The following is a 60,948-nucleotide window of genomic DNA, read 5'->3' as shown; positions in this document are numbered from 1 at the left end:
ATCAGCTGATCTCATCTAATTTAGGCTCAATTGAGAATGTTTCTAGAAATCAAAACTTAATACGTGGGATTGAAGCCATCGACCAAAACAGATAATTAGATTACAGACTCCATTACACCTGTACATTTAACACTATTTTTTTTTGGCCGACTTTATTTTGGCTGTAGTCGTGTTATATAGATATGCTCATTCGATGAGACTCAACCTTACCAGCATAAATAGGTGGCAAATTGACCAGGATGAGACAACTTTTATACTAGGAGAGTTAATCCTAGGAGACACGAAAATTTCTTATGGGTTAATTCTAAGTAGTTAGGGGGCAATACTTAGTAGTATGAGAATGGCTTCTGTGATGCCGAACATAAATTTCTGCAATATTCTGGTTTCCTACTATCTACTGACGTAAATGAGTTGGTATTTCAAAATGTTTTAGGGAAGTTTTGTTTTCTTTAGTCAAATTTTCTTGATGAACTAGATTTATGGTTTTGGGAAAATGTTAGTAAACAATATGTAGGCGTGCACACGGTTAATATTGGCTCACATGTGTAGAGGCAAGATTAATCTTTGAATTTGTTATTAAGATGACAAGGACAGAGCTGATCAACAATGTGTGAAGAATGAGTATTTGTTTTTGAGAGGGTTAGGTTTCTTTATTTAGGTATCTATTAGGCGAAGTGGATTTCTTTGAGGATTTTGTAATAGGACAATTTAAGAGAAATGAAGGATATACACAAGACATTACCAGTCATATATAAAGTTCTACGAATAATTAAGATTATCGTTAAATTTGTGATAGCTCTACATATATTTGTGAGATCTGTAATAAACATATAATGCATTTTAAGTATATGCATCATGAGATACATTAGTCATAAACCTCTATAAGTGAATCCATTTCACCATGCATATACACATACATGAGAAAAAAAACGCTATCACAATTCTATAATATTATATCAGATTTAAAATTTGATAAGATATAACATAATCTGCAAATTTCATCATTGGATCATGAAGGCATGGAAAAAACTAATTTTCTCCTAAGTTAATCAAATATAGTTGATCTCATTAAATTGTATATTGCCTCTCACTAATTGGACTAGTACCTACTCCATTCCAAAAATGGGTCAAAGATTAAAAAAATGATGAGAATGTATTTTCTAATTTATATTGGAAACAAGAATGAATGTGTGCAGACCAAAACATTAAAGAAACCAATAATTCCAAATACTTGAAGAATCCATCTAAAATTTGTAGTATCTCACATGCAACAAGTATTCTCATCTTATACTACGAGACTACATGACCTAAATATAAATGAATCTAATTATTAAAATGCAAAAGATCACATACAATACTAATAGGGTTAGCAAAAAGATCTATCTATTGTATGTGAGTAATTATAAGTTAGAAGGTTCCACTTATTTCATTCTTGATCTCATGGCCTCATTACATAAGTAAATGAAATAGTAAAAATTATTAAGTGAACATTTGAAATTCTTATAGTGGGCCACAAAAGATATTAGGTTTGACTTATAATTTAAACCAGTAGCCATGATGATACTAGTGAGAGTTCTTGTAGATCAACAATTTTAGTGAAACCATGCAAAAGATGATGTCTAAACATTAAGAATTCATGCCATAGCATAAATACATGAGGCCCCACTAGAAAAGGCATGAGTATAAATTGATTGGCCCACATACAGGGCATCATGCCCACCAACATTAGAGTTGTCATATGTAGGATGAGTAGTGATTCACTATCATATTTAAGAAAATTGAATATTAAACATTAGGTACTTTTGATATGATTAAAAAATGGTTGGTAAATGAATATTAGAATCCATAACTAGCATGTTACATGTTAACCAAAATTCTTGATAATAGAATTATCAATCATATAATTTGTATGCGCTAATAGTGTGGTACCAACATGTAGCCCATAGTTGGATAACTAGAAAAAATAATAAAATTAATACTAGCTAAAATAAAGTGCAGTGGGGCAATACATATCAAACAATAATGGTAACTATGTCAGGTTGAAAGGATAATGGAATGTGTTCATTATTATGCATTGAATGGCTCTACAAACTCTCGAAAACAATAGAAATAAAGTGCATAAATCACTTCTATGTGCAAAGAACATAAAAATAAATGTCAATGAGTATACAAATTTTTCTTAAGGAAAGGTTAACAATTTTACATGATTGGTTTTGAATAAAAACATGCATAAGTCATCATGGAAATATAATCAGACATGAAGCAAAAAGTTTAATAGAAGTACACCATTTGATCCCCTTAACTAGATAGGGACACCTTGAGGGCAACATAACATAAAAGGATCTGTACCAAAGAATGGGTACAAAACATACATGATATATGGTCAATTAAAAGATTCTATTTGATAGACCATATTTTAAGAAATTATGATAATCATTTATGTACAACCATACAAAGGGATTACTAGGTAGTGGTAGGTGAAGAATAATCTAAATGATAGGAATAACAATGCCTGGAACCATACCCTATTTATATATATCCCTAAAGTTATAATTCTTAAATAAATGATCATTAGTGGTTCATTAGATCATTAAAGAAGAATAAAATTATCATATGAATCATAGTACAAATTTGTTCTCTATAATGCTCCAAACTAGTGATTTCCTATTAAAAATGTGTACTACCATAATCAAGTTGTAAAAATCCATATAAGTTTAAATCATTACATTCATATGCAAATATTTATTTCATTGTTGCAATCTTATGTTTCATTTATTAATGTTAAAAATCAGCTTATTTGAAGCAAAGAATATTTATAATGAATTAATCTTATGTTTTAAATCTATAAGGATTTTCCTTCCATACTTAAGGATTTATACATCTAGCTAATACACACATTAGTTTCATGGAGTGTTTGATATTGATCTTATCAACACTTCATAACCTATGGCATGAAAAAATCATTTTGATTGAATAAGTTTGAACTAAAATCCTTTAAATTTATCTCTCAAGGTAATTTCAAGGCTTATACTTCACTATTTAGGATTATGTGCATGTGGATTTACATTTTATGGATAATATACATGTTCTATAATCCTTCATGGCCTAGGCTAACACATGACTATGTTATACTGCTCATAAATTTAATACATGAATTCTCATAGTCACTCTAAAATTTTTCAATTCTACAATAATTTGAGAAAATGATCTCTAGGGGCATAAAAATTGGTAAGGTCTCTAAGCACCATGAATTGGACACATGGGCAACTCTACCTTGTGTGGATTTCAAGTTACTTAGATGTTCTAAATGCTATTAATTTAAGCCTATTCATTATTATAGATGCAATAATTAACTGAAATAATAAATATATATTCTTTCATTTCTACAATCTACAAAAGAATTATCTAGATCTATTATATAATTTGACTAGATTGTAGCTCTAGAATTGAAATGATACATATGATGCTTAACTTTTCCCATAAACATGACAATTTATTGAATTCGAATTGGCATTGTCCTTTTAGTTTTAGAATTTGGAGTGACATAGTTGTGAAGAGTTCAATATGCATGAGGTATTAAAATTAATGTTACTAGAAATTTGGTTATAGAACTCGAATGTTTTTCTAAGGACATGGCTAATTGGAGAAATATATTCAGTTACCCGTTTGACCTATCTCATCATGGCCTAGGGATCAATCAATAAAAAAGTTTAGAGGAAATTTATGCGGAATTGTTTTCTTTCCTAGAATGTGTGCTACTAGTATATTTGCCCCAATCGATTGATGATTGAAATTTCCCTTAAGAAAATTAATGACAATGAATTCATCTGAAAAATGACTTAAATTAATAACTAGAAACAATATTTGACTTCATCTATCTTAAATAAAATGAAGCCTAAGTAACACCTAAAAGATTCAATTTTATTAAGGAAAAATTAGAAAAACATCATATAAAAATAAGATTAAAATCCACTTTATCAAATTACTTAGAAAATTCCTTATAAATAATTGAGTAGATGACAAAATAATATTTCATTTATTTGCATATATTCTAAAGTCAAAATAAAAAAATAAAAAGAATTTCATCTTAAAGATCCTACTTATTTTCTAAATTATATATTCTTAGAAAATTTTGAATATTCTCCGAAGACCACCTTTCTTCCTATTACATCCTAAGAAATCTAATAGGATCATAGCCATCATTCACCTTATTGGTAAGTCAAAATGCAAATCCATAATCCTAGCTCGATTAGATTTGATAATAATAACTAATCCTAGAGAATATCAACCTATGATGATGCAGTATAACTCATGATGAAAGAATAGAAACAATCGATGAATAGGTGATTGAACCTCCCCTCCCTTTAAGGGTTTGCTAAATCTAGAAGTGTGATGGTAGAGGCCTATAGTGAGATAATTAAAAATAAATAAGAAGGATATAGATAGGCCTACAACAACCATTTCTGATGTATGACTGAACACCTGTTATCAGAATATTGTTGACAAAGAATATCATCAGACACTCTGATGCCAGAGAGAAGCATAAGAGATCGATAGATTAGCACTTCAACACAGATCTTGGACCAATGTTGATCCTCCACCATTACCTTTATTTATAGATTCCTTCATACAGTGTTCTCTTTTACAGTTTCCTTCATAACCCGTGGCTTATTTACAGATAACTGTCTTAAAACCCCCAAAGTGTTGGGTAAAGATGTAAGGTTTGTACAACCTTCCAGATTCAATTTTTTAAGGTTCCTCATATTACCTATTGAAAGAGGCAATATCCTAAGATAAGGGCTTCCTATTTCCAGAACTTCCAAGTTAGTTAACCTCCCCACTTCGTTTGGTAGTTCTTGCAAAGTTGTACCTTCCAAACATAAGCTCCTTAAAGACACCTGAGATGCAAGGTTAGCGGGCAAAACCCTAAGCTTTCTACAATCTTTAAAATTCAGGTGCTTCAGGCTTGTAATCTTGCCAAGAAAATGAGGTGAAATCCCTAAGTTGCCACAACCTTGCAAATCCAAATGTTGGAGAAGCACCAATTCCTTGAAAGACTGAGGCAACTCCTTTAATTGGCTGCAAAAGGAAAGGTCTAAATGCTGCAAGTTTATTAGATTACCAATGTCTTTGGGTAACAATGTCAGTGCCCTGCACCAACGAAGTGTAAGATGACTCAGAGATTTTAGCTGACAAAGCTCTTCTGGTAGACCCTTCAAATTAGTGTCCGGCCAACCATCTACTACGATTGTTTGAAGATATTGAAGCTGTCCTATTGATTTTGGAAGCTTCCTAATGCTACCTGATATATTCAACTCTCTCAACTGGGTCGGTTGCTGCAAATTCAAGAAACAAAACAAATTACATTATAAGATTGGAACCGGACAATCGACATATGTTTAAGAATAGAACTGAGTGTTAACCACCTCTGCATTATGAAGCCATATATTGTTAAAAGCCCCATTAAAAAGCTGGAGAACTATGAGCTTTTGTAGCGAGATTGCGGGCGGGATTGTTGTGTGTGGACAATCATACCAGCGAAGCCATAGTAGGTCTGTTGTCTCATTCCAGCGCACTCTATTGGAGAACTCCCCTTTAAGCACAAGTACCTGTTTTCAATGGGTATAATTGCCACTCAAACTATTATATTAAGATTAAAAGGCAACTGCAATTTTTTGATGTAAGCACGCAACTCTTGAAAATGCTTTTGGAAAGTATGGCAGTTTACCCTAGGAATTTGTCGGGCGTCCGTTACCGATAAACCCAAGTTCTTCTGGATTTGAGATGCAGAGTAATCCTGTAATTTCACAAAATTCAATGAATCGACTAGGACGCAACCTGAATATGAAACCCATTCAAGATATCACAGCTTATTTAATTAACATATGTCAAAAAGTATTGAACTTACCGCCTGTTGATTCTGTACAATCCCCGGAAGAGAAAAACGGCAAGGCTTCCTTTGGCCTGCTAATTCTTTCCCAAGATTTATGAGGTGCCGATTCATTCTGATGCGGTTTTCATGGTCAAGCTCGACAATTAAATTATTCTGCAATGTTTGTACAAGGTGCTGACTGTTCCTCTCCGAAGCATCCCATATTGGGATTGCTAGACTCAACTTCTCTCCATAGAAGAAGAAAGATATATCGAACAATAGCTCTTGTTCTTCTGTTTCAAGTGCGTGAAACCTTGACAATAGCTCCTCTTTGATATGCTCATCCAAATCACTGGATATGTCAAGCAAATGAGATTCCCAGTAATCCCTGGACTTGCCACAAAGTTGTTCTGCTAAACGCACTAGAGGAAGAGGTGTCAGATCGCTATTCTCTAAGAAGCGTTCAACCAGATCTTCAAATTCAGTGGCTGAACGTGGTTGAGAGAAAGCATGCAAACAGAAAAGCTGTTTGGCATGCGACCGATCGAGCTTTTCCATTTCATAAATGGAGGATATGCCACAACATTTAGTGATAGAAATGTCCCGTGTTGTGATTATAATCAAACTTCCTGATCCAATGCTCTCCTTCGTAGGCAACAGGGAATTTACTTGGTCCACATGTTCGATGCCATCTAGAACAATGAGAAGGCGTTTGGATCTCAGAGGATGAGAAATTTTTTCCTTTTGCTGACCTACATTTTGCAGTCTGAAATCTTCGATATCACGCGCCAGGTCTTCCGCCAACTTTCTCTGCAACTTACGGAATTCACTTTCATTTGCAGTTTCTCCCACAGAAGAAAGAAAACTCGAGCTATCAAAGTCCCATCTTTTTCTGTTGTATAATTCTTTCGCGAGCGTTGTCTTACCGCAGCCACCCATGCCCACAATCCCGACAATTTTCACATCTTCTGATGAAGATTGAATCGTAACTTTCTCAAAATTCTCAACTGCTTCATCGAGTCCAACGCAATGCTTACCCACCTCTAGTGAAACGATCTCCTTCACTCTTCCCACAATATTCATCAACATTTTCTCCGCATCACTGTAACAAAATGTTGATACAAAAATGAGAGTAGTAGGTAAAGGGATTTGGTATAGAGGTATAAGAAATATTATTTTGTAGTGATGATTTGTTTTGTTCTCTTTGTATAAACTTATTGTAACCCTTGGTTGTGGCCTAGAACATAAGAATCTTTAATGGTAGATGTAGTGAGTTTTAGAGATATAATATATATAGTGAAAATATCTTAATGTATAGGTTTTTGTTTTAAGGATTTTCTGAGAATAAATCTTGTCTTGTAGTGTGTTATATTGGATGTTCTTTTAGTCTTTGTGTGATTCTATTATTTTTTACTGTCGTTATTGCTTTGGATTATTAAGAGCACAGAATTCAATAGCTTTCTATTGGACCCTCCTACCATGGCTACATCACACCATAAAGTATGGTAGATGCTATCATAATCAATTGATTAGTTGAATATTAGCTTATATCCCACAAAAAATTTGAAGATTCTCATTCTTAATCATTCAAGAAAAAGAAGTATACCACTGATAAATGAATCGTGCCCACTACTATTCACAAGATCTATAAAGAGAAATTAGCTAGAAAAAAGAAAAGGGAATATATTTTAACTATGATCAAAAGTGGGGTAGAAGGGCATACATATCATGAATAATAATTATATCTCATTGATTTTATGGGAGTTCAATTATACATAATGGTTTTTAAAATTGAGGTTGAAGAAGAAATATAACTAGAGGAATCTATTAAAGAGGTTCATATCTCTATTTATAAACTTGTAAGCTTTTATTCTCCTCGAAAACTAAAACTCATTGGTTACATCAATAATCAAAAGATTGTGATTATTGATAGTGATTATTGATAGGTCAAAACTGGGGTAAAGAGTGAAATGGATTTCATGTTTAACAATAAATTGCAGTTTGGTCTAAGTGTCAATCGAGGGACATAAAATTGTGAAAGGTTTTATGGCTATATGCACAAGGGCTGCTGATAGTGAGGTGAATGGAAATGAAAAATGCGACTACAAAATAACAGAAACTACTTAAGTGAACTCTAGTTGAATCCTTCTATTATACTTTTGTGACACGAACTACTATAAAGACAATAGTAAATTGTGATGGGAGAAAAAGTAATAGTTTAAGATAATTCCAAAAAGTAAACCTATAGCTCTAAAATGTTTTGATCTAAGAAACATAATATAATAAAACTGATAAATGATTTAGCTGTTAATACTCCAATTTATGATTGAATTACAAGAAATAAGCATCAAACTATGATTAATGTAGAAATAACTCCAATCCAATCAATAATAGAAATGAGAATAATCTGACACAAAAGCACACAAAACTGAAACAATAAAAATTGAGAAAAGCACTTATTATTAAAATTATAGTTATCATAAGCCATCATTACCCATCAAAAATGATTCTGTTCTTCATATTTGCAACATGGTTGAGAGCTCTTATCCATCCTTCAATCTCTTTGGGTTGGTATGTGCTCACGCTGTAAAAATCCGCAAAAGCCTGTGCATACATCCCTTCTTTTCTCCTCGCCCACCTCACGTCTGCAGGTGAAACGCCATAGAAGACAGGAACAATTTTGGCACCAATTGCTAACATGAAGGACAGCTCCGTGAGGCATCGAGGACATTCGGCATACTTCCTGGAAAAAATAGCAATATGAGCAGACGAACTGCGCATAGCATCTTGTTTTGTAATTGGTAAAGAATCCCAATGATGTAGCTCCTCTTCTGTGTCAAAATACACTCGCAGTCCCATGAGGAGAAGCTTCTGATATAAAACGAACCCAAAGGAGTTTTTGCCCTCCTTGCCAGCGTCATTAATAAACACATCATAGTTTTGTGGCGCACTTGTAATGATTGATTTCCCATTTCCTTCCTCCTCGACTGGACTCTTACCCATGTTGGCGATGAAGAATGTGAAGAAGCGAAATAAAGCAACACAGATATGTTTCCAGATTCACAACCAGAGTCGTTTAATTTACCAAGAATGCATTGGACAAACCTTAAGCCCAAGCAACAAACGTTTTAGTAGCAGGTAATTGCAGATATTCCAAAGAATATCCTAATTTAAATTCCAAAGAATATAGGAATATACAAGAACATTTTTGTGTATTTGTCGCAGGTGTTTCATTCATGTATTTGGACGAACTCGCCTACGACTCGCAGCCGGCTTTTATATTCGTTGTTAATGAATGTGGTCAATCAGAGGGTTTTCTCCGCATTTGCTTAATAGAATATGCTAATGGTACAAGAAAACCATCCCGATTAAACAATCATTTTGTCTCATAATATTTTTCTTAGTTCTATTTTAAATTTAAATTTAAGCTATAACATTAAATTAACCCAGACAAAAGAAACTGGATACCCCCAAAAAGACAGAGAAGGACTCTGTTAGGAAGAGCATCAATTGACCTGCATGACTCAGATAATGAAGAGGAGAGGATTCTGGAGAGGGAAAGGAAGGAGGATAGTTCGGAGGAAAGAAGATTGCTAGGCTACTTGCAAAGGAGAACAAGATTCTGCTTGAGACTAAGGAGATGGCCACTAATCTCGAAGAAGCCTTTAACCTGGAGGGAACAGAGGATATATCTAATGAGGATTCAAAGGAGGAAGAGTTTCAGGCTAAAGAAGAGGAACAAGAAGAAGAGATGGAAGAAGAGATGGAAGAAGAGAACGAGTCAGAGGATGACTCAGAGGATTCTGACAAGAACTCACCGCCTTCAACTCCTCAAGAGGATGTGGAGATGGTTCCTTATTCAGTGGATCTACCATCATAGAAAGAAAGCAGTAAAAACCTGGAGGATCAAATTATGGAGCTTAAAGAGAGAGTCTTGAAATTGGAAGAGAAAACTAATGACTACAATCAGCATTTTGATAAAATATGTGAGGCTTTTGGCTCGCTCTACACTATCACAGATGGTATCATGAGGAAGGCTGCTATGGGGGTAGTGTCAGGACTGAGCAAGATAAAGAAGAAATCAAGAAAGACGAAAAAAGGAAGGGAAGATGGACGAGGACAGTGAAGATGGGGGGGACAATCAAAAGGATACATTGGCGAGTCAGGTTAATAGGCTGCAACGAAATTGGAGTATCATCAATAATGAGTAAACTGTTTTGCTTAGTTTTTGTTATGTTTAACACTCTACTTAGGATAGTAGATGATGGTGTCAGTATATATGATAGTATGGGGCCTATGTGCCACTTAAGTTAGACTTTTATGAAGATGGTTTCTATAGTTAAAGTTTTTAGTATTGCTGATACTCATATTACTTTTATTATGCTTGGTAAGTGGTGGTTAGTCAATATTAGTATGTTTAGTTACAAAGTCATGTTATTTTTTTATTACATCTGAGGAACAATAGTTTGGGCTTCTTTGACTGGGTGTTTGATGCCAATTCGTTTTTTGACATACTCTAATTTTGTTGTTTTATAGGTTCGGGGTGATGCAAGAGCATCCCCGGTCTATGAGAAATCTTGCATCAACAAAAAATATTTCCTTAGTTTTGTTCTAGTTCAATTCTGGTAGCAGATTTTTGCATTTCTTTCAGTGTGTTATGGTAGCTAGTTCTTTTTCATTTCAGATTAGATTTTTGATTTCCATGCTTTTTCTTGTGCATTATCCTAGATTTTTAGTTCATTTGAACTCTTTTCAGGAGAGTTATTCCTTCTGAAGTGTCTGTTTCTTGGTTCCGGAGCAGTTTTGAGCTTACTGTCTATGTTGGAGATTTCTTCTCGTGTGGAGCGAATTCTTGGATTGCAGTTCAATTTGGCACCACACTTGATGTTCTTAGGCCCTTGGTCGACCTTCCTATGTTGTCTGTACTCCATGTTTGTTCTTGGTGGATGAGATCTTCATGTTTTGGGGCTGACCTATTTTACATGTGTCATTTTCCTTTCTTGGTAAATGTAATATATTGTGGCCGACCCATATTTGTTCTAAAGGGTATATATATGGTTATATGTGATCCTTAGGAGGCAGTTCAAAGGTTACGAGGATCTAGTTCTTGGAATTGTAATTCAGATGCCTCTTAGAGGTCCAAATGGATTGTAATTTGACATAGAGTTTAAAATAGGGCATGTTAGCCTGCATGTAAGTGGATAATTACCGGATGTTCTATGATGATAACATGATGCTACAGATATATGATTTTGCATTTTATTTATGTTTTGTTGTTGCTTCCGTTATGTTAGTCTTGTTGCATGAACTAGTTTGTTCTCTTTGAGGACCCAACGGACCATGGCTATAGCAAGTGGTATCAGAGTTGGTTGTGAACTTTGAGGCATTCCTTTGGGTGAAAAGACTACCAAGTGGAGGCAAGCTGCAAGCGTGTTCAATAGATCATCTAGTGTGAGGCAATCAAAACCGATAGTTAGATCACCAAGTTGAGGTAGTTGCACTTGAGCAAAGGAGGGCATGCTACCAAGAAGGATGAACCCCTAGAGGGTAGAGCAGATGATGGAGGATTTCTAGAATGAGATGATGATCGAGATCTGAAATGCATTGGCTGGTTTATGGAGGAATCCAAAATCTGAGGACGAGTATGAAGAGGCTCGAGAAGAGCTTAAGGTCGAGGAAGCTGAAGGACCAGAAGATGAAAGAGAAGAAATATTTCTGAGAGCAGTGGAAAAGGTTAGTAAATTTCATAAAGTGGAGGTTTTGAACTTTTTCGAGACACCGAATCCGGAAGATATGATGGATTTGATCGAAGAATTGGTGGAATACTTTGAGTTTAAGGATATTAAGGACTTGCAGAGAGTCCAGTTGGCACAAATTAAGTTAAAAGGGCATGCTTCTTTATGGTGGAAGGAGTTGCAGAGAGATAGAGTTGAGAATTGTGAGAGGAAGATCACCCATTGGATACATATGGTAGAGAGATTGAAGGCTAAATTAATTTTGGGAGACTATGAGTTGGAGTTGTTCAAGAAGTTGTAGAACCTGAAGTAGAGGAACATGAGTATGAACGAGTATACTAAGAAATTCTATAAGTTAATGATTAGATTTGGACATAGATAAATGGATAGAGAGAATGTGGATAGGTACATAAATGGACTTTCATTTAACATTCAAGATGAGATAAGTATGCTGAAGATTTCTACAGTTGAAGAGGCTTACCAATATGCTTTGAAGGTTGAGGAGAAAGTGAAAGAAGACAACAAAATAACCCCAGAGGAAAGGAGAGATATAAAGGACAGATGAGTGGCCGTATAGAGAAGCAAAATGTTGAAGAAGAATCAAAACCTAAGTGGAGTAAACAACCAGATCAAAAGACATAAAGAAAAGGGAGTAGCAATAGCAATAAAAGAATTTTTGGGCAAATGTTTTAAGTGTGGAGAGAGCGGACATAGATCTTTTGAGTGCAAGAAAGGGATGGCAAGAAACTATGTGGAAAACGAGGATTAGGAAGCTAGAGTTACAAGTGAGAATGTATTACAACCAAAGTAGGGAGAATCCCCTATGTTCAGAAGAGTCTTGATGGAGCATAGCAGTGAAGATACCGGACCTACTCAAAGGATATATCTTTTTCATACTATGTGTAAATCTGGTGGTGAGTGTTATAAACTTATTGTGGATAGTGGAAGTACTGATAACTTAGTATCTAAGGAGATGGTAGAAAGCTTGGATTGAAGAGGCTTAAGCATCCTTTTCCTTACAAGGTAAGTTGGTTACAAGATGATCATAAGTTTTAAGTATAAGAGAAGTGTTTGGTGAATTTTAATATTGGACCTTTGAGGGATGAGGTCTTATGTGATATTTTGTCTATGAGTGCTTGTCATGTTTTGTTGGGAAGACCTTGGCAATTTGACAGAGGAGATATTTATGATTGTAGAAGAAACCTAATTACTATTGAAAAGGATGAACATAAGTTCAAATTGGATTATTTGAGGGAGGAAGACAAGGAAGTGAGGAATTTGAATCTTGAGAGAAGTTGCAGTACTGGGAAGCAGGTTGCAGAGGTTGCACTAGATGGTAGCACGGATTTACAAAAGTGTCTGATAGATAAGCCTGATAGTAAGAAGGAATGAGATGACAACAAGGTTATGGTGGACAACCAGATGAAATCTTGTGGTAGAAATAAATTAGAGTTGCAGAAGAAGGAGACTATCGGTCAACGATAGTGTATAGGTCTGAAGGAAGGGAAGAGAAATAAAGAGAATAAGGAGTTAGAGAATCCAATTGCAGTTTTGGAGGATGTAAGGAAGAGGTTTGCAGACAAAGAAGATGTTTGGATCAAAAATGAGCATGGGATCTATATCCCGAATCTTTTTCAATTTTCTTGAGTTGCCTCTCATGGAACGTCTCTTTCTACCTGGGGTGTCTAATGCTAGAACCTCCCTAGTTTATGATAAATCTTGCATCAACCAAAAATATTTCCTTAGTTTTGTTCTTGTTCAATTCTGGTAGCAGATTTCTGTATTTTTTTAGTGTGTTCTAGTAGTTGGTTCTTTTTCATTGCCAATCAAATTTTTAGTTTCTAGGCTTGTTCTTGTGCATTATCCAATATTTTCAGTTCATTTGGACTCTTTTCTAGAGATTTATTCCTTCTAGAGTGTCTGTTTCTTGGTTTTGGAGCAGTTTTGAGCATACTGCCTATGTTGGAGATTTCTTCTCGTGCAGAGCGATTTCTTGGATTGTGGATCAGTTTAGCACCAGACTAGACTTTCTTAGGCCCTTAGCTGACCTTCCTATGTCCTCTGTACTCCATGTTTGTTCTTGGTGGATGAGATCTTCATGTTTTGGGGTTGACCTATTTTACACATTTCATTTTCCTTTCTTGGTAAATGTAATCTATTGTGGCCGACCCATATGTGTTCCAAAGGGTATATATATGGTTATATGTGATCCTTAGGAGGCAGTTCGAAGGTTATGAGGATCTAGTATTTGGAATTGTAATTCAGATGCCTCCTGGAGGTCCAAATGGATTGGAATCTGACATATAGTTTAAAACATGGCATGTTAGCCTGCATGTAACTGGATGATTACTAGATGTTCTATGATGATAACAAGATGCTGCAAATATATGATTTTGTATTTTATTTATGTTTTGTTGTTGCTTTCATTATGTTAGCCTTCTTGCATGATTTGGTTTGTTCTCTTTGAAGATGCAATGGACCATGGCTATAGCAAGTGGTTTCAGAGTTGGTTGTGAACCTTGATGAATTCCTTTGGGTGAACAAATTGTCGAGTGTAAGAAAGTTGCAAGCATGTTTGATAGATCATCTAGTGTGAGGCAATAAAAACTAGTAAGATCACCAAGTTGAGGTAGTTGCATTGGAGAAAATGAGGAGATGCTGCCAAGAAGAATGAACCCCCAGAGGGTAGAGAAGATGATGGAGGATTTCAAGAATGAGATAAGGAACGAAATCTGAAACACATTGGCTGGTTTGTGGAGGAATCCAAAATTTGAGGATGAGTATGAAGAGGCTCGAGAAGAGCTTGAGGTCGAGGAAGCTTAAGGACCATAAGATGAAATAGAAGAAATATTTTAGAGAGCAGTGGCAAAAGTGAGTAAAGTTCATAATGTGGAGGTTTTGAACTTTTTCGGGACACTGAATCCGTAAGATATGATTGATTGGAACAAAGAGTTGGAGGACTACTTTGAGCTTAAGGATATTAAGGACCCATAGAGAGTTTGATTGGCACAAGATAAGTTGAAACGAAATGCTTATTTATGGTGGAAGGAGTTGCAGAGAGAGGAGTTGAGAATTGTAAGATGTAGATCAACCGCTGCATACATATGGTAGAGAGATTGAAGGCTAAATTCATTTTAGGAGACTATGAGTTGGAGTTGCTCAAGAAATTGCAGAACCTGAAGTAGATGAACATGAGCATGAACAAGTATATTGAGGAATTATACAAGTTAATGATCAGAATATGGACATAGAGAAATGGATAGAGATAATGTGTATAGGTACATAAATGGACTTGCATTTAATATTCAAGATGAGATGAGTATGTTGGATATTTCTACAGTTGAAGAGGCTTACCAATATGCTTTGAAGGATGAGGAGAAAGTGAAAAGAAGACAACAAAATAACCCTGGAGGAAAGAAGAGATATAAAGGATAGATGAGTGGCAGTATAAAGAAGTAGAATATTGAAGAAGAATGAAAACCTAAGTGGAGTAAAGAACCAGATCAAAATACATAGAGAAAAGGGAGTAGCAATAACAATAAAGGAATTTTGGGGTAGATGTTTTAAGTGTGGAGAGACCGGACATAGATATTTTGAGTGCAAGAAAGGGATGGCAAGAAACTGTGTGGAAAATGAGGATTAGGAAGTTAAAGTTACCAGTGAGAATGTGTTGCAACCAGAGTAGGGAGAATCCCCTATGTTCAGAAGAGTCTTGATGGAGCAGAGTAGTGAAGATATCAGACCTACTCAGAGGAAGAATATTTTTCATACTTTGAGTAAGTCTGGTTGTAAGTGTTGTAAATTTATTGTGGATAGTGGAAGTACTAATAATTTGGTATGTGAGGAGATGGTAGAGAAACTTGGATTGAAGAGGCTTAAGGACCTTTGTCCTGACAAGGTAAGTTGGTTACAAGATGATCAGAAGTTTGAAGTAAAAGAGTAGTGTTTGGTGAATTTTAATATTAGACCTTTTAGGGGTGAGGTCTTATGTGATGTTTTGTCTATGAGTGCTTGTCATGTTTTCTTGGGAAGACCTTGGCAATTTGACAAAGGAGCTATTTATGATTGTAGAAGAAACCTAATCACTATTGAGAAGGACGGACAAAATTTCACATTGGATTCTTTGAGGGAGGAAGACAAGGAAGTGAGGAATTTGAATCTTGGGAGAAGTTTCAGTACTAGGAAGCAGGTTGCAGAGGTTGCACCAGATGGTGGCATGGATTTGGAGAAGTGTTTGATATATAAGCCTGATAGTAAGAAGGAATGGGATGACAACAAGGTTATGGTGGAGAACCAGATGAAATATTGTGGCAAAAATAATTTAGAGTTGCAGAAGAAGGAGAGTATCGGTCAAAGATCATGTATAGGTCTGAAAGAAGGGAAGAGAAATAAAGAGAATCAGGAGTTAGAGAATCCAGTTGCAGTTTTGGAGGATGTAAGGAAGAGGGTTGCAGACAAAGAAGATGTTTGGATAAGAAATGAGCATGGGATCTATATCCCAAATCCTTTTCAATGTTCATGAGTTTCCTCTCATGGAACGTCTCTTTCTTCCTAGGATATCTAATGCTAGAACCTCCATGATCTATGAGAAATCTTGCATCAACCGAAAATATTTCCTTAGTTTTGTTCTTGTTCAATTCTGGTAGAAGATTTCTGTATTTTTTTTAGTGTGTTATGGTAGTTGGTTCTTTTTCATTGCGGATCAAATTTTCAATTTCTAGGCTTGTTCTTCTGCATTATCTCATTTTTTCCATTCATTTGGAGTCTTTTACAAAGAGTTATTCCTTCCAAAGTGTCTATTTCTTGGTTCTAGAGTAGTTTTGAGCTTACCACCTATGTTGAAGATTTCTTCTTGTGTGGAGCAATTTCTTGGATTGTGGGTCAGTTTGGAACCACACTCAATGTTCTCATGCCCTTAGCCGACCTTCCTATGTGATGTGCACTCCATATTGTTTCTTGGCGGATGATATCTTCATGTTTTTTGGCTGACCTATTTTACATGTTTCATTTTCCTTTCTTGGTAAATGTAATTTATTGTGGCTGACCCAAATGTGTTCTAGAGGGTATATATCTAGTTATATGTGATCCTTAGGAGGAAATTTGAAGGTTATGATGATCTAGTTTCTAGAATTGTAATTCAGATGCCTCTTGGAGGTCCATATGGATTTTAATCTAGAATATAGTTTAAAACAAGTCATGTTACCCTACATGTTACCGGATGATTACCAGATATTTTATGATGATAATATGATGATGCAGATATCAGACTTTGCATTTTATCTATGTTTAGTTTTTTTTTCCATTGTGTTACTCTTGCTGCATGAAATAGTTTGTTTTGTTTGAGGACCCACTAGACCATGGCTGCACCACAGGGCCTTCTCCTTGCTAATATAATAAAAAAACATTACATTCGACATAATTAACTTAAGGAAAATTTAAAGAGAACTAAATTTGTATGTGTTTTAGTTAGGATTAGTTATAGGGTACTTATTTAAATATGATAGAAGAATATATGTCAAAAAATATTTTAAAATTGATTATTTATCTTTCTAAGAAACATGAATTGTTTTTTAATGTGATGGTATAAAACTTGCACTAGACCTATAGTTTTTGGGGGTTCGAATAAGAGTTAAAAAAATTATCTTCTAAATGTAATCTTAACCATACAAAATTTAAAACACTACACTTATTGTTGGTTACAAATTTATCATTTGCATTTGGATTATCTTTAGTACTCTACACATACATAAACCCTTTCCGATATATAAACATTGTAGTGTAAACAAATATTGTTGCAAGGGTGTGTTGGTAAGTGACACATCTTCTAAGCTAATTCATAAAAATGTGCATCTAAGATTCAAAAACACACTTAAGACATTCATATGCTCCAAGCATGATAAAATAATTTAGATTATTTTTAAAGCACCAAATTGTGGGGTTTCCTTACTTATATATGAGTGATGATATTTGGAATGCTCATAAAGGAGAGTGTTTAGATTTATGTAAAATGCATTTGTTTGAATATAGGGAATAGTAACATATTGTATAAATATGTGTTTTGTTAGCCCTTGGTGTGATTGGTAGAGGTGAGATTTAAAATCTTCGACTTGAAAGGGTCATGTCATTGAAATCAAGCTCAACCATACAACCATGTAAATAACCTCAAATAGAAAAAGGGTCAAAGCAGTGTGAGACTCGATGACATAAATGTGTGGGTACAAAGAATGTTTTGAGATATGTAAAAAGTAGGACACAATAAAGGATAAGTGTATTGAAGTGTGTAACCTACATTTTCACATAAATATTCCATTAGAGAGTATACTAATGTATCTAGTATTTTTTCTCAAAATTGGTAGAAAATTAATTGGAAAAATACATGCATAAATAAATTATATAATATATTTTTAAACCAAATTAGATGTGTTTGTGAATCCTAAAATGATCATGCACATCAAAGGATGTAGCACCCACAAACATGCATATAAACAATTCTTTTTAATGCGTTAAATCATAATTTATAAGAAATAATATTATACAAATTAGCAAAAAGTGGGTGGATATAAAATCACACCCCTAAAGTCAATATAGGGGTAATGCATATATTAACAAAATATAAAGTAAGTTGTTATGTGGAAAGATGAGTAGAAGAGAAGGAAGGGGAGGATTCTAATCATGCAGGTTATGTCATCCACTAGTAGGGTCCAAGATATCCAACGCATGGTCCCCACTCTCGTCACCTTTTTCTTTTTCTATATCTTCTTCTCCTTCATTGGAACAAGCTAGTGAAAGAGAAAGAGCCTACTAAGGAAACTTATTGGAACTAAAATACCCAAAATATCTACTAGTAGGACATTGTAAAGCTCCCCCATGGTTTGTAAGGATTCAAATAACTTGCATGTAGTCTATGACCAACCTCATTTTCCATGGTTCCTTTTTATAGCTAGGGGAAAAGCATGGGAGTGCTTATCTTTTGTAACACAAGAAAAGAAACTCTATCCATGTTGATGCATGTGAGGAGGCAGGTGACCCTTAGAGGAGAATGGTGATAGGTAACTATAGCAATAGTACAAGTTATATTTCCCCAATGGTGAAGGAGCACTCGGAGGTGAGAAAAAAATAGTATGTAACTTTATTATCTTTCTATTGGATCTATAATTATATATTCATACAAATTATCACTAAAAGAATGAGAAATATATTGAAAAAGAAACCAAGTACAAAATATTAAAATAATTATATCTTTCCATATATTGAAGAAACCAAGTACTAAAAAAATGGTGGGAGCCTGCTCTTTTTGTTCCAGGTTCTAGAATGTATCAAATTGTTAGAAAGCTCAGTTTTTTAAAATTGAATATTCGAGAGTGGAACTTAGTTCAATTTAAGAATATTTTTGAAGAAAAGAAGTGAATTCAGGATATGATAGAGTGTTTCAATAATCATGTGATTCAGAATGGGATGTTCCTAGGGTTTTTGATGAGCTTAAATCCCTCAAGTTTCAGCTTGAGGAGATTTTGGCTAGGGAAGAGATTTATTGGAGGCATAAATCTAGGGAATTATGGCTTTTAGATGGGGATAGGAATACAATATTCTTTCATTCCTCTACCAAGTTGAAGAGGAGTAGGAGTAGGATTGCTTGTATAAAGGATTAGGATGGTCAATTATTGACCAAGCAAGATGATATTGCTAAGGAGGTAGTTAAGATTTTTAAAACCCTTTTGACATTAGATGTAAAAGGTGTCAGAAATTTTGACTCTCATATTCCTCCTCTGGTATCTATGGATGATAATAGGATGTTAATGACACCTTTCTCCCTAGAGGAAGTTAGATAGGCAATGTTTGCTATGAATCCTTATAAAGATCCAGGTCTAGATGGTTATACACCTTTTTTCTTTCAGAAATGTTGGGATTTTGTTGGAAATGATGTGTTATTGGCTCTTGAGGAGGCTAGGGAGAATAGGTCTATCTTGAAAGAAATGATATAACTTTGATTTCAATTATTCATAAAAAGGAAGAAATTAAGTCTTTTGTTGATTTCAGGCCTATTGCTTTGTGTAATACCTTATATAAAATATTCACCAAGGCAATCTCTATAAGATTAGCTAAGATTGTGCCTAAGATTATTTCTTTGGAGCAAGGGGGTTTTGTTCCACAGAGGCAAACTGTAGAAGGTTCTTTTTGTGGCACATGAGGTGTTGTATTCTATTTCTTCCAACAAATCTTTGGTGATGATTCTCAAGCTTGATATGATGAAGGCCTATGATAGAGTAGAATGGCAAGCTTTGTGTAGGGTATTGTTGAGGTTGGGTTTTTCTAATTCTTGGGTAAAGTGGATTCGCTCTTGTATATCTTCTACGAGATTTTTCAGTGTTTTTGAATGGTTCCCCTTGTGGATTTTTCTCTTCTTCCAAGGGTTGAGACAAGGAGGTCTTCTTTCTCCTTTTTTGTTTATTCTGCTTGCTAAATCTTTTAGTTGGGCTATCAGGGCTGCTAGATCGGGGGGTCTTTGGAGAGGTATTTGGATTCATAACTATCCTCACAATATTTCACATTGTCTCTTTGTTGATGATACTTTGTTATTTGGTCATGTCTCTTTACCCGAGGCTCGGATAATTTAAGAAATAATACTAGAATATGCTTTGTTTTTTGGCCAAAAAATTAATGTAGATAAGTCAAAAGTTTTTTTCCTTAATACTTCACTTCTTGTCCAGGATAGATTGCATTCCTTTTGGGGTTTTGAGATTGGTAAGCTACCATGTGTGTATCTTGGGATTCCTTTTTTCGTTAAGCAAGATAAGTGTGGCTTTTGGGATAAGGTTATTTTAGTCATTTTGAAAAGAATTCTTTCTTGGAACCATAAATGGTTGTCTTTAGCTAGTAAATTGATGTTAATCAGATCTATTCTGAATGTTGTGCCTATTTATCGAATGTTGATTTTAAAATCTCCAAAATCTGTTATTATGAGTTTGCAAGATACTCTTAGGTCGTTTCTATGGAATAACAATAAGGATGGAAAATAGAGGTTGCCTTTGGTAGCCTAGGATAAGATCTGCCTTCCTAAGGAATTAGGTGGTATTGGCATTTGTAATTTGGTCAATCAAAATTTAGCTCTAGGGGCTAAATTGGTATGGAAACTTTATGATAGGCCAAACTCCCTGTGGGCTCAGATAATGTTTGCTAAGTATCTGAATAATGGTCCTGGAGAATGTATTTTTAAATTTTCTAATATGCCCTCTAGATCTGTCATATGAAATTTTTTATGTAAATGCAGAGCAGTTATTATTCCTCGTCTCTCCTAGTTTGTACATAATGGTAGGAAAGCTAGGTTTTGGGATGAATCATGGAATGGAATTTGTTCCTTAATTAGTATTAGAGACTAGTCTCCCTTGATTGAAATCCTTACTTCTCTTTGGGGTGTGTATGTGGCAGACTATTTTGATATTGTTTAGAATGGTCCTCTAAAATTGGCTAAATGGAAGTCGATTGATTTCCTTGATGTGGATCTAAATTTGAAAGAAGAATTTGATAAGATTTTAGGTGAGAGGATGGTTACTCTCTTGGACTCTGAGGATGAACTTATTTGGATTGGGAATGATTTTGGTAAGTATTTTGTTAAAGATGGTTATAACTCCCTTTTACCTGCTAAACCCTGTTCATATTGGCCTTATAAGTTGTTTGGCACTCGACTTGTTTACCAAAAGATGGAGCTTTTTCTTTGTTGGCTATCTAGGATAGAGGTTTAATAGGAATGGGGTTGGACAGATTAGGTATTACTGTTGTTTTTCCATGTGTTCTCTATAGTAAAAATATTGAGTCATCTTCTCACCTGTTTCTTCATTGTGATTTTTCTCATGAGTGCTGGAAATGGCTACTGGGAAAGTTAGGTTTATCTTTTGTCATTGGTAAGGATCTTTTTTCTCACTTTTGTTCTTGGCTTCTCATGTTTTCATCAGCTTTCTATGCATGTCTTTGGGTTATTTCTCCCTCTATTGTGCTCTTGGCTTGAATGAAATAGTAGGATTTTCAAAAAGGTGTGTTCTTCTTTATCGGATGTTTTGCAAAAAATTGAAGCCTCAATTTTGGAGGTAGCTTTGTCATACATTTATAAGAACTTGGATAACCATTCATCTTTTTACCATTGGGATAATAGGGTTACTAGGGTTTGGAAATCCCTTTTGATCTTACCTTCTCATGGCTCTGTCTCCAAGAGTAACAAGTCCTATGGTCAGCCATTATTGGCCGAGTGGAAAACTCCTCCTTGGGGACACTTCAAACTCAACTTTGATGGTCCTTCTCGGGGAAATCCTGGGAAGGCAAGGGTTGGGATGGCTATTTTTTATCATAATTCGCAACTCATTCTTGCGAAATGTCATGATATTGGTATTAGTACTAATAATTTTGCAGAGTATCAAGCTTTATCCTTTGGCTTGGATATGGCAATTTCATTAAGGATTAAAAACTTAGTGATGGAGGGTGACTCTATGGTAATAATTCAAAGAATTATGAAGAAGAAAACAAATTACTGGAAGTGGCAATATTTGCTTGATAATATTATGCAAAAGTTAGATTCTTTTGATTCCATCTTAATTTGTCATTGCTATAGAGAAATTAACATAGTGGTGGATTTTTTGGCTAATTTAGCTATTGATAGAAAAGCTCATTTTCACATATTTGATCCCAAAGAAATTTCATCTAATGTTTGGGACAAAGTGCTCTCTGATTAATGATTTATATGGTTCTTTTGCAATTTGGTATCTAATAGTTTTAATACATGTCCTTTCCCGCCCTCCTTGAATTGTCAGGTTTGTGTTCATGTTCACCATATCGATGATTACCGTTATATGGTGGGTATTTGAAGTAGAAATGGTATTTCTTCTTTCTATATTTGTGAAATACGAAGTCACTCATAGGGTGAGGGTGTGGATATTCCTGATACACTCAAGGGTGGCAGTATATGCGATTTAAAGTGCTTTTTGTTTTCTGGCTTAAAATGGATATTGGAATGTCTATGGGATTATCTTCTGAACGTACTTTAGCTATTTGATGATGTCTCCATACTCTCTTGAAGATTGTTTGTGTGAGTTTGGTCGTGGTAGGATTGGCATTGTTTTATGATGTTTGTAATCATATTTTTGGAATTTGTGTCCTCTCCCATTTGAGATATCATTGATGGCTATCAGGTTTGAGGTGTTGTTATCTTTTGTGAAATATCACATCGTCATAGTTTGCATTTCTGATTTGTTTTTTTGTTTTCTATCTTTCTTTCCATCGTCATGATGGTTACTTGCTGATAGTCATTTATTTCTATTTTTTTGCCTTTCATTTCATCTATTTATCATGTGGTAGTTCGCATTTTGTGTCACATAGATTGTGGATTCTCTGGGTATGTTTGTTCTACAAATGTTGAATTTCTTATCTTCTATTAAATATAGAGTGGTGCTTGAATATGTGGTTTCGAAAGAAGAAAATGAGGATAATATTCAAAAAATTGGTACAATTTTTAACCTATTTTCTCCTGAGGTGGCTAATGGAATCCATAGGTTTTTGGGGAATCGCTGGTTGGAAATCAGTCTTAATATTTCTTACTTTGAGATTATGTCTCAATTTGTTACTATTTGCTATGATATTTTACTTGATGCTGAATTGGTTCATCTTCTAGTCTCCAAGTTCATGTTTCCAACAATGTGTAATGGGGATTTGGTTTTTTCTTCTTTGGATAGTTATTATTTTGATGTGGGGTCCATTACGGTGGTTTTCTTCCTTGTCATGAGCTTTTGGGTAATGGATGGTATGGTCAATTATTGTTTGATCTAAGAATGGGACACTTTGGATGATACCCAGGCATGCATGGAGTTTCTTGTGAATTGGGTACCTGCTCAGATTGTGGATAAAGATTTGGTTTTTTTAGAAGCCTTGCACTCGTTACTTTCTTTGAGCTTTCTTTTTTCTGCCCTTGTACAACTTGAATTCCCTCTAAGGGTTGTTTCTCCTTCAGATGTAAATAATGATCCCCCACTTGAAGGCACTAGTAATTAGTTTTTAAATGTCTGAAATTTTTCTATGCTATCTTGGAGAGGTCCTATGTTTTTTGATGCAGGTATGGGCAACTTTGGTACAGTATTCTTTTTTGTCAAGCTAGGTTGAAGTATTTTTTGCTCCCTTATTGGTAAAAACATGCAGGCTTCTTAGTGTCTTGGCATGATTTTCATGAGGAGATATTTATTGGCATCATGCTCTTCATTTTGTAATCAGTTGAGCTTATGTTTTGATGGATATATTCATGATGTTCTATTGTATCTAGAAATGTCCTATGGGACCTCATTGTATATTTCAAAGGATTGGGTTTGGGTGGGTTCTATGAACAATTGGCTATGTAATAGCTATCTTGTAAGGGTAGAATAGATTGGTTTATTATAGGCAATAAACAGAGGTTTTCTTGTGGGTTCTTTCCTACAAGTATGCCCTTTGAACCCGTTGTAAAAATTATTAAATATAATAATAAAAGAAAAACGTTTAGTGGCTTGTCCACTTTTATTGAAAAAAAAGAAGATAATCTCCAACCTAAAAGAACACCAAAATTTGTTAAATTTGTGAGATACAATATCAACACACTAAAAGAACAATGTGCTACATGAAAGACTCTTGTTAAAAAGGCTTTCAAAATTAATGAATCCAAATCCAAAGTTTCTATGCTCTAAGAGATATTCATAAGATATAATTAAAATAATTTTATAATACATATAAAGGGTAAAGAGTGTCCCAAATTAAATAATTATAGTACTTGAAGCCAATAGGAATGTCTTATAAAAGAATACCTAAGGAAAAGTGGGCCATTTTTTTATCCTAGAATATATAACAAGATTCTATAAAATCAATGATTCCAAACTAAGACTAGTAATTATAAATGCCATCTTTAGTTTAATATTGAAACAATGTGAATATTGGATAGAGACTAGAATAAGAATGCAAGGCATATAATTATACTAGGTAATATTTGTACCCACTTCCTATACTTCCACCATGGTCAAGAGAAATTGATAACAATTTTGTGAGCTATAACAATTGAAATTATATTCATGATTGTATAAAAACTTTCACAATCTTGGTTGGAGACATAAAACTTGAATTTTGTTTTATTACATTGCATGGGACTCATAGAAGTTTTTGAGAATAAATATTACAAACATTGAGTTTCATTCTTATGAAATATCAAGGCATGCATCGAAGTAAATCTATCTGATGGATGATATTGACTGATAAAAAATGGGAGAACATCCAATATTCTATTGGTTGATAGAAATTTCATCATGTAAGAATAAACCTTTTCGAAAAGGCCAAGACCTCACGATTTATCAAGATCTCCAATTTTTTTTGTAACAAGAGTTCCTTTAATGTGAGTGACATTATTGATGGTGAGAAGGGTCTAGAGTCCAATCCCATTCCATGGTAGATATCCAGAGGGATGACCAAGGACAGTAGAATGTAAAACAAGAATTATAAAATATTTTCTCCATGAAGAGAAAACAATAATCCATTTTGACACAAAGGAACAAATTTTGGTGCTATGTGGATAAAAGCCCCAATCCTCTAGATTCTTAAGGGACACAATATAATTACAACTAAACCTAATGAAAAACCATAAGAGTTTTTTTGGAAGCCCAAAGAGTAACATGATTAATATTTTGTATATTTATGTAACAGGTCTTAGAAGGAGCCCAACATGAATTATAATAAACATGGGTATTCACAAAAATCTTGGAACACACTTAAAATTTTCCTACCAATGAGAGGGGTTTCGTGATCCAGTATGCTATATTTTTTTATTCTTAAAAGAAGTACTTGCAAAAAGGATATTTATGAATATTTTAAAGCATAAGGGATGTTGAAGAATCTAAAAAATTATTTGTAACAAATTTAAACTTCTAGCCAATTAAATTGAGCCAAGAGGGTGTGGGAAGAAAGGATTATAAATAACATTTAGTGTTAGTACATTTAATGGGGGAACTATAGGGTTAACAAAATATGTCCAATAATTTGAGGTGCTATTTGTTATTTTGATCCTATTCAACAAGAGAGGAATAATTCATTTATAATGATGCCATTCACAAGTTGAGTTGATAAATCAAGTAAAACAATATTGTTGACCTACACTTGAGACATGTTAGTAAATAGTTTTTTGGTATAATAAATATTTTAAAATGTAACTCAAATCTAGAACAAAAATAGCTTGTTAGGTTGCTATATTCATGTTGGCATTGAGTTGTCATTAATATCAACTAGTATTGCAGTTTTCCATTAGGGTATGTCAATATTGAAGAAGAATGAATCGAAATAAGGAAAATTAATATGAAGGCATGGAAGAACAAGGAGGTATTGAGATTGTCAATAGTAACATCATTGGTAAGAGGTGATATGAAGTTGTGTGCTGGCATGTCAAGTTATAACTGGTATGAGGATTGGCTGTTTGTGTGTGTTAATGTATGTGATGAAGAGGTAGAGTGAAAAAGAGATCACGAATCACCAGAGGTGACCTTGGGCTACCAATGTAGTGTATACTATCGGTTAGCAGTAGGAGGTCTCACCAGTAAAAGCTTGTGCCGGTATGAGTCTGATGAATAATTAGGTTTAAACCAATCCAGTGTTGATAAGCTGAGTGTTTGCCGATGTGATGCCACATGGAGCTGAGGTGGCAAGCATGCAGAGGTCAGTGAAGTTTCCATCAACTCGGTTGTTGGAGTAGTTAGTTAACATTAAATGAAACAACCACAAATCATGAGTCGATAACAAATCAACGCGGCTCGAGGAAGAATGAATGACAAAGAAAGAATAGGGAGTGGTTGGCACCTAGATCAAAGCAGGAAAATCAGATTGCAAGAGGACCTTGCGAAGGAATAGTTGGGTCATAAATAGTCGATGGATAAAAATCATGGTCGAGTTTGCTATTTTTGGCAAACACACTTTGGACAGATGAAAAGCATGCGATGGCTTACTCCTCTAATGTAGGTGTGTGATTCAAGGTGGATCAGATCAGATTAGATGTAGATTTGATCGATAGAAGGAAACCCTAGCCACCCTCTATTTGAATTGATTTTTGGTGGGAAAGCTTCAGTTTAAATATTGTGATCTAAGACTGATAGTGTTGCTACTGAAGAGTGAAGGAGAGTGTGAAGCTGATGTCTGAGACCTGAAGAGATAAACACTTGAAGTATTTATGAGTGAAGAATATAAAGGTAAGGAGAAGCAGGGTAAACCAATGTAAGGAAAAAACTGGTAGAGTGAGCATATAATGGAGAGGTGAAAAAATGAAGGAAGCAATATCTGATAGAGAGAAACCAACCATGATTTGAATTCAATAGAAAAAAGGTAGAGAAGATTATGCAAAGTTAGAACCAATAGAGAGGCTAAATTGTAGTGTTTATTGAGCTGATACAAACCGGTAAGTTAGAAACTGGTAGTGCAAAATTTTGAAGGGTTGCAAAACTTCATTTGCAGCAAGGATCTAATTTGGATAGCTATTTTACAATTGATTTCACTAAGTAGGTGCTTAGTGGAAGGGTTGTCGCTCCTTTAGGTTGTAGCCTATAAATTGTGCAGGAGTTGGTACTCACAATCAAGGGTTGGTGCCCTAAAATTGTAATTAGATCTTTTACATTGTGAGGTTGGATTGGAGCAAAAGATCTCCAACAACTATTCTCATCAAAGTTTTTACCACATTGGGTTTTCCTCGTATATCTGGTGTTCAGTGATGTATTCTTGTGTATGAGTTATGTTGATTTTATAGAAAATCCTTTCACATACTTAGTCTGCACTATTTGAGCTACTGGTTAGCACTCAGATTGTTTTATCTAGTACAAGTATATCCTTGTTGAAGAAAAAGTATTTAAATCACTGATTCACCCCCTCTCAGTGATCCATTATGTTCAACAATTGGTATTAGATCCTAGGTACCCTATTTTATCAAAGGGTTCTCTTGCTTGGGTAGATCTTATTAAGTGTTCACAATGGGAAGAAATGAATCAGCCTCCTCAAAAGCCCCTATGTTTGATGGTGTCAACTATGCTTTTTGGAGTAGAAAAATGGAAACCTATTTTTCCTCTCTAGGTTGTGGTGTATGGATGCCAGTTTTGAATCGGTATACAGTCCCTAATAATCCCCCTACTGATCAAGATGCTAAGAAGGAATATGAGAACAACTCTAAAGCTAAAATGCCATTCTTAGTGAGTTATCTGATAATGAGTTTGTTAAATTCATGCACTTCTCCTCTATGAAAGAAACATGGGATAAGTTGCAGGGCAAGTGCAAGGTAATGAGTCACAAATTCGCGGAAGTCCGTGCATTGGAAAATGCGCTCTTATAAACGGGGGCCCGTTTTAAAAAAACGGGGGCCCGTTTGTGCTTCGGGCTCCCGAGCCGAAAGGTAACGGGGGCCCGTTTTGTTTAAAAACGGGCCCCCATTTTGTTCTAAAACGGGGGCCCGCTTTAAAACAAAACGGGGGCCCGTTTTTTAGAAACGGGGGCCCATTTTTTAGAAACGGGGTCCCGTTTTAAAAAACGGGGGCCCGTTTTGTTTAAAAGCGGGCCCCCGTTTCTAAATGGCATTTTTCCTTTTTTTCCACAATCCGCCCTTGTTTGAAAACGGGGGCCCGTTTTGTGGAAGTTGATTCCACAACCCACCACTTGGCTCGGGATTAGGCCCGGGATAGGCCTGGGATGGCCACACCTGAGACATGGACCTGCAAATTCAAATCTCCATGAATGAAAGCACAAATATAAACTTCAGAAATAGTTTACGCGCCTCTAATTAGAGAATTTTTATACGAAATTAAAACCCATTTTAGATTATACTGTCTAGATTCTAAATATGTAAATTTATTTAAAAATTGATTATTTTAACTATTTTTCATTTAATTTATACTAAATCGGGTCCATAAATTTGAAATATTAACTAATTTTGTTAATTTAATAACTTTTTTATTTTAAAGAATTTTGGAAAAAAAATTATATGTCATCAATCTACACAAAATTCTTTTGTATTTAAAAAAAAAAAAAATCAAAAAATGTTAAGTTTACATCAAATTATGTGGGTCGTACACGTCAAATTTTTAAAAAGATAATTACGGCCATTAAAAAATTAATTAAAAAAGAATTATTAGAAAAAAAAATACAAAAAAATATGCTCATCAATCCTCAGTGTGTTACAAACCATTTCCCAAAACGGTTTGAGAAAATAATTTTAATTGTGTCAAAAAGTGTGGGTCGTACACATGCATGGTATGGTCCTGAAACAGGCATTTTTAAAACATAGTTTTCAGAACTCCATTTAAAAAGTTATTTTTTATTATGTGGGTATTAAAATAAATTATATATTTGGAAACTACACTCAGAGAGCTATCTTTTATATTACTGACTTTTTCCAAGATTCAATCTCTAAGTGTTTCAAAATTTAAGCTCAAATGAGACAAAATCTGAAAATCAGGGAAAACACTTCCACTTTTTGGCCAAAAAGTGGACTCATCTTCTTGCACTGACCCTGCAGAAGATATTTTAAGGCGATGCTAAAGTCAAGGAAGCCAAGTTACAAAAATTGAGAGAACAACTTGAGGTTATGAAGATAAGAGATGAAGAGAAGATTGTTGACTATCTCCAAATGATTGATGAAACAACAAACACCATTAGAGGGCTTGGAGAAGAAATAAAAGATGAGGTGGTAGTAAAGAAATTACTTAGATCCCTCACACTTAAGTATGATACAAAGGTTTTAGCAATAGAAGAAGCAAAAGGTCTAAAAGTCATTACAATGGATGAGTTGTATGGTTCCCTAACTGCTTATGAAATGAGGATGTTTTGTACTGAGGTTGTGAAGAAATAAGTTTCTTTCAAAACATCAAGAAAAGGAAAAGAAGAGTCTGCTCATGATGGAACTAGTGAAGACTTTGATGATATCATGGAAAACTTTATTAGAAGACTCAAGATGGGTTCAGGAAAATAAAAAGGCAAACTATCCTTGAAATGTTTCAACTATGGAAAGATTGGACATTTTGCTGCCAAATGTCCCTACGGTGCTAAGAATGAAGATGATCAACCAAGTGGTAGTAGATCACGGTAAGGACATAAATAAAAATTTCTACCAGTATGGTAGAAGAGGAAATCGGAAGCAGAACAATCTTTACACACATGAAAATGATACCACAAAAGAGGAGAGTGTCTCAGATGACTGTTACAGTGAAGATGATGTCATTGCAACCCTTTTCATGGATCAAGAGGCTTTGGTACCTGAAGAAGGAGAAGAGGAAGAGCATGAAGGAGAAGTTGATCTTGAAGAAGAGCTTATCGGTGCCTTGGAAGAGCTAAAGAAAACAAGAAGAGATTTGAAGAAGGCGAAAAAGGTTGCAGTTGAAGAACATGAGATGTTGGAGAAATCTCTTGAAGAGTCCAAGGAAACAATTTTACATCTAAAAATTTAATTAGAGGAAGCCAAGATAATCTTTGAATTTACTAGCACTAGTTTGAGTAAAAAGGAGAAGGAGCATCAAAACCTAGAAGAAGAAATTGTCAAGCTTTGGAAGGAATTAGAGAAAAGAAAGGAAGAAATAAAAGTGAGAAGCAAATATGAAGGGAGCACCGAAGCTTTAGATAAGATGTTGAGCAAACAAAAGGAATCTAAGGATACCGGTGGCTTAGGTTTTGAAGAGGGTCCAAGTTCAAATAGAAAAGATACATGTGGCAAAGAGATATGGTTTACTTCTTCAAATGAAGGTGAAGAGAAGAAGACATTCATCGTAAGCAAGGATACTAGTAAGAAGACATATACAAATGTTGTTTAGAACCTCCACACAAACCGGTATACACAATCAATGAACTGAAGGCCATACTCAATACATCAACATGCAAATCCAAGGAGAAATACAAGAGTTGATTATGAGGGATTCACTAGAGTTAGTAGCATGAAAGAACGACCCTCGTTAAGGTAGTCATATGCAAGACCAAGACAATCAAACTGGTATGTTTTAAATTTTCATGGTTATTGTCACCAATGTAATAAATTTGGTCATAGAATGGCAAATTGTATGAAAATGAATGTCAACCCCAGTTTTGAGAGTAGAAACTGATTTGCTGCATTACAAAGCACTAATGTCACATGTTATAATTTAATGTTATAATTATAATGTAAAATGTTAGAAGTGCAAAATTTTGGTCACATAGCAAGGCATTGTAAGCTGAGAACTGACAAGCAAAAGAAAATAGTACCAGATAAGAAGATAAAGACTAAACTGGAACTTAAGATGACAGAAGAGGAGAAGAAATAAGAGAAACAGGTTTGGATAGAGAAGGAGAAGAACAAGACAGAGTCAAGCTCGATTGTGCAGACTTCTCTACATGTTGAAAGGAAGAATTTATGGGTAGTTGATAGTGGCTACTCAAACCGCATGACCGGAGACAAGAAAAAGTTTATCAAGCTTGATGATTGGAATGGTGGTTCCGTCTATTTTGGTGACAACTCCTCCATCAAGATTAAAGGTTGTGGTACATGGAATATTGATGGCAAGCTTAAGGTTCATTATGTGTACTATGTGGAAGGATTGAAGCATAATCTACTAAATATAAGTCAGATGTGTGACAAAGGGTACAAGTTCACACTTGACTCTACTGGTTGTTAGATAACAAAGCAGGGTATTGGTCAGGTTGTGGTAGAAGGAAAGAGAACAAATGCTAATTTCTACAATCTACAAGAATGCTATGAGTCCCAATGCATGATGGGACAAGTTGATGAAAGCTGGTTGCAGCACCAGAGATTAGGTTATGTGAACTTTGACAATCTATTGAAGATAAGAAAGAATTGGTATGTAAGAAACATTCCCAAAATAACAAAACCAGAAAGTACTTTTTGTGATGAATGTATCAGAGGCAAGAAAATCAAAGTAAGTTGTAAAACAAAAGAGTACAATACCTCAAGACCTCTAGAATTAGTGCATACGGCTCTGACTGGTGAGAGATACTTCATGTTGTTCATTGATGACTACTCAAGGATGACCTGGGTGAATTTTTTGCAAGAAAAATCATAGGCATTTGAAAGATTCAATATTTTGAGAAGAATGGTTGAAAATGATAGTGGACACCAGTTAAAGTGTTTAAGATTAGACTGAGGTAGAGAATATTCTTCAAATCAGTTTATTGACTACTATGAGAAACATAGAATCCGGAGACAATATTTAGTAGCAAGAACACCAGAACAAAATGGTGTGGCAGAAAGGAAGAATAGGATAGTAAAAGAAATGGATAGAATAATATTGAATGAGTATAGCTTATCGGATACATACCTTGAAGGAAGAAATTCATATTTTTGTCTATACATTAAACCAGGTACATCTAAGAGTAAATAGTAGAATGCCTCTATATGAGTTATGGTACAACCGAAAACCACCACTCAAGCATTTTAGACTGTTTGGAAGTGAGTGCTCCATCAAGAGAGATGTAGATGGATTAAGGAGTTTTGATTCCAAAAGTGATGAAGGAATCTTTTTGGGGTACTCAACCAAGAGCAAAGCCTACAAATGCTACAACAAGAATTTGAGAAAAATGATTGATAGTATAAATGTGGGAATAGATGAAGACCTACATAAGAAAGAATCTGCACCGACGTCCTACATTGATGTGTCAGATTATGAGCATGAATATCAATCTGAAAATGGACCAGTAGAGGAAGCACCAAGCAAGAACTCCAACCGGTATGTGCAGAAGAACCATCCGGAAGAACATATCATAGGAGACAAAAAAGAAGGTGTGGAAACAAGAAGAAGACTAGCCCGTAATGATGAGCAGGTAAATTTCTTCCTCATGACAGAACTAGAACCCAAAATTTTTGATGAAGCTAGCGAAAGTGAGAAATGGGTAGATGCCATGGATGAAGAGTTGACACAAATCGAGAAGAATCAAACATGGGAACTTATTCGTAGACTGCCAGACAAGAATTTCATAGGTACCAAGTGGGTCTACCAGAATAAGATGAATGAAAATGGCAAGATAATCCAGCATAAAGAAAGGTTAGTTTGCAAAGGGTATGCTCAAGTGAAAGGTATTGACTTTGACAAAACCTTTGCACTGGTCGCTAGGTTAGAGGCAATATGAATGTTTTTAGTTTTCTCTGCCTATAAAGGTTACAAAGTCTACCAAATGGACTTCAAATTTGCCTTTTTGAATGGTAACCTTGAAGAAGAGGTATATACGGAACAAGAAAAGGGTTATCTTTTACATCATGATGATAGTTTTATATGTCAATTGAAGAAATCTTTGTATGGTTTGAAGTAGGCTACCAGAGTATGGTACTTCCGGTTGGATAAAACTTGAAGGGGCAAGGATTCCACAAAGAGAATGTAGATAGTAATTTATATTTCCAAGTAAATGGAGATCATATGATTATAGTGGTTGTATATGTGGATGATATTATCTTTGGTAGGGACAAGGACATCATGTGCAAAGAGTTTTCAGATCAGATGAAGATAAAATCTAAGATATCCATGCTAGGTGAGTTGTCCTATTTTCTTGGTTTGAAGATCTCACAATAGTAGAGAGGAAATCTCATCTCCCAAACCAAGTACGTGAAAGACATGCTGAAGAAATTTCAAATGGAGGACAAAAAACCAGCAAGTACTCCCATTGTTACTGGTTGTAAGTTGAGAAAACTAGATGAGTCACTAGAAGTTGAGAAAACATTGTATAGGTCTATGATTGGTAGTTTGTTATAGTTAACAACATCTAGACCAGATATTGTACAACTTATTTGCATGGTAGACAGATTCCAAGTTGCTCCTAAATAGTCTCATCTAAATGCAGTCAGAAGAATCTTTAGATATCTCCAAGGAACTATCAGCTATGGCCTATGGTATCAAAAGAAAGGAGACATCTCTTTGCAAGCTTATACTGATGCAGATTGGATAGGAAGTAATGATGACCAAAAAAGTACAAGTGGAGGTGCTTTCTACTTAGGAGACCGGTTAGGATCATGACACAATAAGAAGCAAGACTCAATGTCATTATCCATTATTGAGGCCAAATATATAGCTACTGCTACATGTTGCTCATAGGTACTATGGATGAAGCAGACATTGAAGGACATGCATGTGGAGGTACCAGATCCTATTCCAATCTGGTGTGATAACTCAAGTGTAATCACCATCTCCAAGAATCTAGCAATGCACTCAAGAACAAAACACATTGCAATCAAGTATCACTTCTTGAGGGAGAAGGTAGCTGACAAGGAGGTCATTGTTGAATATGTTCCCACTGGCGAGTAGATTGCTGACATATTTACCAAGCCACTTCCTTTGGGCCAATTTGAATACTTAAGGCAAAATATGGGAGTAGTCCCAGCATCTGGCAACACTTAAATGTGTAGGAGGATGTATGGTTCCGGGGGAGTCAATAATTGTTACTATCTTATGAATCTTGAATCATGAAGCATGGACACAGGGGGAGAACGTGTCCTAACTGGATGTAGATAAGGGATAGATTATTGGTGTCGGACTAAGGTTCCCTTTCCCATTTTTGTCATAAGGGGAGAGAAGAAGGAACAAATAATGTTGACATCAGTGCAAAAGGGGGAGATTGTTGGCATTGATTTGTCATTGATGTCAACTGATATAGCAGGCTACTAGTAGGATATGTCAATATTGAAGAAGATTTAACTAGCATAAGAAAAATTAATCTGAAGGCATGGAAGAACAAGGAGATATTGAGACTATTAGTAGTAACATCATGAATAAGAGGTGATATGAAGTTGTGTGCTGGCATGGCAAGTTGTCACTGGTATGAGGGTTGGCTATTTGTGTATGTTAATGTATGTGATGAAGAGGCAGAGTGACAAAGAGATCACTAATCACCAAAGGTGAAGTTGAGCGACCGATGTAGTGTATATTGTCGGTAAGCAGCAAGAGAAGGTCTCCCCAGTAAAGGCTTGTGCCAATATGAGTTAGATGAATGATCAGGTTTAAACTAACCTTGTGTCAGTAAGGTGAGTGTATGCCAATGTGATGCCACATGGAGCTAAGGTGGAAAGCATGCAGAGGTCAGTGAAGTTTCCATCAACTCGGTTGTTGGAGTAGTTACTTGATATTAAGTGAAACAACCACAAATCATGGGTCAATAATAGATCATTGCAGCTTGAGGAAAAATGAGTGAGAGAGAAAGATCAGGGAGTGGTTGGCACCTAGATCAAAGAAAGGAAATTGGATTGCAAGAGGACCTTGAGAAGGAAACAACTAGGTCATAAAGGAGTCAATAGATTTCAAGGGCAAATATCAGGGTTGAGTTTGCTATTTTTGGCAAACACACTTTGGACAAATGAAAAGCATGTGATGGATTACTCCTCCAATGCAGGTGTGAGATCCAAGGTGGATTGGATCAGATTGGATGTAGATCTAGTCAGTAGAAGGGAACCCTAGCCACCCTCTATTTGAATTGGTTTTTGGCGAGAAAACTTTAGTTTAAATATTGTGACCTAAGACAAATAGTGCTGCTACTGAAGAGTGAAGGAGAGTGTGAAACTATTGTTTAAGACCCAAAGAGATAAACACTTGAATTATTTATGAGTAAAGACTCTACCGGTAAGGAGAAGCAGGGTAAAAAAGTGTTAAGGAATAAATCGACAGAGTGAGGATAAAATGCAGAGGTGAAAAATTGAAGGAAGCAATATTTGATAGAGAGTAACCAAGTGTGATTCGAATTTAGCAGAACAGAGGGAGAGAAGATTAAGTAGAGTTAGAACCAGTAGAGAGGATAAGTTGCAGTGTGTATTGAGCTGATATAAATCGGTAAGTTAGAAACCGGTAGTGCAAACCTTTGAAGGGCTACAAAAATTCATTTGCAGCAAGGATCTCATTTGTATAACTGAGTTTTAATATTGTTTTCACTGAGTAGCTTCTTAGTGCAAGATTTGGTGCTTCTTTGAGTTGGTGCTCCTTGGGTTGGTGCCCTAAAATTGTAATAAGATCTTTTACATTGTGAAGCTGGATTGGAGCAGAAGATATCCAATAGCTATTCTCACTAAGGTTTTCCTGACATTGGTTTTCCTTGTATATCTGGTGTTGTGTGATGCATTCTTGTGTATGAGTTATGTTGATGTTATAGAAAATACTTTCTCACACTTAGTCTACACTGTTTGAGCTACCGGTTAGCACTCAGATTGTTTTATCTAGTACAAGTATATCCCTATTGAAGAAAAAGTGTTTGAATCACCAATTCACCCCCCTCTCAGTGATCCATTGTGTCCAACAATTCATGAATCACAACTTTTTTCTTGGAGTTACAACTCCCTCATATGATAGGGTTTTGATTATTTATGTTATTTTAAACCCAAATATACCCAAAAGTTTCGAAGGTAAAAAGAATTGAAATGAAACAAAGAGAAACCAAACCAATAAACTTGTGAAATTAACTTACATTTCTTGCATAATATTTCACATATTAAATTTGAATAGCAACAAGCAGTGCGGTTGTGGAGGGGCTAGGGTTTCTAGTGATGTAGGCGATGAAGGAGCCTCTGATTATGACAATGATGATGCCGAGGAGGGTTCCTTGCTGGTATTTACAGCGTTGTTCCATCTAGCTCTTGGGGTTTCTGATTTTGTGGTAGCCCTATTTTGCTCTGGTTTGGTAGCTTTCCTTGATGTTGGGTTCTTCTCAACCTTTTTATCCTCAATGATTAGTGGATTTGGTATTGATGGGTGGCCCTGTAGCTACTTTTGTGGGTTTGATGGCTGCCTTTGGGGTACGTTGCAAGATTTTTTATTTGGTCTTCTTCGTAGCCTATTCGTGCGATGTTGTGGAGTTTTCCGACCCCTAGTGTTACTTTTGGTGGTGCATGTGTAGGCAAGTGGATGTGCAGGAGGTTGTTGGGGTCCCTCTAGCATTTTTCAGTGTTGTTTGTGGGTCAAGGGCTTGTCGGTTTGCCACTTTTTGTTTCTTCCTGTTTGGGCCTTGAGCATTTTTGGGTGTGTGGATCGGTAGTTTTCTTGGTGGATCCATGCCTCCTCCTTTGTTTTGTCTCTATTTGATGTCTCCTATAGAGGTGGAGATTTCTTTGGTAGAAGGAGTTGTTTGGTATTGGCCTAAGGCTTTTTTGATGGTGTGTGGTTTCTCCAGTGGCAACTGATGCACTCCTTGCCCTATGGTTTTCTATGAATACTTGTTGAAGGGATGTTGTCTCTAGTCTAGTTATGCTTGTGCAAGTTTCATCTTTTGGTCAGTCCTTTACCCACAACCTCTATTTTATCTTGGTTTTCTGACTTAGGGGACCCTATCTTCTTTTAAGGTGGAGATAGTTAGGGTTGGAGATTACCTTGCTCCTATTGAGGTGGAGTTAGGTGCTACTATGGAGGCTGAGAAGTGCTAGTGGGAGGTTGTTAGCACCCTATTTCTAGGCTATTTGGGAACAGAGTATGGTCTTTTATTTTATTCCCCTCTTATTTCAGCTATTGAGGTGATGGTCTTGGAGTGTATATTTTCTTAGCTATGTTCTTTCTTATGTTCATGGCTATGGGAGCCTATCAAAAATCCATTATATCAGATTGTGGGAGCCTTGTAAAACCAAGTTTCATTGGTTGTGGGAGCCATATAAAAATCATCAAGGTTGGGGGAGCCTAGAAAAACCCCATGTCTACTATTTATGTTTGGGACAGATAGGATGCTGAAAGTTTTCAAGGTCCTAGTTTGGCCAGTTCTTGTTTTTGGTTAGGTCCAAGCTTTGGTTGTGGCTTGAAGAAGTTGTTATAAGTTATGGGAGCCTAGGAAAAACCATCTTGTTGTCTAAGGGTGCCCAATACACTCTTTATCTATGCTTTCTAAGGTCTATTGCTTCTTGTTTTAGATAGTTTGTTTTGCCAACCTGGTCTGTAATGTTGTATTATTAGTGTTGGGTCGTTGTTTTGTGTTTGGTTACTATTGTGTTTGTATGTTTCCATCCTATGCAACCTCTATTCTGGGATCTAGAAGCCCGTAAGTCCAAATGGTTTTTAGGTCTTTTTTAAAACCCGTGGTTTGCTAACAGTAGTCCAGATTATTATTCGTTGCAAGCTCTTTGTTGTAAAGGGTTTCAACCCCCCTTAAAAACATGTTTATCCTAATAAAAAAATTACATTTCTTGCATAAATTATAATAGCGATTATTAACTTTATTGTAGTATAAGGGAATTTTCTCTTAGAATACCACAAAAATACTACAAAGATTCATTGCATGAAATGAGAAAAGATGGATACTTTAGGTAGTCTAATATTAAATGAAGTAAATAATTTTACATATAAGAAAAGTTATTAAAAATAAAGTCATTCACCAAACATAAGAGAAGCAAAAAAATCAAAGAGCATTTGAATAACACCTTTTAGATGATCTCCTTTTTTATTTTATTTTAAATAGTTACAAAACTCTCTTTTACAGTTTCAAACTATGAAACCCAAAATTCCCCTTTCAAGAAGACTAAGTCTGACCTATATAGGCTTTTTTATTTTAATTAATATAGTAACTAAATTTTCATTTAGAAGTTTATAACAAATTAATTATTTCCTTACCCCAGGGAAACTAATAAAAATAGTTACATTTAACATTTAAAATGAGTTAAATTATAAACTATGAAATAAAAAGTATTTGTAAAATATTTAATTCTTTCAAACTTGTGCATTTCTAGTAAAGTTTCTAACTTATTCCTAAATGATGATGTAATTCAATATATCTAGTATTTCTTCACTACAAGTGTTAAAGCCTTAATCATTGGAACCATGGCATTGGTCAATCACTATTTCAAAAAAACTAGAGAGTTTATAATTTTCTTTATCTTTCTATTAATGATTAATATTTCTTTCCATAATCTACTAGCTATATATAATAATGTGGGCAATTTGGTTATAGTGTTGACACTAGCATTCTCTCGAGTGAACATTTTATTATGTATACGATCTTAAATTATTATTTTGTGCATCAATGTCTTCTAGAGTTTAATTTTTTTCCTTAAATGTAGTTACCTCCATATCCAAACTCATCATGATTTTTGATTTGATATTCTTAGAGCTTCTTTAGTTCATTGATGGCTTTCTTGATGATTAAGGGTTTCATTTCAATACTTCATATCCATGTCATGCTATTATATTATTCAATCTTGATCAAATCCTTTTCATTTAGAAGTGTATTTTTTTTGTTTCATTTACCTTAGTGCTAAATTGTAGATATATTCTTCCTTTCTTATTTCTTGGACCTAGTTTTTAAAGTTTTTTTTTCTTTTTCTTAGTTTCTTTACACATAATTAAGGATTTTTCAATATAAAAGAGTCAATCGACTATTATTTGTTGTAGCCAAAATTTAGATTTTTTCCAAATATTTGATATCTATTAAAAAATTCATTCATATGCATCAAAAAATTGTTTATCTGTATGATCTACAATAAAAGGATCATAGAGTAGCTAAGCTGAAAGATTTAAAATATTTTAAAATAAGAATTTTTTATTTATTTTTATTATTTTTTTATTATTATTATTATTATTTTTTTATCGATAAAAGACCGAAGCCTGAAATTTTTTTATTAATTAAAGAAAATGATTACAAGCTCCATTCAATGTGGGCACCAGTAGGAAAGAATGGAGGAAGAAAACCTCTGGTCTCACCCGGATCCCTTAGGATCAGAATCTAATGATACCCAAAAATAAGAAAGAGAACCAGATACAATGGCCCCTAGAAAATCCCATCCAGTCAGGGCTATATGAGATATCATTCTAGAAATCTAGAAGTTCTGGAAGAGCTGCTTCAGCCTAAAAATGATAACTTCTTCGCCTATGATAGCTAGAATCAAATCCTCAAAAGCAGGTTACAAATGATCTGCAAAAGATCTTTCGACCAAGATCAGTGTCAGAGAAAAAACTACAGAGCTTAAATAAGAGAGCCATGATAAGAAACTTCCTGAATGAGAAATGAAGCACCAGAAGCCTGAAACCTCAAGGGGAGGGCTCTGCAAGGCTAATTCGTGACCAAACCTGCATAAAAACCACCAGGCTAATCCTATAGCAAGCACTTAATGAGAAGTTAGCCTAGAAAAACCTCACAACAAGTAGTGCCAAACCTTCCCAATAAATATGCAACATCCTCAGAAACTATAGGAGATGTTAAGAATAAAAGCTCATGTCATACAAAGCTAAAAACCCAGTATCAAATTATAGGAAGAATCTCACATAATCACCATAGAAGCTTACAATAGCAAATAAGGACAATCACCTTACTGAATCATTTGATAACTTTTTTAAAGAAAGCAAGGCCGAGCTCTTCTTGGACAGAACTAGATAGAAACCACAATAAAAATATATAAGAAATTTTACTAATAAAACCAAATATATATATATATATATATATATATGTAAATATATATATATATATATATATATATGTAAATATATATATATATATATATATATATATATATATATGTAAATATATATATATATATATATATATATATATATATATATATATATATATATATATATATATATATATATATATATATATATATATATATACACATATATAATATACAATCAATTTCAATTTAATTTACCAACTTGTTAAAAGATTGGAACGAGTAGAAATGAGCTATCAGACATCAAGGTCATCAATTTATCTAGGATAAGAAAATTACTACGAGAAACAATGATATACTTTATCACAACTATGTTCAAAAACTAAGTCTGACTTTCGAAGGAATGACCCAACTAAAGAAAAAGAAGCAGAACTATAGTTTAGAGCAAAATAACTTCCTTAACAATCATATGTTTGAGAAAAGTATTAACTAGTCTAGGACGAAAGCAAACTATAAGCACTTAATTGACTAAAGGAGGCGGGGAGCTTGACACAAAGACGAGCCCCTCTAACCAGCCCAACCTCTCCCAACCTACTCTTGTGGGGCATTTTCTTTAGAGTTGGTTGGTAAATTGGCAGGGAGGAAAGCAGGGGAAGGAGGAATTGCCACATCATCAGGAACCATTTCGATATTCTCAGCTTCTAGATATTTAGCAAACCATCTGTTGCGCATCATCTTTTTAGCTTGCAGTAGCCACATAAGAAAGAAGTGATTCCTCTGTCTGATGAGGTTGTAACCTTCATAAGCTATTGGGTCCTCTATTGACAAAATTGGGTATCTCGGAATCGGATTATTCATCTTGATGAGAATATCATAGTCACAAGGCTTCAAAGCAGTGAGCTCTTCGTCGATATTGACCACCACCCTCTCCAATTCACCAAGTAGTTTCTTCTTGAAGACCTTTTTATAGAGTTACATAACCACATTCCTATCATTCTCAAAATGCATAGCCATTGTCAAAAACATTGCGGCAATGTCTGAATTGGCTCTAGTGCGGTCTTCATTCATAATATAGTCATTCCCAAGGGTTTTCAAAACCTCCCTGATGACCAGACAGTTCAAATGGACCAGGACGTATGAAAGCCATTTGTTGCTTGAGCCCTATTAGTCTTAGCGGTGTATCCATCAGAGCTATTTGAAAAAACTTATAAGCCAAAACCCAGGCAAAACAAACTTAAATAGAGCTAGAGTTAAATGTATCGATAAATGCATCTCATCTTACCATAGAGGGACAATAGATAGTGATGGGTGACAGAGATTGGAGGCTCAAGATATGATGAAAGCAATTTCCACGATCATGGTAATTATTATCGCTGCCTTTACATGAAAGAACTATTAAGCATTTACTTGGAAAACACAGAAAGGGGGTCACATCAACATCATAAGACTTCCATCTAGTTGGTACTAATTAAGGGGAGTTACTGACAAGAGATATCCCAAAAAAGGAATCCACTGCCTCTAAAAAATGGGTAAAAGCCATAGGTAAATATGATCTAAATCATTGCTAAAAATAAAATAATAATGTAGATAAATCTAATTCTTAAACTACCATAATATCTTATTCCTATTAGTATAAACTTTATCTATATGAATATTAATACATATACATCCATGCATATATATATATATATCTATATATATATATATATATATATAGATATATAATTAATTGTATACATGCATGTCTATATATATATGCTTATCCATATATACATATGCATACTAATAGAAATAAAATCTTATAAGGCTCTTAGAGATGATCTTTAGAAGATGAATGAAATTAAGCTCTCCACTAAAAGACTAGAGAGCCAGAAAATAAAAACTGAGAGCTCAGAGACAGGCTTACTAAATTCTTCAAACCCATGTTAGCCCCTCCTAGCCAATGAACTGCCCATCAACTCCAACATTAGCTATTTCATCCATTCTGGAGATTATAGAATAATAATGTAGATAAAGCTTACTCTTAAAGCACCATAATCTCTTATTCCTATTAGCATACACTATATCTATATGAATTTTAATACATATATATCCATGCATCTATATATATATATAATTAATTGTATACATGTATGTCTATATATATATGCATATGCATATATACATATGCATACTAATAGAAATAAAATCTTGTGAGGTTCTTAGAGATGATCTTAAGAATAAATTAAACTTTCCACTAAAAGATGAGAGAGCTAAAAAATAAAAACTAAGAGCTCAGAGATAGGCTTACTAAATTCTTCGATCTCGGGTTAGCCCCTCCTAACTAATGAACTGCCCATTAGCTCCAGCATTAGCTAATTCATCCACTCTGGAGTTTCCTTCTCTGTATATATGGTTGAAGGTTGTTTTCTTAAAATCTTTAAGGAGACCAAGAGCTCTAGAGAAGAGCGCATTCAACTTCCAATCAAACCAAGAACCTTTCCTGAGGCCATTGATAATAATGGCCAAGTCTCCTTCAATGGTCAATTTGTGGATACCTCTATTTTGAGAGAGAAGGAGATCTTCAATTAGGGCTAATATTTTAGCCTTGTTGTTGGATTCAAACCCTATGAGTTTTTCTACCCTAGCCAAACCCCTCCCTCCCTCATCGTGTAGACAACATCCAATGCCTACAAGACCTATATTCCCACGAGAAGCACCATCTAATTTTAGTTTAACCCAACCCTTTTTAGGGGCTCTCCACTTGTAGGCCTTTCTCAACTCCTGATTGTTAGGGTTACCAATTCCAATAAAGGGAGGGATCCTCAAACCAAACCACCTCCCCCTCATCATCTCATCCTAGTAGGTCATATCTAAGAGATTCCTAGGGAATTTAGAGGTTCTACTATTTAAAGTCTCCATGATTGGGGCTTCTATTTTATTCACTAGAAGGGTCCCTTCCATCTTTTGCTCCTTGAAGAGCCTCCTATTACATTCCTTCTAGAGTTCCCAGATAACCAAAGAGGGGGATAGGTTTCAAAGTCCCCCATAAAGGGAATTCTTAAAGAGGATTGGCCATGCCTGAAACATCCCAAGGATGGTATTGGGAAAGGCAGAGGACCACCCTAATTCATTGCACAACCACAACCAACACTTAGAGGCATAATTGAAATTGAGAAGGATGTGGTCTTTGTCCTCTTCAGCCTCTTTACACAAGGGACATCTGCTAGGGCCTGCATAACACATCTTTCTGAATCTATTTTATGTTAAAATCTTATTCTGGAGATTTAACCATGAGAACAATCCTACCTTTGGTAGACACATCTTGTCCCAACACAAGGCTGTAGGGACAAAGGTGGAAGAGGGAAGCTCCTGACTCAGGAGGAGATTATAACCATCTTTTGAGGTATATTCTCCTGATTTTGACCCACCCCAGAAAAGAGTATTCGCCCCTAAGTTGAAGGTGACCATCCTATTCTTAAGGATGTCTTGAAGCAACAATTTCTCCCTATCGGGGATGTCTACCTAATCAAGGGATCTCCAAGACCAACCCTTAGGTAAGTCCCCCATAGAAGGCATGATGTAGTCCTTGACATACCTACCCCACATAGATTCAAACACTACCCTTGACGATTCCAGGTTAACTTTTTGCTGAAGGACTGGAAAACCTCCCCAAGAGTCCGATTAGAAGAGGGCTTTATCCCCCTTTCCCAGATTCCATGATAATTTATCTAAGATGATTTTCCTATAGTCTAGCATAAAGTTCCATATACACGAGCCTCTTAGAGGGGAGGAGTCTCTGAAGAGGCTCATATGATCCCTACCATAGAGATAATTATGATAGAGGATTTGGGACCACTTAAGATGAGGAGATCTGAACATTCTCCATACTAATTTGGCCCCTAACGCCCTGCTCTGGACCTTAATGTCCTTAATCCCAATACCCCCTATTGAATTAGGCCTACAAATCTTATACCAAGCCATTAGGGAGATTTGTTTCTTCTCTTCCGCCCCTTGCCAAAAGAAAGATTTCAGATGTCTGTTTAGTATTTCCTTTTTAGACTGGGGCAGGTTGAAACATGAAAGCTGGTAGATAGGCATAGCAGCTAGAACGAATTTAACCAGAGTTGCTCTGCTTGCAGAGGATAGCCACTTACCCTTCCAAGTTGCTACCCTAGTTTTAATCTTTTTTACTACTCCATCCCACAGATTAGATGACCTAGAGCCCTTATCCAAGGGCAAGCCTAGATACTTACAGGGAAAGCTTCCTAGATTTAAATTCAAAATGCTACAGATGTCTTTTTGTATACTTAACTTAGTGTTAAAGAAGAAGACTTTTGATTTAGCCGAATTGATTTCATGACCTGAAGCCATTGAGTAAGAGTCCAAGATTTTCTTAAAAGCTTGAGCCTCACCTAGATTGCTAAGCCCATATAGCATAGTGTCATCCATAAGTTACTGATGCGTTATAGGGTCAAGGTTGCTAGTGATTCTAATTCTCAACACTTGACTATTATCCCTGGCCCTAGAAATCAATCTCCCTAAGGATTCAATAATAGTAATGAAGAGAAAAGGGGATAGAGGATCTGCCTACCTCAAACCCCTAGAGGAACTAAAAAATACTTCACGAGTACCATTAACCACTATTGAGAATTTAGGCTTAGAGATACATTCAAAAATCAAATTAATCCAGAAAGGGGGGAATCCAAAAGCTTCTAAGCATCTACATAGAAATCTCCAATTCACCATATCATATACTTTCCTAATGTCAAGCTTTAAGAGCATATTGGGATTGCCATTCTTTTGGAAAGAGTAGATAGCCTCCTGAGCTATAATAACCCCATCATAAATAGATCTTCCAAGAACAAATCCTGTTTGTTCCTCACTAATCAATAGGGGAAGGAGTTTCTGAAGCCTATTAGCTAGATTTTTAGAAAAAAGTTTATAGATAGTATTGCACTAGGCAATGGGTTGAAACTCATCAAAACACTCAGGTTTATCCTATTTAGGGATAAGGGCCAAAAAAGCATTGTTAATTTCTTTGCGAATATTACTTGAGTTCCTCATTCCTTCCCGAGCTGTCATTACTTCCACACCTAAGAAGGGCCAACATTTTTGAAATAAGCTAGTCAGAAAGCCATCTAGCCTAGGGGATTTATCTGGGCTCATCTGCATAAGAGCTACTTAGATACTTCTGCTAAATAAAATTTAGTAGTAATAAAATTAGTTTGGTCCTCACTCAGAAGTTTTGGGATACACTTGATAAACTTGTTCTGGATAGAGCCATGAGGGTTCTAGTCAGAATTAAGGATAAGAGAAAAGAAGTCTACAACCTCTGTCTTAATGGATTTAGGATTAGCTACCTCAGAGTCATAACATTAACTTAATCTTGGAGACATGATTTATGACTCTTCTCATCCTCACACTATTATGGAAGAATTTGGTGTTCTTATCACCCTCTTCCAACCACGTCTCTCTAGATTTTTTTTTCCAGAAGACTTCTTCTTTGGTAAGAATTGATTCATGATCGACAACGAGTTTCTTTTCTCTAAGAAACAGGGCCTCATCCATCCCATGTCTCAACACTTTCTGATTAACTTCTACCAACTTAGGTTCCACTTGGGCTTTATTGTCAAAAATATTGCCAAAGTATTCTTTATTCCAATGAATGAAATTCTACTTAATAATCTTAAGTTTTTTAACAATCTTAAATATCCCAAACTTAGAGACCTTGGATGCATTCCACCACTCCTTTAGAAGCTCTAGGATGTTATCATCTTTCAACCACATATTATCGAATTTAAATGGGCATCATTTTGGACCAACCTCACCCTGAATATCAAGTTGAATAGGAAAGTGATCTGATCTCGAGAAAGGTAAAATAGAGGCATCCAAGGTATAGGGAAAGTTGATGAGATTGCCCAAAACAAAGAATCTATCGAGTTTCTTTACAATGTTACTAAACCCTAACCTACGATTGTTCAAGGTAAAGGCTTCCTTAACCATATTAATCTCACTCATGCCACTACGATGGATCCAATCTACAAAGTCAAGAGAAGCACAAGCATTTATACCTAAGCCTCCTCACTTCTCATGCTAATGCAAAATTGCATTAAAGTCCCCACCTAAGATACATAGCTGATTAAGGGTGTTTGTGAAATTCTCAATTTCCTCCTATACTCTTTTTTTATCCTCATTAAGGATAGGCCCATACACGTTAATAATGATAAAATCTAGATTGTTTTTTAGGCTAGTTACCCTCCCACTCATCCAATTGTTATGAGATTCCATAAACCAAAAAAGGATACTATGTGGATCCCAGATTATAGAAAGTCCTCAAGAGGCCCCATTGGTTAGGTCCCCTGTAATCTGTCTAAAGCCTAATTGCTTGCTGAAGGAGAGTAAATCTTCGTTCCCTAATTTAGTCTCTTGTAATAGAGCTAATTCTGGACTCAAAGAGGATAGATATCTCTTGACTAACCTTTGTTTGTTAGGGGCATTTAAACCCCTAAAATTCCATTATACAAATTTCATGGTGCCTTGGGAAGGACCTTCCCCTTCCCTGCATGAAACATGTCCGTGAGTTTAACCTAACCTTCCCTTGTTCCATCATTAGCTCTTAGCTCCGATAAGGATTTCCTACCTCTCTTTTTGCAGGACTTGGCACAATCCGGAGTAGATTTATCATCTACCTAGAGTTTGATTCCTAAGGTTTCATTTTCCTTGTTATCTAAGTCTAAAATAAGTTCCTCCATGTTAGAGACCACAACGGGGGGTGGGGAAAGGGCCAAAATTACCTTACTAAGCATTTTTTCTAAAGAACAAGTTCGTCCTTATCTATTATTTCATCCAATAATTTTTTTATATTTTTTTCAGTAACTGAATCACATAGATAGTTAATAATGCAGTAAACCTCTTCCTCTTTGCAGGCTAGATCCTCCTCTTGATCAACCCTTTCCTCAATATTCTCCCCTTCCTTCAAATAGGGAGAACCATTAAAGTTGCTTCAATCATCCAATCTTGTAGCCTGATCCGAGGAAAGAGGAAGATCTTCTATCTCCCTACCCATCCCATATTTAAAAGATGGAGAAGGATCACCCATCTTGACACAGGGTATCACTAGATTAACAGGCATACTTGGCTTTTCCAATGGAGATTCCTCAAGGGAGAAAGGAGATGAGGGGATTAGCCAATTCTCCCTACTCTGGTCTGCTATAAATTCCCCCTCTTCTATCCCCTCAGGTTGCCTAGGCGGAAAAGAAACTTCCCTAAGCACAAACCCTTCTTGCTCCAAATTGAAACTAATGTCTACCCCAGGAATCTTGCTAGATCTAGATTGAGAAGAGGGGAATTGTGGGGTCAATGCAGGAGGAGGGTCTAAGTCCATAACTCCTTTGTAAAATTTGGGATAGATGAGGAAAGATGACATCCCTAATCTAATTTCAATAGGTTTTAAGGTTTTAAAACTAATATCCATGTTAGTTATCATTTTTCTTATCACTAAGCTCTACAAATTTACCCAAGTGATTACCTATTTTCCTAATAATTTTAGTGTCCATTAATTCTACTGGTAAGTTAGGGATAAAAATTGGTCTATCTATCTTAAAAGATTTCAAATTGTTAGGGTTAAAATCCGAATGCCAATATAAAAAACTAAAATCATCACCTTTCAAAGTTGGAGATTTTCCTGTTAAGAATTCTTTCTTATGTCTTGAATTTCCACAATCAATATATAGAAAGCCTTCAATCAAGATAGCTATACTTACTATCCATGTGAAGGAAGACATAAACTAGTCTACAATAACCTCTAGTGGAATTCTGAGTCCCTGCCATCTAGCAAAAACCCCAAAAGCTTTACAAGACCATTGAATCCTCTTTAACAAATTTTCATTAATCTCTAAAATATTTGCCACATTTGAATTAGGGTTCCTATTTATAATTGGCTTGGCCACTAAGGGTTTAGGAGGTATTGAAACTATCTTTCCCTTTCCCTCAAAATCCCTAGGTTGGATATCTACCGGTCTTCTGTGATTATTATTACTTCTTCTTCTAACATTATTGGAGTGAGAGCTAACCCGAGGAGCTGGTTTTATAAAACCTTCCTCAAGGTTCTGCAACTGATAAAACCTATTGGAGATGGTCGGCTTAGTATTTCCATGGCATCGGTCATTACCATTCATAGCCATCAGATAGTTTTTCATAGCTGTCCTGCATGACCTCCTAGGTTTCACCACTTCCCAATCCTAGTGTAGATAGATTCTTCCTTTCTTATTTCTTGGACCTAGTTTTTTAAAGTTTTTTTTCTTTTTCTTAGTTTCTTTACACATAATTATTAATTTTTCAATATAAAAGAGTCAATCGACTATTATTTGTTGTAGCCAAAATTTAGATTTTTTCCAAACATTTGATATCTATTAAAAACTTCATTCATATGCATCAAAAAATTGTTTATCTGTATGATCTATAATAAAAGGACCATAGAGTAGTTAAGCTGAAAGATTTAAAATATTTTAATATAAGAATTTTTTATTTATTTTTAATTATTATTATTATTATTATTATTATTTGTTGTTTTTGTTTTTGTTGTTGTTGTTGTTGTTGTTGTTGTTGTTGTTGTTGTTGTTGTTATTTCACATTAAGGGGTATTAAAGCTGCTAATCTGCTAGCCCCTGTCACTCACCAAGAGTTTGTGGATAACACTATAATATTTGGGAATCCCAAGTTTCTAAAACTAAGGGATGGAAGGAGATCCTTGATACTTCTGCTAAGTTATCAGGTCCAAATGTAAACTATGAGAAGAGTAAAATCCACTTTCTTAATGTGCCTCCTTCTCTTCAAACTAAAATCACTAGAATCTTGGTCCATAGTGTTGCTTCCTTTCCCAATTCCTATTTGGGGCTACACCTTATTTATAAAAACTCCCCTAACTTCTTTTGGAATGATATCATTGAGAGATTTCAAAAAAATCTTTCAGGATGGAAAGGGAAACTCTTAAGCCTAGCTAGTAAAATCGAGTTGGTCAAATATTGCTTATAGAACATCCAAGTCTACTATCTCTGACTTTTGAAGATGCCAGGATGTGTGGCAGACAAAATTGAGAGAATCCAAAAATATTTTTTATGGATAAGTATGGAAGACAAAATTTGTATGGCCTTGGTCTCTTCATAGAAAGTGTGTAATTTGAAAGGAGCGAGTGGACTTGAAAGAAGAAAATTAAGACCTTTTAATAGGGATTTGGTCTCCAAAATTGGATAGCAGCTAAAAGAAGGCAATAAATACTAGGCTCAAATTTGCAAAGCCAAATATCTCAATAATTCCAAAGGTCATATCATTCTTGATGATCATGATCTACCCTCTAGATCATGTATTTGGAACAATATAATTAATACTAGAAATGTCTTAAAGAAGGAAGGAAAATTGTTGATAATGGCATGTGTTCTACATTTTGGGAAGATCTTTGGTTAAAGCATAAGGCTCTTAGAGATATGAATCAATTAAATATGACTAAAAATGTCCTTACTCAATGCAATGGGACCCTTGTTCAGGGTTACTTGTCATGGCAAGATGGACAAGGTAGATGGAAGAACTTCAAAGACTAGGTGAGGAACAATGATTGTATCTTAGAATTTGATAGAAGAAAAATGGTGATGGAGGCTAAGAAATTGTTTTCCATCTAAGGAGACTTCTCCTTTCTTTCACCCAACAAAGAAGATGCATGGATTTGGCAAAATCAACCCTCAGGTGGCTTCTCAATCAAATCAACTTACAAAGCCATAGAGGTTGATACAATGGAATATTTCCATTAGAATAATTTCATCTGGGTAAAAGGTTTAAGTCCCAAAATTGCTTGTTTTTAGTGGGTTACGACCCATGGTAATATACTGACTACTGATAACATGAACAAGAGAGGCTTATCTATTATTAACAGACGTATCCTATGTTGCAAGGATCTTGAATGTATTGACAATATTTTCTTACATTGCCACTTTGCGAGATATGTATGTACAAAGATGCTTGCTGACATTGGGGTAGCTTGGAATATTCTAGGTAATATGAGAAGTTTGATAGAATAGTGGAGTCATAGACCTTTAACCCATCCTATTATCATAAATCTATGGTTCCAAATTCCCTGTATTTATTGCTTGGAATATATGGAAGGTAAAAACAAGACAATCTTAAGAGTGGTTGCTTGAAATAGTAAGACATTTCATATTATAAAATAGTAGATAAAAGGGAATGTGAATGCTACTTATTTTGGTCTGTCTAAAGTTCTATCTAGCCTTTTGGACCTCAGAATCAAACAATGCTGAAGCATAACACATAATATTATGAATTTGAATTGGAATAAAATAATTTTAAGGAGAATGTGCATCTAGTCCCCCCTTGACATAGGATTGATTAAATGCAACTTTTATAGCTTCTCTAAAGGCAAACTTGGGTTATCTAAAGTGGGTGGTATTATCAAAGATTGCATAGAGCATCTGATAGAATGATATTGTATTAATTTAGGAAGAGGTTCTAATAACAAGACATAGGTTGTTGCTTCCTGGCAGGGGCTTAGGTATCTTTGTTAGTTGAATTGTCAAGGTTTTATCCTTGAAGGTGACTCTAAACTAATAGTGGATTGCTTAAATGGTAGGGTGAATATCCCATGAGAAATAAAAATAGAATAGAAGAGAGTAGAATAATGATGAAACATTTCCCCAAAACTAAATTCTAACATATTTTTAGGGAGGGAAATAGAGCTACAGATGAAGTGGTCAAGTGTGGGCTAAATTTTTATGATGGTTTATTTTTAACTTTTTGCAAAGTCATATCAAACTAAACAATATTCTCTTCCATAGAAATGAGTAAGTTCTTTTTGAATACTCAGCCTCCTATATTGGTAATAATGATAAAGAAACAAATTAAACACTCTTGTTGATGATGCGAAAGGGCACCAAATTTTTTGAATTTAAATTTGTATGTTGAGTTGGTTGCTGATATAGCTCTTATAGGGTGTGATGAGCTACAATACTTTTAGGACTTATCCTGGCAGGGGTGAAGTTAATGTTATTAATGCTTTGAGAATTACAAAGCATTCTTACCACCACTTGATTTTTATTGCCAAGCATGATGCAATTATTAGATGGAAAGGTGGTGATTTTATTTCACTTATTGGTAGGATTAATAATGATGTGGTTTTTCCTTTCACTTATGTGAAAAGGGTAAATGATCATTTTAAAATTTGCCTTTTTTCCTACCGATCCCTATTTGGTGGGGTTAGCGATAAGTTTGGTGGCTATTCTTTGCGTTGATTCTTGAAATATCACCAATCTACTATTTACCAGTTTATTGATATGGGGGGTCCATTGGAAAGGTTGGAGCCAAATAATTATTAGGAACCTCAAAATAATGAGGAAGTGTGGGACCCATTTCATAGAGATGGGATGACGCCTTTCTTTTTCACCCATGAAGGGCTATAACAAAGTGCTTTCATTGAGATTTTACAACTCATGGATAAAAGGTGAAGTCATTGTCAGTAGTATATCCTTTGTGGTATTGCATGAATTCATTGTGGAGGTGACTAGCTTATAAAATGAGGGGAAGAAGGTCAAAAACAAAATCTCTAGAGACTACAGGAGCTAATTGAGTTTTTTTTTGAGAAAGGTGAAAAACTAATGGTGGTGCAAAATGGGTATAATCACTCTATACTCCCTAAATCTTATGCCATGGTTAGTTACTTTTTAATGAAATATTTCACACTTTAAGGGCGTTATACCACTATGCATTATTATCATTTCTCTATTCTTAATCATATTAGGCATGGTGAAAGAATTAATTTGCCTTACTAATTTAGTTCTTTGTTTTCAAGTATCCCAAAAGGGTCTACCCCTCCACTTCATCAAGGGATTATTTATGCCCTTTAAAAGTATGTATTTGATCTCTTTCCTCATTGTAGTCACTTTCTAATCCTTCCTACACATTATGAGTCTAGAGATTAATTCCCCCACTCCTCTATTTGAATTGAGCTTAGTTAAACTAATCCTTTACCATCTATTGAGAAAACCCTTGCCTCCACAAATAAGGGTAAAAAACCCAAAGTTGAGCCTATGTTTGAATCCCTTGAGTTTTATTTTCTCAAAATGGCCTCAGAAAAATAAAAAAATGCAACCCCAAAAAATAGCTTGGCTAAAGCTAGAAAAATTGAGAAAGATTCTAGCAAGAAGCAGATAACTATTGATTTGGAATTGCATGAAACTAAGGTAGAGGATAAAATTTGTATGACAAGGAGAAACATGATGGAATCTTTGGAGAGAGGTGCTCAGCTAGACTCTATTCTAAGAACAAAAAAGAGAAATTGGAATCTAAAGAGGCTTACCCTGACCTTGCAGATGTGTCTACCCTTAAGGAAGATGATGGTTCCTCAAATGATGATTCAGAGGATGATGAATTTCATTAGGTTTGGGAAGAGAAAGTGGATAATAACAGGGAGGACTCGAAGGGTTTAAGTGAGTCTAAGGAAAAAAAATATTACTCTGAACAAAAACCCCATATCCGCTACCCTTTCTTAATGACGAAATAGTGCCCTGTTCCCAAAATTTCATAATTGATAATGAAGAGATCACTTACAAACACCGAAAAAGTAAAATTACTGACATTCAGGACAAGTTCATGAATTTGGAGGCAAAAGTGGATGAGTATAGGCAGGGTCATAGGCTTCTAGGGGATGCCTTGCATTCCTTCTATGATATTACTGATGGTGTTGTGTGGAAAGTGACCATGGGGTTTGTTTCGAGATGGAGCCATATGAAGAGGAAAAGGAAATAATTTAAGGGAAAAGACAACATGCAGGAGGATGTGTTGTTACCTAAAACCTAGCAGGAGCGGATCAAGAAGCATTTGGTTAGGAATTGTAATATCATCAAGGATGATTAGGTTGCTAATGGTTTTGTGTTATTTTAGGATTATTCTAGTTTTAAGTTTTGGTGTAGTTAGTTCTAGTTATTCTTTCAAGGTTAGTTATGCTATGTTTTATACTATGGAGCTATGGTTAACTAGGCCTACATGCCATCTTAGTATGTTAGGTTTTATTTTGATTATGGACATTGCAATGACTATGGACTTTCATTAGTTATATACTAGTTTGGTTAGAATAGGTAGGACATAGTTTGCTAAGAATATTAAGAATAGATACATTCATATGTTAGTTTTTTATTACTTATAAGTTCTTTATATGCTGCTTGTTGGTTGCATGACTATGTGATGCTTGCGGCTATTCTTTGCTATCTAGTTTGGTTGTTTTGTGCGGGATCAAGGGTCCTTCCCTACTAAAGTAATCACAAACATCCTCTATTTCTTTGTTATGAATTGGTTTATATATTTTTATATTATTATTCACTTTATTGGTTATTCATTACCCTTCAAGAATTTTGAGCTCTTATATGATTTATAGTAGTAGTATGTAATAATTTAAAAAATACATCATAATTAGGCTCAACCACATATTTATACTTCATTTTCTTAAAAATAATTCACTATTGAGAAGAGGAAGGGAATTTCAATGGGCTTAAGGAAATGGCTAATAAATAGGAGGGAAAGTAGTTCTTGGCCATGTTATTTTAGGAGTGTCACTAGCTGATGGAGGAGGCAAAATATGAATAATATTATCTATGTTTGAAGGTACTAGAGGTGATGGAGGGCATCGTATTTGTGATGAAGATACATTTTAATATTGAATTGCAATATGTTTTTGTAGATATATATTGTAAATATAAGTTTCTTTTGTCATTGATGTCAAACTTGTTTTCATTGATAATAATTTTGGTTTGGAAGGTTGATCAATTGTGCTATGGAGTAATGTAGTATCAGAGAATAGTAATAAAATTTCAAAGGATTTGACATGAGTTCATACAAATGTTTAGATATTGAGTGTATTTACCTGAGGTAGTATATTCAGTTGACTTATGAATTTTTGAAACATTGGATGTGTATTTTGTGGGTTGCAGTTAAAGTTGGCTAAAGGTGATTGTTCTAGTGAATAATTTGTTAGACTAGGTTTAGATATATGGTCTGCAATATGGTATATTACTTCATCATTACTTGTGGTAAGAATGTAATTTTGGTCCATGAAAATTATTGATATATCCTAGTTTTTATGTTCTCATTTGATCTATAGTTGAATATGTGATGGTCAATGTATCATCTTGTACACTGATAGTGTGATAGTTTCTAGGAATACATTGTATTCCTCTGCCATCAATTGTTTTGGTGGCACGAACCAAGTGTTTAGCTATGCTAGTGTTAGGTGATGCAATGTTGTGCATCTACAAGAGCCTTAGTGATTTGCATCATGTTTTAGGTAAGTTTGGTTGGTGTGCTTTAGCAGTTCTATTCTTTGAAGCTAACTTGACCAATTTGGTCTATGCAACAGCATGCAAAGTTGTAATAATATATCTAGGATGAATAGGAAGGTGTGCTGACATGGTGTGAACCTTCACACATTTTATTCTTCTTTCCACATTTCCGTGGAGACTATTTTTTGAACTACTATTTGTATTCTACATGTTACATCTATTTAAGCTGACCTAATTGATGTTTCCTTGGTTGCAAATGGTATATAAACATTAAATCCATTTGGAGCAAGGGAAATGTTGTTGTGCATGAGACATGCAGTTGTGTATGGAGTATCTTTTGATGGTAGAGGTTTTAAATTGTAGTTGGGCAGTGTAAAGTGAAAAATTGGATCCTAGTGACTCCCCACATAGGAGAGAGAAAGGAATCCACTAGGATGATTTTCACTTGGGAGAAATTTACATTCAAAAGAGGGGTTGAATCCACTAGATCCAAATCCAAGGGAAAAAAGGATCTAAATACTAAGTGGATTGCAAGGGTTGAAGTATGATTTGCCCTGTTTTGTAAATGAGAAATTTGACTTGTTGACTATGTGGAAAAGAGAGAGGAAATGAGTGAAATGAGGATCTAACAGTTCGGGATCGCGTTGTAACTTTAGATCTAAGCTAATTAGACTGATACGGATCTTCCTTGCAAATTTGGAGAAAATTTGTCAGGACCGTGGTGGGAATGTACATGGTCCTTCATAAAATCTGTGAAATGAAAAGGGTTCTTCTGTCTCTGCAAATGAAGCCCAAACCTAGAATTACAGTTGCGCACCTTCAACCTACATATATAAAAGAGAGGAAAAGGGGGTTGTGGATAGGGGTTTTCCTTAATCAAACCCCAATTGAGGAATCAACCTTGAAAGAAAGCAATTGCAAATGCTTGAATGTAAACAATGGAAATGTATACCTTGTAGATTTGTAACTTGTTGATGATGATTGCTTTGGTTCTTGAATGTAATCACAAGTGTTGCATGGAATTACATGTAACATGAAAAAACCCTAACACACATACATGCTTGCAAATGAATGTTGTAATATTGCTCCAATGGATGAACAAAGAAGACTTGAATGCTTGAATGCTTGATGATGTATATCTTCACCTATGCTTTCTTATGATCCAATTCAATTGAATTTTGCCTCCCATTCCTCCTTATGCAAATGAGAAAACCAACTCCCTTTTATACATACCTCTTTAAGATTAATTCATCTCATAAAAGGCCGACATCGGGGAGATTTAGGATCCCAAAGTGCAAATGGGACCAGGGGGAACTATCTTGGGGCCACCTTAAGAGGGTGGGATAGGGGCACCATGCCCCTATCCAAGGGGGACAAGGGTACCACACCCTTGTGCTAGGGGGACAAGGTCACCACGCCCCTATCCTGCCATATCTTGAGGTCTAGATAGGGTCCAAAGTCTATCTTAGGGCTCAAAGAGGAAAGGGTCAAGGGTAAAAATGTAAAATAGGTCTTGATTGGGGAAGAATATTTTTTTGCCGAGGTGAGGATCTAAAATGTGGTTAAAATTGTAGGAGGCACAATTTTATGACACTACGGTTCAATTGCATGCCACTACTGTAGGTAAAGTAGAAGAAAGAGAGAGATGAAGATGAGAGAGGTAGAGAAAGATAACAAGGAGTATGAGATTTCACTAATATCGAGGAACCAATCCCCAAATCTTAGGATCTTAACTCACTCAAACATATGCAAGAGCACACAAAACAAAAGGAATAAGACACACGACAAGGCAAGACACGAGATGAAAAACCAACTAGTCGAAGAGACCTTGATACTCATATATCTCAACAACTAATCAAGACACAAAGACCAAAGCCATCACATAAACATGAGCGATCACATAAAAGAGAAAAGTTGAGATCATCCATGAACTGTCAATACTAAAACTATGAATTTTTGAGAGGAAGAAGAGAGAGAGGACATGAATACATACTTTGGTGATCCATGAGAAGAAAGATGAAGACTAAAGAAACCATGGATGTATTACCCCTAAAACTAGGTGATCCATCGAGAGAAGGACATGGAAAATATCGCCCCTAGAGCCTATCTACGTGATCCATTTAAGGGAGGAGAGTGGGAGCTCTGTTAGTTCCACCCAACCTCAAGTGTGTGTGTGTGCAAGTGAGGTTCTAAGTGCCTCATAGGAGTCTATTCCCGAGTATGTTACAACTTGTATAAAAGTGTCAAGAAAGGTGTGACATCTCTCTCTAAGAGACCATGCTCTAGTTTCGAGAATAATCATCTTGCAAAAAGTGGCATCATCTCACTCTAAGAGACTGTGCTCTGGTTCTGAGAATGACCCACTATATAAGAGAAAAGTGATGACATCTTTATCAAAGAGGCTTCCCTCTAGTTCCAAGAATGTCCCACTATACAGTGCATGAGAGAAGTATAGTACAAAGGAGCAGTGTGGGTGCCCCCCACTTAAGATGTCAACACAGGTTGATGTTGATATCTTAAGGAAACTAGAACAAGGATACCTACCTTCAACACAAAGAAGATATCCATTATGCAACAATGTCATAAATCCACAAAAGAGAGGGGATACTATTTAAGAAAGGATAAGATAGTTGAAAAGAGATATCTTGATGTAAGTGTAAAGGTTATCCTTGGAGGAGAAGAGATCTTTGTTCGAAGGACATATACCCCCAAGAGGAGTTACCTTAGACAAATATAATATCTTCTATAATGAAGTACATAAGAGAACAAGAATGCAATCCTTCCTCTTGTTCCTAGGTGAAAGCGTTTCTCGATGAAGGATGACTCACATTTATCCTCGAGAGGGATGGGTGAATTTATCATAGATGTACATTACCAAATATAAAATAGGTTGTAATCAAGGACTTGCACCTATTGTATAAGAGAGAATCCTTGAGCAAATAACCAACAATTTCACACAAGGAATGACATCAAGTAATAAAACTCACACCATCCACACAATAGGAAAAAATGGATCCTTAGAGAAAGAGAGAAGGATAGAGATCATTGTCCCCCAAGTGTAGGAAAATGAGAATAATTACACAACTTCTAGAGAGATATTGCTCATAAAAGATGCATTGTTTCAAAACATGAATACATCGTAACCAATGAATAGACATGCACTCGCATGAAGGATAACTCCATTCAATAAAGGACATCAAGTTATGAATAGGAGGAGGTAATTTTAAAAGGGAGAGAAAGAACAAGGAGGAGGTTCACAAAGGTTTTATAAATAGAGATTATTCATAATAGATGTAGCATTTCAAGCAAGGAAAATATTCCACTCACAAAACAAACATGCGCTCGCATGAAGAAATACTCCATGTAAAAAAGGACATCAAGTTTATGAATAATGCAATGCAAGAGGTAATTTTCAAAGAGAGAGAAAGAAGAATAAGGTTCACAAAGGTTTTCTAAGGAGACATTGTTCATAATAGATGTACCATTTCAAGCAAGGAAAATATCCTAAGCATGAAACATACATGTGCTCGCATGAAGTAAAACTGGATGCAAGAAAGGACATCAAGTTTATGAATAATGCACTCCATAAGGAAAATAGTGAAACCTTAGAAAGAGGAAAAGGAATATTCTTTCCCCCCAAGCATAGACACAAGAATAAATAAACTATTATGTTGCTCACTAAGTATGATTTAACCTAAAATTGTAACACCATGAATGACAAAGTGCCCCCAATAGATAGGATAACTATGTAACATAGTGAGGAGCAACATAATAGGAATTTGAATGTTATTTTAATTGATCATGATTAATATGTCATTCATTGTGTGATGTTATTTTTAAAATGCCAGAATCAATGCAATGTTGTATTTGTGTTTTCAAATCTTGACACTCATTAGTAGAATGGCCATGGTTTTGATGATATTTACAAAGAAAATAAGTTTGAGAATGTTGTTTGTGTTTTCTTCTTCATTTACGACAAAGAGGATATATGAATTTGGAATTTAGAAGAATGGTCAACACATTTTCTTGTTGTAACTCAAAATTAGAATGAGAAGGTGTGGATTTACAAGACAATGGAGAAGATGTGGACAAAGGAAAGTGTGATTTCTCATGACTTTGTCACTCACATTCAAACATTTTTCCATTGCATGTATGTTCAAAAGATGGTTCACTCTTAGGGGGAATTGGATTGAAGTTTAAAGAGGCCCAGTCAATTTAAATATTTGTGCTAGGAGAAAACTTTGGAATGTGATATTCAGGCATCTTAGACTTGCTAGAAAAGGTAGGAGTGAAATCTAAGGACCCCCAATCATTCTCTAAGAGTTCTTCTTTAGGAACTTCTTTGGTAGGAGATGGGGTATTTGAGTGAATTGAAGAGAGGATTGTAGGAACTAAGAAATAAAATGATGCCTCACTTATGTTTTCATCAACTACCTCATTAGTATATGTGTAAGGCACAACATGTTAATTAGGAAGAATTTTTGGTTTCGTAGGAACATGAATGGAATGGATTTGATTGTTGTTAGGATCTTGATTTTTTTGGAGAGAGAGCATTATGATAAGAAATAATATCATCCTCTTGTTCTAAGGTATCTGTATGTTCAAGACACTCATTAGAAAAAGGACTGTAATATGTAACTAATTCTTCATCTTTAGAGGGGAGATCATGAAAAGAAGGTATGGTATCATTGGGATAATTAGCCATAATATCATCCTCTTGCACCAAATAAAAATTATGAGGGAGATAATTTTTAGGAGAAGAAGGAACACAATTATCCAAATATTTATCTTTAGGAGGGAGATCTTATAAAGAAGTGCCCATATTCCCTTTTTGCACCAATGTGCCCTCATTAATGAGATCAATTTTGGGAGAAGGTAAATCATGATGGTATGATGAAAGAGTAAGTATCTGCTAGAGTAATGAGAGGGGGGGTGAATTAGGATATTGAAAAATTGATACAAAGTAAACATATCTAAGTCAAGATCAATATTCATAAAAATACTTGACATCAACCGGTTTAACTGTTATGATAACTTTAACAGTAAACAACTTCAATCTTGTAAACATCAACAATTCTTAATCATAACTCAACATATTCAACTCTAAATGCTTCTACTTAACATGCCTTATCAGAAGTTAACTAAATCAACAAATAAGATCACAACAACAAAAGCACTTACCACTTGACACAAATGTTTATACGTGGAAAACCCAAATAGGTAAAAACCACAGTGAGATGAGACTCACAAGGATAGCTACCTAAACTCTTCTAAAGTTTTCCCTATTAGGAGCCAAGCTTGTTAAAGCTTTACAATAAGTCCTTTTAAGAACTAATTTCGGTTAGGAATCACCCAATTAAGGGATTTACAATTATGCCTTGATGAAAAGAACAATACCCTATTAGGAGTAACCTTGCTAGAGGATTTAAGAATCTAAGCTAATGGACCATCTTATTAGACGATTTAATGAGTAACCAAGCTTGTTAGAGCTTACCCAGTTAAGGGATTTCACTTCTATTGTAAATGTTAGAAAACAATAGGTTTTCTTGATCTGTATGAGTAACACTACATTTGTTTCATTAGATCCTTCTAAGCTTCAATCTGCCTTCACTCAAAGTGTAGATCCATTCACTGGTTAGGAAACTACACACTCAACAGGTTTCTATCAATCTTGCCAACAACCTTTACAAACAACTTCATCGACCTTAAATAGAAATCAATTAGGTCGATAATACAACAAAAACCTAATTCTCATCATCGAGACTACAAACAAGTTGGTAAAATCTTGACGGTTAGAAATCATGACAATCTCTTCACATTCTTCAAGAAAATTCCAACTGCTCTATGATCACCGCTTCATCAGACTTTGTAACTCATCACGCATTGTGCATTAGATGCAATCCACTTTCCTCCTTCCCTAGACAAAAACAAACATGCCAAAACAAATTGAACATATCCTCATACAATGATCACACGTGTCTCCATCATTACCGCTTATCAGATAATAAACCATCAAACTTGATCGGTTAGGGTTTAAGCTGGTAGGGTTTACCAGTTACATTACATAGAAAGGTTTAACCCTTTACACCGGTTCACCGATTCAACTCACAAACTTTACATACCGGTTTACAACATCTTCTACAAAAGTCTTCTTACTGGTTACTAGCCAATATCTTTAACAACAATATCAACAATAACATGAATACCATTACCGGTTCAATTGACATCAATGATAACATATCATTAATACAATCTCTATGCAAAATACCAACAAAATCAAAATGCCAACAATCAATGCCTTTGATTGCTGCTAAGATTGGTGAATAAGAATCCTGGTTTACATTACCAAGTATTCACCTTTCTCTATCTATCTTCAGCCTACCGCTGGTTCACCTAATCAGACACATAATTATTCTCCTCAATCACATAATGCTTCTCCCCCTTTGAAAGCAATGCCAAAGTGAAAGTAAAACATGTAATTCTTCTCTCATTGTGCATCAACATCATTCTGCAACTTGATACTCCCTTGTGGAATACATCCACTTCTTCATCAATCCATGTAAAATTTTGCAAGTGGTTTAGGGACTGATACAATCAACATCATGCTCAACTAACTTCATGAAGAGGGACAACCCCTAATTGACTTCTAAGATACTCGAAAGTGGTCTTAGGCAAAGGTTTGGTAAAGATATCTGCAAG

General features: G+C 35.2%; 1 protein-coding gene across 1 annotated transcript; it reads right to left on the bottom strand.

Annotated features, from left to right (window-relative positions):
* Window positions 1-4,625: 4,625 nt before the first annotated feature.
* On the bottom strand, window positions 4,626-8,875 carry LOC131028360 (disease resistance protein RPV1-like). The gene is made up of 5 exons (XM_057958627.2): window positions 8,367-8,875; window positions 5,909-6,974; window positions 5,729-5,797; window positions 5,427-5,609; window positions 4,626-5,336 (listed from the first exon to the last, which is right to left on the bottom strand). The coding sequence occupies exons 1-5, from the start codon at window positions 8,873-8,875 to the stop codon at window positions 4,626-4,628; spliced, it is 2,538 nt and encodes an 845-aa protein (XP_057814610.2).
* Between the last annotated feature and the right edge of the window lie 52,073 nt (window positions 8,876-60,948).

Source organism: Cryptomeria japonica, chromosome 7, assembly GCF_030272615.1.
Source record: "Cryptomeria japonica chromosome 7, Sugi_1.0, whole genome shotgun sequence".
NCBI lineage: Eukaryota > Viridiplantae > Streptophyta > Pinopsida > Cupressales > Cupressaceae > Cryptomeria > Cryptomeria japonica.
This window is presented reverse-complemented; position numbering and strand designations above follow the sequence as displayed.

Bases quoted from the DNA above. Each gene is read 5' to 3' on its own strand.
- LOC131028360 (XM_057958627.2), bottom strand. From the start codon at position 8,875: ATGGGTAAGAGTCCAGTCGAGGAGGAAGGAAATGGGAAATCAATCATT. The intron at 6,975-8,366 runs GTAATGATGGCT...ATTTTGTTACAG, and splicing joins AACAGAATCATTTTTGATGG to TGATGCGGAGAAAATGTTGA. The intron at 5,337-5,426 runs GTGGTTAACACT...TTGAATTTGCAG, and splicing joins TATGGCTTCATAATGCAGAG to CAACCGACCCAGTTGAGAGA.